Source organism: Dama dama, chromosome 5 (assembly GCF_033118175.1).
Source record: "Dama dama isolate Ldn47 chromosome 5, ASM3311817v1, whole genome shotgun sequence".
NCBI lineage: Eukaryota > Metazoa > Chordata > Mammalia > Artiodactyla > Cervidae > Dama > Dama dama.
Window position 1 is genome coordinate 44,998,119 of NC_083685.1, and position 72,089 is coordinate 45,070,207.

Genomic DNA, 72,089 nt, shown 5'->3' on the forward strand with positions numbered 1-72,089 from the left:
AGTTTTGTGGAGTTTTCCATTTTTTCTCCTTTTATTCTTCTTCCTTTTTAAGACTATTTTCTCTATTTTATTATTTTAACTTTTAATTTTTTAAACCTATTATATTTTTTCTACATTTATTCCTTTGTTTGCCTTTCCTACTGTTCTTTTCCCCTTGCAGTTAATCTTTAATATACATGAATCTTCATTTACCTCTATTTAACACTGTATATCTATTCTTTCTTTCTTTTCTTTCTTTCCTTTCCTCTTGACATATTTTTCAGTTTTGTTTCACTGCTTTATTCCCCACTTGGCAACTTGCTTTAGTTTTGTTATCCAGTTTGTGATTTAATTTGTTTTGTTCTTAAATGGTAAATATAATTTTTGATTTACTTCATCTGCTGGGTCAATCTTTTGTACTTTATTTTTGTTGGACTGTTTTGACTTTGCTCATGGGTGTATATGTATATGTATTTATTCCATTATTTTAATTATTTTTTGCCTGATTTTGTAACTGCCATTTGTCTGGAGTTCATCTTTGATGTCTCATTTATGGATATTTGTTTAAATCCCACTTAATGCTATAATGAACCACTTGTGGGATCTTCGTTCCTGACCAGAGATCAAGCCCTGAGACTTTGGAATGGGAGCACAGACTCCAAGACCCTAGACTACGAGAGAACTAACTCTAGGGGATATCAAATGAGAAATCACACAAAGGAAACCACGGTAATACAAGACCCAGCATCACCCAACCAATAGTACCCTGTGCAGGATACCTCATATAAACAACAAACAAAACAAAAATACAAACCCAATCATCAGCAGAGAGGATCATCACTTCACTCACCTTGCTCATCAGAGGAAAAACAAACAAACAGAAACTCAGCACCTATCTCATCTATAAGAAACTTGCACAAACCACTGGACCAAACTTAGAGGGCAGAAACCAAAACGAGGATAGAATTCAGCCTTGCAGCCTGGGAAAAGGAGACTTCACACAATAAGTTAAAAAATAATAATAATGAAAAGGCAGAGAAATACAACACAAGTGAAGGAACAAACTAGAAACACAGAAGTCCAGATAAATGAAGAGGAAGTAGGCAAACTACCTGAAAAAGAATTCAGAATAATGACAGTAAAGATGATCAAAAACCTTGAAAGCAAAATGGAGAAGATGCATGAATCAATTAACAAAGACCTAGAAGAATTAAAGAATAAACATGCAGAGACAACTCAATTACTAAAATTAAAAATACTCTAGCAGGAATCAATAGCAGAATATCTGAAGCAGAAGAGTGAATCAGTGAGCTGGAAGATAAAATGGTGGAAATACCTCTGAAGAGCAGAATAAAGCAAAAAGAATGAGAAGAACTGAAGATGGTCTCAGAGACCTCTGAGACAATATCAAATGCACCAACATTCAAATTATAGGGGTCTCTGAAGAAGAAGAGCTAAATAAAAAGGTATGAAAAAATTTTTAAAGAGATTATAGTTGAAAATTTCCCCAACATGGAAAAGGATATAGTCAATCAAGTCCAAGAGGCACAAAGAGTTCCATACAGGATAAACCCAAGGAGAAACACACCAAGAAACACTAATCAAACTAACAAAGACTAAACACAAAGAAAGACTATTAAAAGCAGCAAGGGAAAAGCAACAAGTAATGTACAAGGGAAACCCCATACATTTAAGAGCTGATCTTTCAACAGAAACTCTGCAGGCCAGAAGGGAATGGTAAGATATATTTAAAGTACTGCAAGGGAAAACATTTGTTACAACAAATGTTAAATGGACCTATATAGTCAAGAAATACAAGAGCAGGAAAAAGATCTAAAAAATCAACCCCAAACAATTAAGAAAATGGCAATAGGAACATATACATCAATAATTACTTTACATGTAAATGGATTAAATGCTCCAACCAAAAGACACAGATTGGCTGAATGGATACAAAAACAAGACCCATACATATGCTGTCTACAAGAAACCCTCTTCATACCTCAAGACACATATAGACTGAAAGTGAGAGGAGGGAAAAATATATTCTATGCAAATGGGATGCAAAATAAAGTTGGATTAGCAATCCTCATATCAGAAAACATAGACCTTGAAAATTACAAGAGATAAGAAAGGACACTACATAATTATGATCAAGGGATCAATTCAAGAGGAAGACATAGCAATTGTAAATATCTATGCACCCAACATAGTAGCACCTCAATACATAAGACAAACACTAACAGACATAAAAGGAGAAAATGACAGTAACACAATAATAGTAGGAGACTGCCCTGGTGGCTCAGATGGTAAAGCATCTGTCTACAATGGGGGAGACCTGGGTTCGATCCCTGGGTCAGGAAGATTCCCTGGAGAAGGAAATGGCAACCCACTCCAGTACTCTTGCCTAGAAAATCCCATTAATGGAGGAGCCTGGTGCAGGCTACTGTCCTTGGGGTCTCAAAGAGTTGGACACAACTGAGCAACTTCACTTCACTTTAACACCCCACTCACACCAATGGACAGATCATCCAAATGGAAAATAAGGAAACACAAGCCTTAAGTGATACATTAGATGAGATGGATTTCATTGATAACTTCAGGGCATTCCATCCAAATGCAGAAGAATACAGCTCTTCTCAACTGCACATGGAACATTCTCCAGGAATAGACCACATCTTGGGTCACAAATTAAACCTCAGTAAATTTAAGAAAATTAAAACTGTATCAAGCATCTTCTCTGACCTGAATGCTATGAGACTAGATATCAATTACAAGGGAAAAAAAAAAAAAAAAACTGCTAGAAACACAAACATAGGGAAATTAAACAACACATTTCTAGATAACCAACAGGTTACTGAAGAAATCAAAAGGGAAATAAAAAAAAATTCTAGAAACAAATGACAATGAAAACATGACAACTTAAAACCTATGGGATGCAGCAAAAGCAACTCTAAGAGGGAAGTTTATAGCAAAACAATCCTACCTCAAGAAACAAGAAAAGCATTGAGCAGAGAGCCTAATTTTACACCTAAAACAACTGGAAAAAGAAGAACAAAAAAACCCCAAAATTAGCAGAAGGAAATAAATCATAAAGATCTGAGCAGAAATAAATGAAACAATAGTAAAGATTAATTAAACTAAGAGCTGGTTCTTTGAGAAGATAAACAAAAGTGACAGACCTTTAGCCAGACTCATCAAGAAAGAGAGAAGAAACAAATCAACAAAATTAGAAATGAAAAAGGAGAGGTTACAACAGACAATGCAGAAATACAAATGATTATAAGACACCATTATGAAAAACTATATGGCAATAAAATGGACAACCTGGAAGAAATGGAAAAACTCTTAGAAAAGTTCAATCTTCCAAGACTGAACCAGGAAGAAATATAAATTATGAATAACCCAATTACAAGCACTGAAATTGAAGCTGTGATAAAAAATCTCCCATGAAACAAAAGTCCAGGACTAGATGGCTTTGGATTCACAGGAGAATTCTTTCAAACATTTAGAGAGGAGCTAATGCCTCCTAAAACTGTTTCAAAAAATTTCAGAGTAAGGAACACTTCCAAACTCACTCTACAAGGCCACAATCATCCTGATACCAAAACCAGACAAACACAAAAAAGAATATTACAGGCCAATATCACTAATGAAGATAGATAAAAAAATCCTCAACAAAATTTTAGCAAACAGAATTCAGCAACACATCAAAAAGTTCATACACCATGATCAAGTTGGATTTATTCCAGGAATGCAAGCATTCTTCAATATATACAAATCAATCAATGTGATTGACACCATATTAACAAATTGAAAGATAAAAACCATACAATAATCTCAATAGATGCAACAAAAAGCCTTTGACAAAATTCAGCACCCATTTATGATTAAAACTCCTAAAAAAAAATGGGCATAGAAGAAACTTACCTCAACATGGTAAAGGCAATATATGATAAGCCTACAGCAAACATTATTCTCAATGATGAGAAACTGAAAGCATTCCCCCTAATGTCAGGAACAAGACAAGGGTGTCCACTTTCACCACTATTACTCAAAATATTTTTGGAAGTCCTAGCTACAGCAATCAAAGAAAATGAAATAAAAGGAATCCAGGCCAGAAAAGAAGAAGTAAAGCTCTCACTGTTTGCAGATGACATGCTATTGTACACAGAAAACCCTAAAGATAGTATCAGAAAATGACTAGAGCTAATCAGAAATTTAGCGACGTGTCAGTATACAAAATCAATACACATAAATCGCTTGCATTTCTATATACTAACAATGAAAAATCAGAAAGATAAATTAAGGAATCAATCCCATTCACCATTGCAATAAAAATAATTAAATATCTAGGAATAAACTTACCTAAGGAGACAAAAGAATTATACACAGAAAACTATAAGACTCTGATGAAAGAAATCAAAGATGACATAAACATGGAGACATTCCATGTTCCTGGGTAGAAAGAATCAACACTGTGAAAATGACTATATTACCAAATGCAATCTACAGAGTCAATGTGATCCCTATCAAATTACCAATGACATTTTTCACAGACCTAGAACAAAAAAGTTCATAATTCATATGGAAACACAAAAGACCCCGAATTGCCAAAACAGTCTTGAGAAAGAAGACTGGAGCTGGAGGAATGAACCTTCCTGACTCAGATTATACTACAAAGCTACAGCCATCAAGACAGTATGGTACTGGCACAAAAACAGAAATATAAACCAATGGAACAAGACAGAAAGCCCAGAAATAAACCCGTGTACCTATGTATACCTTATTTTTGACATAGGAGGCAAGAATATACAATAAGGCAAAGACAGCCTCTTCAATAAACCGTGCTGGGAAAACTGAACAGCTACATATAAAAGAATGAAATTAGAACACTTTCTAACACCATACACAAAGATAAACTCAAAATGGATTAAAGACCTAAATTTGAGACCAGAAACTATAAAATGCTTAGAGGAAAACATAGGCAAAATCCTCAATGGCATTAATCAAAGCAAGATCCTCTATGACACACCTCATAGAGTAACAGAAATAAAAACAAAAGTAAACAAGTGGGACCTGATTAAACGTAAAAGCTTTTGCTTAGCAAAAGAAACTATAAGTAAGGTGAAAAGACATCTCTTGGAATGGGAGAAAATAATAGCAAATGAAACAACTGACAAAGGATTAATTTCCAAAATATACAAGCAGCTCATACAACTCAATACCAGAAAAACAAACAACCCAATCAAAAAGTGGGGAAAAGACCTACACAGACATCTCTCCAAAGAAGACATATAGATGGCTAGCAAACACATGAAAAGATGCTCAACATAGCTCATTATTAGATAAAAGGAAATCAAAACCACAGTGAGATATCACTTCACAACAGTCAGAACGGCCATCATCAAAAGTTTACAAACAATAAATGCTGGAGAGGGTGTGGAGAAAAGGGAAAGCTCTTGCACTGTTGGTGGGAATGTAAATTGATACAGCCACTATGGAAGATGGTATGGAGGTTCCTTAAAAAACTAGGAATAAAACCACATATGATGCAGCAATCCCACTACCAGGAATATACTCTAAGGAAATCAGGGTTGAAAAAGACATATGTATCCCATTGTACATTGCAGCAATGTTTACAATGTCTAGAATATGTAAGTAAGCTGGATGTCCATCAACAGATGAATGGATAAAGAAGCTGTGGTACATACTCACAATGGATTATTACTCAGCCATAAAAATGAATGCATTTGAGTCAGTTCTAATGAGGTCACTCATTATATATAATAGAGTCACTTCACTCTATTATACAGAGTGAAGTGAGTCAGAAAGAGAAAGATATATATCATATTCTAATGCACATATATAGAATCTAGAAAAATTGTTCTGAAGAGTTTACTTACAGGGCAGCAATGGAGAAGCAGATATAGAATATAGATTTATGGACATGAGGAGAGGGCAGGAGAGGGTGAGATGTATGGAACAAGTAGCATGGAAACTTAAATTACCATATGTAAAATAGATCGCCAATGGAATTTGCTCTATGGCAAATGGAGCGGTGGGATGGGGAGGGAGGTGGGAGGGAGTTTCAGAAGGGAGGGGATATATGTATATCTATGGCTGATTCATGTCGAGGTTTGACAGAAAACAACAAAATTCTGTAACGCAATTATCCTTCAAAAAAAAAATTAAATGAATAAAACAGATTAAAAATGAGAAAGAGGAAAAGCTCTGAGTGTGAGGAGGAATCCACAGGCTGTCCATCATATTGATTTGCTTTACTTTGGAGGTACAGGATGTTGTTAATTTATCTTGCTGTGAATGAGCTCTCCAGGGGTGCATGGGAGAAATAAACGAGAATACTCTATGTGAGAGGTTTTCATTCCAGGACTTGGGGAACTGTCTAAAATAATTTTGGCAGAGGGAATGAACATCACACTTTCAAACCTAATAAAGCGTACAGGGAAACAACACAAAATGAGTAATATGCCATTAACAGCATATCAGTGATGTGAGAAGCATTATGAGGTTTCATTATGTGGAATACACTTTCCCACATGCATTCTCCATCCTCCTGAAAACCACCAATGAGCACAAGAATCCCTACTATTCATGTATGTTGCTTTGTGAATAAGGAATTATTTCCCAAAATGTCAAATATCAAAAAATAATGGCTAATACCTAGAATGGACAACAACTTAATAATTTCTATTTACTGAGAATATAGAGAGACATCATGACAAACAGACCTACATTTTCCCATCATAGTATTTCTTAATCCACCCAAATCTATATACATGTAACCTACTTCTCTCCTATTACTATTCATGAATTGTTAATCAGTGTTATCTTATTTCAAATTCTGACACTTAGTTACTATCTCTTCTGCCTACAAAATCAATTTTCTTTCTGTCCTAAGTCATCACCATCAGTATAAACAGAATAAAGTAAATCAGAAAGAGAAAAACAAGTATTGTATATTAATGCATACATATGATAAAAAGGGTACTTAGGAAAGAGGGTACTTAGAACCCTATTTGCAGGGTAGACATAGAGATGCAGATGTAGAGAACAGACTTATGTACACAATGAGGGAAGGATAGGTTGGGACAAATTGAGAAAGTAGCACTGACATATATACACTACCGTGTGTAAAACAGATAGCTAGCGGGGAGTTGCCGTGTAACACAGGGAGCTCAGTCCAGTGCTCTGCGACGGCCTAAAGGGGTGGGATGGGAGGGTGGCTCAAGAGGAAGGGAATATATGTATACATATGGCTGATTCAAGCTGTTGTACAGCAGAAACCAACACAACATTGTAAAGCAATAATTTTCCAATTAAAAATAAGTAATTAAAATACTTAGCATAGTATCTCATTATAAAAACAAAAAATAATTTAAAAATAATTTCATTATTCCATATTTATCCAACTACAGTTGCATTTCTCTAGTACCCTTATTAACTCCACTATTTCTCATTCAATGTTTTCAGAACATCTGAGATAAGCATTAATCTTCATAACTTCAGTGAAACAAATCTTTACTTTGGTAAATACCATACTGAATTCTCAGATTCTATGCCAACATATCAAGACACATTTTAAATTGGTGATCTTTGCTTATTTCTTAAACACTTTTTCAGTTATCTTCTGAAACATCATTCTGCAATTTTAGCATCAGTTCCTTCACCTTTAAGCATTATGGTATGTTAAGTTCTCTATTTAGGTATTTTATCCTCTCTATATGCAATAATAGAAGGTCTCATTCAATGACATGTCTTTAAAAATGATTCTTCTACATTGGATGTTCACAAAAGTTATCATACATTGAACAATAAACACATACAAATTATCAACCACTGATTGCTACTTCTCTCTTTGCTACATCTTTGAAGATGTCAAAATTGCTACTTCTCTCTTTGCTACATCTTTGAAGATGTCAAAATACATCTTCAACACCACAAACATAAAACCAAACTTGTGATCTCCACATAAGTTCCATACCTTAAAATTATCCTAATGTAACCCATGACTATTGCTATCTCAATAAATGAAAACCGCATCCTTCCTGTTGCTCTACTTAAAAAATATGGAATCAAACTTGTCTTTTCTTATTCTCTCACACTGCATATCAATCCATTAGATTACCTGCTTAGCTTAGCTTCAAAATATAACAAGAAAATTGTCCAATTCTCACTTTAAAAACATGTTAACTTTACTACTGATCTAAGGCAGCATTATTCACGACTGGACAATTTCAACAGTCTTCTTATCTGTTTCTTTATTCGCAACCTATTCCAAAAGTGTCTCTCAAAACAATATTTCAACACATAAGTTGAAGTTTTCCTCTGGTCCAAATCCTCCATTTTTTCCTATATTTGATTTAATCTAAAATAGAATCCTTTAATAAGGTTTATAAGTTCCTCAATTATGAGGTCCTCTGTCCAGTCTGTCTCTTAAGACCCGTCATCCTGATCATCCCATTCTAGCCATACATATCTCCTGCTTTTTTGTTTCATATGTAAAGAACATTTCTGCCCACAGCATAAGCATTTACTGTATCCTATGATTGATCATTCTTTTCAGATATGGCCTGGAGCTCATTTATATTCTTCAGATCTCTATTAAAATGTGACCTAACCTTAAAAATCTTCTCTAACTTCCTTACATATAAAGTAATCCCTCTTATCAGCTCCTTCCACCTCCAATGCATCCCCTGGCCACTACCCTGGTTTTACTGTTCCCACAGGTTATCTGAGCACTTGACAATGAAGGTATCTGTTGTCTGCTCCATGAAGAAAAAGTCTTGTCTGTTTTATATCCTGCTCTGTCCTCAGGGCCTGCAAGAATATCTGGCATGTCACTTGTATTCAAGAAATATGCATAAAATATTTAAATGAGTACATAGTTGTGAATAAATAGCATCAAAATTTTATCTTTTAAATGCTTAAAATAAGAAATGTAGCCCTCAAAACATGTTGTTTATTCACTAAGTTGTGTCCAACTCTTTGCTACCCCTGCAGCATGCCAAGCTTCCCTGTCTTTCACTATCTTCCAGAGTTTACTCAAATGCATATCCATTGAGTCATGATGCTCTCTAACCATCTCATCTTCTGCCATACCCTTTTCCTTTTGCCTTCAGTCTGTCCCAGCATCAGGGTCTTTTCTAATGAGTCAGCTCTTCTCATCAGGTGGCCAAAGTACTGGAGCTTCAACTTCAGCATTAGTTTTTCCAATGAATATTCAGGATTGATTTCCTTTAGATTGACTGGTTTGACCTCCTTGCAGTCCAATGGACTCAAGAGTCTTCTCAAGCACCACAATTAAAAAGCATCAATTCTTTAGTGCTCAGCTTTCTTTATAGTCCAACTCTCACATCCATACATGACTATTGGAAAAACCATAGCCTTGACTATACAAACCTTTGTCAGCAAAGTGAGGTCTCTGCTTTTTAATATTATGTTTTTATTAGTCATGACTTTCCTTCCAATGAGTAAGCATCTTTTAATTTCATGGCTGCAGTCACCATCCACAGTGATTTTGGAGTTCAAGAAAAGAAAATCTGTCACTGCCTCTATTTTCCCCCCATCTATTTGCTATGAAGTGAAGGGACCAGATGTCAGGTCTTAGTTTTTTGAATTTTGAGTTTTAAACCAGCTTTGTCACTTTCCTCCTTGATTCTCATCAAGAGGCTCTTTAGTTCCTCTTTGCTTTCTGCCAAAAGAGAGGTATCATCTCCATACCTGAGGCTGTTGATATTTCTCCTGGCAATTTTGATTCCAGCTTGTGATTAATCCAGCCCAGAATTTCTCATAATGTACTCTAAATATAAGTTAAATAAGCAGAGTGACAGTATACAGCCTTGCTGTATTCCTTTCCCAATTTTGAACCAGTCAGTTGCTCCATGTAAGGTTCTAATTATTGCTTCTTGACCCACATACAGGTTCCTCTTGAGAAAGGTAAGGTGACCTAATATTCCCGTTTCTTTAAGTAGTTTCCACAGTTATTGTGATCCACACAATCAAAGGTTTTTGCACAGTCAATGAAGCAGAAATAGATGTTTTTTCTGGAATTCTGTTGCTTTCTCTATGATCCAATGGATGTTGATAATTTGATCTCTGATTCCTCTTCCTTTTCTAAACCCAGCTTATACATCTGGAAGTTCTCGGTTCACATACTGCTGAAGCCTAACTTGGAGAATTTTGAGCATAACCTTTCTAGTATGTGCTCAATTGTCTGGTAGTCTTAACATTCTTTGGCATTGCCATTCTATGGGATTGGAATGAAAACTGACATTTTCAAGTATGGTGGCCACTGCTGAGTTTTCCAAATTTGCTGGCATATTGAGTAAAGCACTTTCACAGCTTCATCTTTTAGGATTTGAAATAGCTCAGCTGGAATTCCATCACTTCCACTAGCTTTGTTTATAGTAATTGTTCCTAAGGCCCACTTGACTTCACACTGCAGGATGTCTGGCTCTAGGTGAGTGGCCATACCATCATGGTTATCCCAGTCATTAAGACCTTTTGAGTTATGCAAGCCTAAGAAAGTAACACTGTGCTGAAATAATTTGAAGGTGATAAAGAAGCAATCTGACATCAGGGAATGATTCCAGATCCTAGCAGGGATTCAGTGGATACCAAGATCAGTCAGATGTTATAAGATAAGGATTTTAGATCCTAGAAGCTTGGCAGATAAATCATACACTTTGCTTCAACATTTTACATTGGGTATATTAAAAAGATTAATATAAAATATTATCACAACAGAATTTCTCAAAAAAAAAAAAAAAGCCCCTTCCTCAGAATTTTAGCTTAGACAAAAGGTAGGACAGCTCTTGACATGAAATTTGCCTTTTATACATGGTAGTGTTTTATTCAAATCCAAGATAAGTACATTATTAAAAAGATTTTTTTATCCTATTCTATCTGCCATTTGATGAGTAAAGATTATTTTTAATGTGATTTCATTTTATCATTCTTTTCCTAAGAATCTCTACCTCTACCTTCTTTAAATAGCAGAAAACCTACTATTATATTAAGATAAATGGTCTTTTATCTTCTAATTCTATTTTCAGAGCAGTACTTTAGGTATCCAACCAATTATGAAAGTCTTAAAATTTTTACATATTTTATAATGCTTTATTCTGTGTGAGTTTTAATTTTTTCATGAAATATCTAGATATAAGTGGTGCATAATATATTATGCATAACCTGAAAAAAAACTTCAGTGATTTCCAGCATCAAAGGTCATTTATTCTACTGAGAGCCTAGTGACCTTTAAGTTGATTTTCTATTTTATGGATTTTAATAAATTACTTATTAGTGTGGATTATGTGTACCGAAAGCAAACCAACATAACTTCAAATTTTTCTCAAATGATTTGGTGAATCATCAGACAAGCATCCACTTAAGTAATCCATATATATCTAAAAAATGTTCATGCAGAAATAATGGAATGAGGAAAGTCCTTCTTATAATGTTGACTGAAACACTGTTTCCAAAGTTACCTGTAGGGAAAATAAACCTTTCAAAAATGTAACAAGCATTTACCAAGAACACAAAGTCTGTATTAAGTAAATATTTCAAAGGATAAATGGAAATGAAATATCTGTGATATTCATGCTAAAAATTCAATGTCTATACATGAATTATAGGAACCATCACTACTATCATAAACCTTGTTCAACCTTGGGTGCACAAAAAGGTTTTGAATCTGTAATACCATTCATTCAAGGCATAATAACCACTGAAAGACATTTATTGAGTGCCTGCTGTTTGCCAGGCAGCATGTTATGGGCTGCTATGATGTGCCTTAATAGATAGTTAAGATCAGTTTAATGCTTAAAAATGTGCTTTGGTGAATATTATCAGCCCTTACTGGAAAATTTTCCCTTTTTCCCTCTCAGGGAATTTAACTGCTTGATTTAAAGTATGCAGAGTCATCACACACACACACACACACACACACACACACACACACACACACACACACACACCACAATTAGATACACATACAGAGATAAGAAAACACTGTGCCTGTTCAGAGAAAACCAACTTTTTTTTTCCCTTAAATATCATTGTTAGCAACAACTGAGAGATTAGGAGTCTCGTTGCCTTAGTTTCCAATCATAGTTCAGTCCTTAAAAAGCTGTAGGGTCTCCACATGTTATTTTACTTCTCTGAATTTAAATGTTCTACTCTGTAAAATGACAGTGGAAGGCAAAAGCAGAAGACTGGAGGGCAGGAATAGGTGAGGAGGTCAGCCGATGCTCCTGTTTTTTTTGCTTTGTTGTATCTGTTTTTCTTTCCTTCTAATGATCTTTGTCAGATATCAAGCTTTCTCCCTGGCCCCACCTCTCGCTAGGTAGCTTTTCTGTCATAAAATAGCTTTTCTTCTTGACCCTGGACCTCCACTATCTTCCACTGTCTCTCCATCCTCTAGAGGAGGGTTGACTCCCTGCCAGTCCTAGTTATTGGGTTTTATCACTATCTTCCGTTTTGGTTGTTGTTGTTTCTGAGCGCTTTTAACCACTTGCATAACTTTTTCTATGTATTAAAATCAGATTGTTATAAGACCTACAGCAGTTTCTTTTGTTTTTAACTGGATATACCCTGAATGATATAGTGACTATCTACTTCGTAAGACAAATGGAGCTAAAGGATCTAAAAGCTCAGCAGTTTGCAGGACACAGGTGAAATTGGCAATAAATATTTGCTCTAAGTAAGGAAGTGAAAGATAGAGGTACAACTCTTTCATTTTGTCATTGACTTCTCAGCAAAATGAACCAGCAGTTTACAAAGGTGAACTTATGCAAGATTATTCAACAAATGTCTGCTAATCATCTACTCCCTAGGCCAGAAATGTGTCTTGGTGCTGAAATGAGACAGTGAATAAAGAGAAAAATTGTTTAACTGAAGAATTTACCTTCTTTCTTCATGAGGAAGAACATATTTTAAAGAGAGAAATAAAAATGCAGTATTTAAGATGCTGATAACTCCTAAAGAGTTTGAAGGCAAGTTAAGAGTGCTGGTGGTCAGGGAGACCTCCTCTGAAATTTTGTCAACTGAACAGGCCCAGAGACAAGTGTGAGAGCAGCATCAGTGTCTACAGGCCTTGCTCTTCTACAGAGACAAGAGCCCAGTGAGGTTTCTTACCTGAGAGAAGCGTGGCGTTTTCATGGAATATCAGGAGGCTCTGGAGGAGAGTGTAACCAGAGCAATGAGAGAGATGACAGAGCACAAGAGGAATACTGAGGGGGGTTCATGGGGTACTCGCGATGTGCCGCGTCACAGGCAGCGGCAGGGTTTTAGGTTTTAATCTGAGAACGGGAGCTCTCAGAAAGCTACCAGCAACAGCGTCATGTTATTTGATCTATGTTTCAATAAGATCAATGTGACTGCTGGATGGAAAAGGGCTTTGAGGAAACAGTATGAGAAACAAGGAGAATTTTATAACAATCCAGTGTCCCGATGGTTGCCTGGACATCAACAATGACTGCAAGTAGTGATGGTCACATGGTAGATCTCAAAAGTCAGTGTTGATGGACTGGATGTGGGATGAGAGAGGGGTCACTGGGTACTGCACTCCTTGAATCAAAACTGAGAAGTAAAATTTAAGAGAAAAAGAAACATGCCCACATAAGTGGCTATTATGTTCAAAAGTGAAGGAGAAAACAGTCCCTGTGCTGTGAGCCATCAACTGGCTAAAACACTCCTTCTCAATGGAATGAGTAAGGCGGGGGCACAAGAATGCCTCTCGACTTTTAACTGGACAGCCAGCAGAATGAGGAATTCCCAACACTGAAGCCAATAGTGGCCCAGACAAGCTTAAAGTCACTTGACGGTAGTGCTGACTATGATACTACACTATCTGCTTGCACAGCTTAGAATGTAACCATCCTACCAAACTCTTATTCTTTCCCAGCATCTCTGTGAGCTACCAGTGTGAATTTGGAAAACTCCAGGCTTTTAGATACAAGCTGTTATATTGGTGGGTATTAGTATTCCTAATCCCACTAATTTTTGCCTTATGTTTTTTATTCAATATTAATATGCACATTTTTCTCATTTACTCATTTATATCCATTGCCAATTGTTTTATTCTATACTCAACAATTGTGGTGTATGTTTCACATTTTTTCTGGGATTTAATGTAGGAGCAGAAAATTTTGTTGACACCTGTTCTTTTCTGTTTTGTTCTTTTATTTTGATTTTTTTCTAAAACTTTAGATTTCCCTCCCTCCTCTCTGTACCATCAGTCAATAAAAATATATCCAGGTATGCCAAGCTATATCAACATTAGATGAATACATTTTAAGGTGTAGTTATAAATCACTGGATACATTTTTGAAATAGTCAATTTACCATGATTAGTAATATATATTTTAGTTATATTTAGAAAATCAGACAGATAAGGATTTTACAAGCCTAATATATATTTTCCCCTAATTTCCTACTTATAGAACCTCAGTATGGTCGATGAGCCTGAGCCCAGAATTACACTCATGGACTCATGATGATAATTTTTCTTAATTTTGCAGCCTTCATCCATTAAAGTTTGGCAATATGAACCATTTCCTATATTAATATTTAGATGAAAACTTCTGGAGACGTTTCTGTGAAAAAAGCACAAATGTGCTAGTCATCCTTTCTGTTTCTATTTGTTTTGTCTTGACTATGGATGGAATAAATGAAGTAACAGCTAATGTCTTGAAACATAAAGTAGAAAGCATAGAAGAAAGGTCAGAGGAAAAGGAAAACTCTGACCCTGCTGATAACACTGCATCTAAACCATTCGAAAACTGTTTGCTATATTTTGCTAAATGGAAAAAACAAGATTTTAATGTCAGCCCATATTACATAGACAAATGTTAGTTCCAGTGAAAATCTGTCTAAATAATTCAGAGTATTTTCAACCCATAGTCAGTTCAGTTCAGTTGCTCAGTCGTGTCCAACTCTTGCGACCCCGTGGACTGTAGCATGCCAGGCCTCCCTGTCCATTCTCAACTCCCGGAGCTTACTCAAACTCATGTCCATTGAGTCAGTGATACCATCCAATCATCTCATCATCTGTCGTCCCCTTCTCTTCCAACCTTCAATCTTTCCTAGCAACAGGGTCTTTTCAAATGAGTCAGTTCTTCACATCAGGTGGCAAAAGTATTGGAGTTTCGGCTTCAGCATCAATCCTTCCAATGAATATTCAGGACTGATTTCCTTTAGGATTGACAGGTTGGATCTCCTTGCAGTCCAAGGGACTCTCAAGAGTCTTCTCCAACACCACAGTTCAAAAGCATCAGTTCTTCGGCACTCAGCTTTCTTTATACTCCAACTCTCACATCCATACATGACCAAGGAAAAAACCATAGCCTTGACTAGATGGACCTTTGTTGGCAAAGTAATGTCTCTGCTTTTTAATAAGCTATCTAGGTTGGTCATAAGTTCTTCCAAGGAGCAAACGTCTTTTTATTTCATGGCTGCAGTCACCATCTGCAGTGATTTTGAAGCCCCCTTCAAAATAAAGTCTGATAATTTTCCATCCACTGAACCCCCCTTCTCAACTCTGTTCCTTGGCTACACATCCCCAGCTATCTTTGCTATAGTCAGGACTGAACCTGATCTCTCTCTGCTATTGCAATAATCTTGACACCTATCATGACAGTCTTGAATAAAATTCCTTCTTAAGGGTTTAACAAGTATCAGAATCCTTTTTTTTTTAATAGAACTACCAAAGTATTAGTTAACTATTGAAGTAGAACTACTCAGTACAACCTACATATTTTTCCTTTCCAATTACAATTCACTTTCATAAAGGTAAGCCTGCTGGTGGACATCTTTTTCATACAACAATTTTCCATTTATTTGCCTAGGAATTTGAGTTGGAAATTTTATTTTTTTAATGTGTATAAAATTAAATAAGATTGAAATGCTGGAAATATATCCCATAAAATATAAAACTGTCAAAATCAGTTGACTTTATTCTGTCTCAAAGTGAAAAAAAGTGAAAATGAAACTGAAAGTTGTGTCTGACTCTTTGTGACCCCATGGACTACACAGTCCACAGAATTCTCCAGGCCAGAATACTGAAGTGGGTAGCCTTTCCCTTCTCCAGGGGATCTTCCCAGCCCAGGAATTGAACTGGGGTCTCCTGCATTGCAGGTGGATTTTTTACCAGCAAGCCTGTCACAAAGTATCAGCTTCTAAATAGCATCTTCCTTGATAAAAAATCATGAGCTAAAATAGTCATCATTTATTGGAAAGGAACAACAACATATTATTAATAGCAAGGTAGAAGTATATTTATGCTAACTTTAAATGATATAGAGTGACAAAGTAGTTTGAAAATAATATTTATTTTAAAAATTCCATTTGTTAACAAAAGAACTTATCATAACTACCCACTGTCCAGCCCAATAGTCAGAGCAACATCATGCAGTTAATATCTGCACTATTTCACTCCATAAAAGTAACATTTAAGAACTAAATTGTTGAGTCTTAAGTTTTTAAATGTTTGAGTGTTTAAAATTTAAGAGCACATAAAAATCTTAGAAAAGGACATTCATTAATAAAATATTCAAAATATGGTAAATTATGCATAATGATTTAATATATGCAAATTGACAAGTGATACGAACAGTAAATTTGAATAGAGAAAATATGTACATAAATGAATGATATTTCAGAATCTAAGCAAATTGGTGACTGCATTATGTACTTGTCCCCAAGGTAAATGAAATATTAATTAGAAAACATTTTTGTCCATTAAAGGACCAATAATAGGACATGAAGGAAAATTATTAGTTTGCTCCTTTTTTTAATCTTTAAAATTTTGTTCATATATTGTTATCTAAATGCTTTAGTATCATTTTTCAGCAAACTGCTGCTCTTATATTGATATTATTTAATGCTTAATTTTATTTAAAAAATCATGAAATTATGCCTAACCCATAAGAATTCAGTGGTGCAATTTCTGTGTTTATTCATGCTTATTTATCCTTAAAAGACATTGCAGTTAATATTACTAGAAATTCTTTCATAAGATGAACATGCTTTCCATGTGAATTTTTTGAGATAAGGCAGTCAGTAACTCTCACTTGATATGAAATAGAAATAAAGGTATTTATTTCCATTTTTAAATGCCTCAACTTACAGTGAATTGTTTTATATATTATTTGACTTGACCAACTGCAAATTGAGTCAGGAATATAACTTGACCATAAGTCTGATACTATGAAACATATTTTTTTAGCATAAATTTTTTAAAATACCACAATTTTATGGTATTTTAGAAAACATAAAATACCATAGAAACAGGCTATTACAGATGTCAAAATGTTTAAATATGCAACTCTTCCTGTGTGATTATTTGTTGCTTATCTGACATTCTGACTTCATTCTGTAATTGGGAGAACCATCCAAGTCTGTTCCTTACCTCTTTTCTGCTCAGCAGCTTTAGAAATATGTGGGGCTCCAAATTCATTTGAAATAAGGTACATTGAAAATGAAGCTCACTGATTCAGGATTCAGTTACAGAACTATTCTTGGAGATATATGGAAACTGGGGAAATCTCACATTTTTTTTTTTCTATTTTCCTCAATATTATTATAAGGAAATGAGGTTAAAATGCACAGAGAAAAAAGCAATTTAATTTAACTGGATGAAATGATACACTTTGAAATGTGAGGGAGAAAGGGATAATTTTATTAATGTATTTATTTATTTAACTACAAACAGGTTTATTGTTTTGAGGCTATAAAAAGTTTACAGTTTTTAAAGTCTCTCTCATTTAGTGTTGTCTGAATAAACATTTCTTCTAGGCTACCTCCCTAAGTTTCTAACTCAAATAATCATTAATAGAATATTCAGAATCATCCCACTAAGCACTTGCTTAGAACAAGAAATAAGCTTTGCAATTAATAACATGTTAAAAATTATAGTTTTCCACCTAATGGAATCAAATGCCAAAATTTTCTCTTTTGGGTGATAAACTTCATTTATTCTTCTAACACTGATATTCTCTGATAGTAATTAGAGGTGTAGAAAAGCTATTAAGGAAATTTTGACAATTTAAATAAAATGATTTTTTTGTATTATACATGTTTTACCATTAGAAGCATATATTTTATAAAATTGTATCAACTTGTAAACATTTTATCTACATTGAAGTTCATTTGTACTTGGGGAAGTCATTTCTAATCAAATGACCATTATCTTTGCCTGCTGTGTTGTCTTTGAAAGTTATAGTCAATCTTTCCACATTTTAATTAGTAAATCCATTTGCTTTACATGTTACCTTTAGTAGTTGTGAAAGCTCTTGAAGCATAACTAAATTGAAATTAGATTTAAATATGTCATGTTTAAGGTAGTGTTAAAAAACTAAGTTATCCTCCATTATTATATATTGGTATTCTCAATATCACATTTTTATATGGCTTGACTGTTCTTTTGTTATTTGACTTTTAAGGCATATGAAATTATTTTGAATCAGAGAAATCATATGCTTCAGATAACTAGGAGACAGGCCACCTGACATTTGCTAAATCATGCTAATAGTAGAAAAGACTGACAAACAGTAAAAGTTTTCAAATGTTCTACCTGCTCAATGTAAAAATTTACTTTTATTATACACTGCAATCATCAAAGAAGCCTGACGTAGGGAAAATATCAGTGAAATATGTTGATGCTAATAAAAAACAGTGAACACTTTATTTGCCTGAATTATCATTTATGATAATTACCATTTAGAATATATAATATAGTTCAGTCAAGTCACATACTGTACCTAAAGGTATTTACAGCTTTTAACTTTAGGCAAAAATTAAAATGCTAATTAACCGGTAGAGATGAACTTTTCAACCTGTAAGCCATAAACACCTGTCCATAGTTGTTTTAAATTTTATTATCATTATTTTTTCATTTATGTTTATTAGTTGGAGGCTAATTACTTCACAACACTGCAGTGGGTTTTGTCATACATTGACATGAATCAGCCATGGAGTTACATAGTTGTTTTAAATTTTAAAAAGATAGGTTTTCTACACTGAAAGATGAAAAAACTTTCAAACCTTAACACTGCAGTTGCATCAAAATGTTAGACTGTTTTGGCCAAGAAGTGCCCGCATAGTCGCTCAACCATGTCCCACTCTTTGGGACCCTTTGGGCTTTAACCCACCAGGCTCCTCTGTTCATGGAATTTCCCAGGTAACAATACTGGAGCAAGTTGCTATTTCCTACTCCAGCGAATCTTTCTGATCCAGAGATTGAACCTGAGTCTCCTGTGTCTTCCGCTTTACCAGCGGAGTTTTTACACACTCAGCCATCAGGGAAGCCCTCACGAAGAAGTTAGTTAGTTCAATTACAAAATACAACGGAAGGCTTCCCTGGTGGCACAGTGGTAAAGAAACTGCTTGCCATTACAAGAGACATGGCAATCTTTAAAAAAAGAGCAAAGCTGGAGTATCACGCTCTCTGACTTCAGACCATATTACAAAGCTATAGTAATTAAAATAGCATGGTACTGGCACAAGAAAAGACACATAGATTAATGGAACAGAATACAGAGCCCAAAAATAAACTCACACACTGTTGGACAATTAATCCATTAATAAAGGAGGCAAGAACAGACAGTGAAAATGACAGCCTCTTCATAAAGTGATGCTGGGAAAACCCATCAGCTACATGTAAAACAATGAGCTTAGAACATTTCTTCACACCAAAGATAAACTCAGAATAGATGAAAAAGACTAAAATGAAAAAACTCTTAGAAGAGAACATAAGCAGAACATGCTTTGACATAAATTGTGGCAATGTGGTTTTTTTTTTTTTTTTGATCTGTTCCTTAAGGCAAAAGAAATAAAAGCAAAACTAAACAAATGAGACCTAATCAAAGTTAAAAATTTTTGCACAGCAAAGGAAACAATCAACAAATAAAACAACAAAATGAAAAAATCAACCCGCTGAACAGGAGAATACACTTGCAACTGATATGCTAAGGGGTTAAAATCCAAAATAAATAGGTCATACAGTTCAATATCTTAAAAACAAAGAACCCAATTAAAAAAATGAGCAGAAGATCTGAACAGACATTTTTCCAAAGAAGATATACAGAGGACCAACAATCACCAGAAAAAATGCACAAAATTTCTAATTATCAGAGAAGTACAATTCAAAACCACAATGAGATATCATCTCACAACTGCCAAATTGGCTATTATTAAAATGTCTGTAAACAACAAGGGCTTCCCCAGTAGCTCAGCTGGTAAAGAACCCACCTACCAATGCAGGAGATGCAAGAGACTTGGGTTCGATCACTGGGTTGCAAAGATCCCCTGGAGAAGGATATGGCAACTCACTCCAGTATTTTTGCCCAGAGAAGTCTGTGGACCGAGGAGCCTGGTGGGCTACAGTATATAGGGTAGGAAAGTGTTGGACACGACTGAGTGGACACACACAGACATAAATAACAAATATTGGAGGGAATATAGAGAAAAGGGCACTCTAGTAGAATATAGATACTGTAAATTGGTGCAGCTACTATGGAAAAAAGTATGGAGGTTCCTCAAAAAATGAAAAATCAAGCTATCATATTATCCAGCAAACCCACTGCTGCTGCTGCTGCTAAGTCGCTTCAGCCATGTCCAACTCTGTGAGACCTCATAGACGGCAGCCCACCAGGCTCCACCATCCCTGGGATTCTCCAGGCAAGAACACTGGAGTGGGTTGCCATTTCCTTCTCCAATATATGAAAGTGAAAAGTGAAAGTGAAGTCGCTCAGTCATGTCTGACTCTTCGCGACCCCATGGACTGCAGCCAACCAGGCTCCTCCGTCCATGGGATTTTCCAGGCAAGAGGACTGGAGTGGGGTGCCATTGCCTTCTCCAACCTGAAAAGATACACAAACCTCAATTTTCATAGCAACATAATTTACAATAGTGAAGATATGGAAGTAATTGAAGTTGCTTTCATCAACAGATAAAAGTATAAAGAAAATGTGGTCAGACTCACAGATATAGAGAACAAACTACTGGTTACCAGTGGAGAGAGGAAATAAGGGATGGATGAGATAGAGGTAGGGGATTAAGAAACACAAACTACTATGTATAAAATAAATAAGCAACAAGGATACATTGTGCAGCACAGGAAAATACAGCCATTATTTTGTAATATTTTTAAAAACTAAAGCAAAATACACACAAACACAAGTGGCAACTATTAACATGCAGATACCATGCTTATCTTCTTTAGTCTCACTGTGTACCTTAAGAAGTCAATATTAAGAAAGTAAAATACTTTACCTCAAAATAGACATTTTTAACAAAGAGAATAATTATGTCATCAAAAGAAGGACATTAAAAAGAAAAAAATTAAAAAGCAGATGGATAGACAATCTTACATTGAAACACAAGGAGATATTTACCTTAGACTTAGATATTATAAATATTATGTCATACTTAAATATCATAATATAGATTTAAATATTTTACAATATTTATAATTATTAAAATAAAATTATACTTTAAATACATTAAATATATGACATCTGGAGAATAAATGTTTTTAGCAGAAGACCCCCTCGCCCCCAAAAAAACAAAACAGAGAATTAGAAGAAAAGAGAATGAAGTCAAGGTTTACAGTCAGAAACAAATTGAAGCAAGGATATTTGAGAAAATGTTTAGAGAAAATATGGAAGATAGAGAGGAATCGCTAATCAATGATTGGGAGTTACAGAGAGCAGACTTTTTAGGAAGGAAACGACAAAAAGGCAACTGTAAGTTCAGATCTAAAGGTGTGCACAGAACTATAGAGAAAATAATGAAGGGAATTAGAAAGGAAAACTCTTCAGGTAGAGATTCAATTTCACTACCACTATTGCCTGCCAGATTCTTTCAAGGAAGAGTTGGAAAAGAAATGTTAAGTCATTTGGAAATTAGATGACAAAGGTATTGCTTGCTTTACAGATGCAGAAACATTTTTGTAAGTGATAATACAACTGTTCTAAACATATTTTTCCCTCTTCATTTTCAAAATTTTTGCTGATTTTCAAATCATTTGTTAATCATCTTCTATTTATTGTTTTAAAGTGATAGATGGTTGTATTGCAACAGGTTCTCAGAATAATTTTTCAGGTTGCAATGAGTTGCTTACGTGGAGATATACAAATACGCTCTGGTGACATACTTGGCAATTAGTGGAATGTGCTGCCTGATGAAGGAACAAAAGTTTGCAGGAGATATTGCTTCTCTGAATCCACTGGACAGTATGAGAAACACCTACTTTGAAAATTTTCTAAAAATTTAAATTCTTTGAGGAAGACAACATTCAAGCAAGAAAATGAAAAGAGATGCATCCTTACCATTTTAGGGAAAAGGATTTCTCATGAACAATGTATTTCTCATATATTTCCTACACCTGGTAAAATAATAGGGGTAGGTAACTTCAATGGTGTGCATCTCCATCTGGGTCTGATTTTTCATTTCAGTTGCCAAAACAGACCAGCAATTTATCTTATCATTCAAAGAAATGAATGGATGATCTTTTATAGTATTTTCTGAAGTTCTATCTCAGTATCATTTTTTCAGTATCATTCCAGTTCTGCATCTAATTTTGAATTGTGTTCTATTTTTTTCTTTATTCATAACTTTACTCTGCACTTAGCTCCTAATTATCAGTCAGTCACAAAATGCTAACTCCATGTTATCAAATACACTTAAAACAATGCAGTATATCCTACTATATTACTGGACAAATACAAACAATTTGCTTGTTAACCCATTTAGATATGAAACAGCATTTTTTTTCCTTTATATCAGATGTCATAAAAATACATTCTATGATTTTTATAAGTGAAAAACTTCAGAAAATATAATGTTTTTGCTGGAAAGATATTATTTTTAAAATCTCAATAAGCCTAAAATTTTCTCTTTGAAATTTGTTTTACAAGATATAAAATAATATTCTTAGATTTCTATGATGTTAGGCTACTAGATTTAATGTACATACTTCTGAACTTTTGATGTATAAATATCTATACCACCTAGTAAGTTTCAATGTACTAAACAATAAAAAGTAACTATATCCAGATTCTATTTTTTAAATAAATTACAAAATTAAGAAAACATACTATACATCGCTGCACAGTGTGGCATAAGAAAAATAGGTACATATGTAAGCAATGCCTAAAAATATGCTTCTATTTCACAATCTGAGAAAATAATACATTAATTTATATTACTAAGATGATCCAAGAACAGATCACAGAAAATTATTTTATTTAGTGAATAAAAATAATATTTGAATATTAAAATATATATAATATCAATGATAATGGCTTTCAAAATATTTTCAATAATTTGTGTTTTAGTTAACATAATTTTATGTTGAACTATTATTGAAATACTTCAATAATTTATGTTTTTAGGAACACTACAAACTGCATTACTTTATCAATACATTTATTATATTGAATATCATCTTACCTGATTACTATTTTAATATGTACACTTTTTGTAATTTTTCCCTTACTTATGTAGTCTTAACATAAATTATATTTAGCTGTCTTGAATAAAGAATACTAATCCCCCAAATCCCAATATATAAAAGACTTCAACAATATTCAAAACAATTCAACTTCAAATTTTTTTATCTTAGAATATATAATTTTAAACTATCCTAATATTGAGCTATTGTGGATATATTTCATCAGTTATTAACATTCCTCTTTCAGGTTCATATCAAGTCATCAAAAATTTGAAGTACTCCTGACCTTTTCCTCAATGTGTAAATTAGTAATATAATGGCAATATTCAGACAGGCAAATACAGACCAAGCACCCTTTGATGAAACAACATGAGGTAAGGCTTCCCTACTGAGAATCATCTTAGTTTGTGAAATAGTAATTTGGAATGGCCATATCTGTTAAGTATATTGAAAGAAAGAAAATGTGGAAAACATAATTTGAAACATACTTATGTATACCTAATCATTTTATATATCTTTTAAGTATACAATTTAAAATACATATAACTTGATTTATATTTCCAATTACACAATTATTCTTTATTAGATAATTTTATAAATTGAAGTTTGTATATATTTCAAATTATATAAGATATACATATATATATAGTAAAGAGTATCAACAAAATGTTGAAAAATCTTATTTTATCCATAATATTCTGACTTTACTTTCTAGATTGCTTTTCAAATTTAATTTAAAAATAAAACAGGAAGCATTATCCAGGAAGAGAAAATGAGTTTCAAAAAATAAAGAATAATTTTCACTTGGAATTAAAAGCTTTCAATAATTGTGGAATACAGAACATAAGTATTCATAACCATTAAATACCAATCTAACAATTTCTGATTTAATTCAGTTTTGTTTAAGTCTCTCTTATTCCTCTCTCATTTTTCTTTCTTTTTCATTTTTAGCATAAGTTGAACTGTTTTCTGAATATCTGTAGATACAATGAATATTCAGTTCAGTTCAGTTCACTTCAGTCGCCCAGTCGTGTCCAACTCTTTGTGACCCCATGGACTGCAGCACGCCAGGCCTCCCTGTCCATCACCAACTCCCGGAGTGTACTCAAATTCATGTCTATTGAGTCAGTTATGTCATCCAACCATCTCATCCTCTGTCGTCCCCTTCTTCTCCTGCCTCCAGTCCCTCCCAGCATCAGGGTCTTTTCCAGTGAGTCAGCTCTTCCCATCAGGTGACCAAAGTACTGGAGTTTCAGCTTCAACATCAGTCCTTCCAATGAACACTCAGGACTGATTTCCTTTATAATGGACTGGTTGGATCTCCTTGCAGTCCAAGGGACTCGCAAGAGTCTTCTCCAACACTACAGTTCAAAAGCATCAATTCTTCGGCGCTCAGCTTTCTTTATAGTCCAACTCTCACATCCATATGTGACTACTAGAAAAACCATAGCTTTGTTTAGATGGACCTATGTTGGCAAAGTGATGTCTCTGCTTTTTAATAAGCTGTCTAGGTTGGTCATAACTTTCCTTCCAAGGAGTAAGTGTCTTTTCATTTCATGGCTGCAATCACCATCTGCAGTGATTCTGGAGCCCAACAAATTAAAGTCTCTCACTGTTTTCTCTGTTTCTCCATCTATTTGCCATGAAGGGATGGGACCAGATAGCATGATCTTTGTTTTCTGAAAGTTGAGTTTTAAGCCAACTTTTTCACTCTCTCCTTTCACTTTCTCCAAGAGGCTCTTTAATTCTTCACTTTCTGCCATAAGGGTGGTGTCATCTGCATATCTGAGGTTATTGATATTTCTCCCGGCAATCTTGATTCCAGCTTGTGCTTCCTCCAGCCCAGCATTTCTCATGATGTACTCTGCATAGAAGTTAAATAAGCAGGGTGACAATATACAGCCTTGACGTACTCCTTTTCCTATTTGGAACAGTCTGTTGTTCCATGTCCAGTTCCAACTGTTGCTTCCTGACCTGCATATAGGTTTCTCAAGAGGCAGATCAGGTGGTCTGGTATTCCCATCTCTTTCAGAATTTTCCACAGTTTATTGTGATCCACATAGTCGAAGGCTTTGGCACAGTCAATTAAGCAAAAATAAATGTTTTTCTGGAAATCTCTTGTTTTTTCCATGATCCAGCGGATGTTCGCAATTTGATTTTTGGTTCCTCTGCCTTTTCTAAAACCATACTGAATATAGCATTTGCCAGTAACATTAAATATAATTTAGCTCATATACCAGTATCAAATATTCATTCCCAGGAAAGTCATTATTTTTGTGTGAAACAGATACTGAAAATCAAAGAAATCTAAATTCATTGAAATTCATTAATATGTGATAATTCCACAGAGTTTTATTTTTTAAAAAAGCATTTTAAATTTATTTAAAGAATTTTATATCTGTCATGTGGCTTGTATAACTACCATTGCATACTAAGAAAATATTTTTAAAATCAAGTAAGTTTTCTAAACACTGTATCTATTGAAAGAATGCCTAGAGCTACTAGTAAAAATCTGAGATAAGATGTGAATGTTTTTGAACCATAGATCATATACTAGCATCTGTATATTGGCTTTTTTTAATAGTAAGTAATTTATCTTCATTAACCCTCAGCAGTTCATTATAGAAATAACGTGGAAATATAGTCACTTGCAAAAAACAGGAATACCTTCTGTGATTTAGTTGGCAAGTTATTAACAGCAGATCTATAGATTGAAATAATCTGCATTATTAAATAGCATTATAGTGTTCAGAATAGACACAGATTAAAAAGAAAATAAAACAGACTATTCATTCAACATTTTGGTGGCTATTATTAACATTTGTTGGCTATTAATCAGATTATTTAAAATATGCCCATATGAACATTTTTAAATTTTTTCTTCATTTCCATATTGTGTGTCAGTTATTTCATAGGTTCAGATAGTATTTGACTTAGAAATTGGTTAACTAAAGCTGACAATAAATGAATTTAAGCTTTGAGTTCCAAAAGACTTCTGGAATTGTATATACAGAGAAGACCCTTGAACAATGTGGGGATAGGGGCAGTGACCCCCATGTAATAGAAAATTCCTATAAAAATAGATATATATAATAATATATCAACACAATATGTAGACTATTTTATTTAAAATTTAGTTATATGAAGCTAATTTAGAAATTCACATGAATTTGAGGTGTTTTATACTGATTGGGGTTCTCTGATATTATTATGCTTTGCACAGTAAAGTCAGGTTCATCATATTGTGTGATACCTGACACCAAACGGAAAACAGTGAATATTAGAAAATTTATAACAGACATATGCATTCATATATGCTGTTCATGTTCAAACTTACAGGCAAATATGAATGCTTTTCTTAACATATACATAACATATGGAAGGAAGAATAAAGGAAGAGTAAATAAGTTATGTTGAATTGGCCAAGAAATTTCCAATATTTTTTCCCAAGTAAATGATTATAACTCAAGAGGATATATTTCAATGTATAAGTAGACTTGCAACATGAAGCTACTCAAATGCAAGAGTAATGTTCAGAGAAAAATTCAAAAAAGTTGAAAAAGAATATACAGTTGATCCTTATTATTTGTGAATTCAACTAACAACTAAAATGCTTTTTAAAACCCCAGAATCAATACTCAAGACATTTGTATGCTATTTCTAAGTCATAATCAGATAAGCTAAAAAATTGAGTGGACCAACATGTACATTCCCAGCTGGATAAAATAAAATAATGCTTTGCCTTCTTGGGTCAACCTTTACAATGTAAACAAGTGTCCCTATTATGGTCTATTTAGTATCATTACGTTTTCATTTTTGTCAAGTTTTTTTGGTGATTTTGCTTTTAAAATAGGCCCCAATGATAGATGAAATGCTGTCTAGTGTTCCTAAGCACAAAAGGATATGCTACACCTTACAGAAAAAAATACTTGTGTTAAGTAAGCTTCATTTAGGCATGAGTTATAGTGTTGTTGCCCATGAGTTCAAAGTTAATGAATCAATAGTCTGGTACACACAGAGAAAAGAAGAGGAAATATGCTGATGTGTATATAAAGCTGCTTTGGAAAATGCTGAAGCAACATCTGGAGTGTATGATGAGGCTATGGAAAAGATGGAAATGTGGTTAAATTTATAGACTGTTGAGATGATGACTGATTAAAAAAGAGAAATAGACAGCATTGTTGTAAGGATGTAAGCCACAGAAATTTACAGTCACCTTACGCAGCATCATGAAAATGTTAAAACCTTCCTGGCTAGGGCTGGCTGGCTTTCAAGTTTCAAAAGGTAATACAGTGTGAAAAATGTTAAGCTTGCAGGTGAAGTATGTTGTGTAGGTCAGGAGACTATGAAAGAATTTTTTTTTTTTAAATATCTGCTAAATGTTATTCAGGAAAAGGGTTACTGGAAGAACAGGTTTTCAATACTGATGAGGCTGGCTTATTTTATAAGAACAGAGCAAACCTACAAAGAGCAAGAAGAATTTCAGTTGACCAGATTTTCACAAGCATATAATCTTTTATTTTCCTTGGGAACAATAGGTCAGTACTTGGTAATTTAGTCTCTCCAATGATATTTTGGAGCATAACTATTGCAATCAGCAAAGATTCACTGTATTGATAACAATTAAAGATAAACCCTGAACATACAGAAAGATTTATTTTTAAAAATAGTAAAGAATAAGGAAAGTTATTTAAACTAAAGAATATTGGGAAATACATATTATGAAATAAATGAGTGGACATAAATTTAACTAAATGAGTATTAAAACTAAGATAATTGAGTTAAACCCTCCATTTAAAAGACAGATATTTTTAAGATTGATTTTAAAAGCAAAAGATAGGGGCTTCCCTGGTGGCTCGGTGGTAAAGAATCCTTCTGCCAATGGAGGAGACTGAGGTTTGATCCCTGATCCAGGAAGATCTCACATGCCCTGGAACAACTAAGTCCACGTGTCAGAACTAGTAAGCCTGTGCTCTAGAGCCCAGGGACCACAACTACTGAAGCCTGCATGCCCTGGGGTCTGTGTTCCACAACAGGAGAAGCCACTGCAATGAGAAGCCTGCTCACTGCAACTAGTGAGTAACCCCCACTCGCTGCAACTAGAGAAGAGCCCACGCAGCTACACAGACTCAGTATAGCCAAAAATAAACAAATAGCTAAGAATATTAAAGAAAAGCAAAAGACAAGCCATGAGAAAAAAGATCAAATTACATTAGATAAAAGATGACAGAGGGATATAAAGAAAGGAAGGAAAGAAGAAAAATACCATATAGACAAAGCCCTTTCAGTCAAAAGAAAGTGTAAGTACAAATGATGGGCATTCCTTCCCTGCAAATAAGTTCATCAATACCATTTTTCTAGATTCCATATATATGCATTAATATACAATATTTGTTGTTTTCTTTCTGACTTACAGAGAATGGACTGTGGTTACAGTGGGAGAAGGAGAAAGTGGGATAAATGGGGGAAATAGCATTGGCATATACACTACCACATGTAAAATAGACAGCTGGTGAGAAGTTGCTATATAAGGCAGGGAGCCCAGCCCGGTGCCCAGTGATTCCTTAGAGGCATAGGATGTGGGGAGGGGAGGGAGGGTTAAGAGAGATCTTATGGTGGATGTGTACTACTGTATGGCAGAAACCAACACAACATTGTAAAGCACTTTTTCTTCAATTGAAAAATAGATTTAAATCTTTTAAAATAAATGAGAGGCAATAATATATAGTGATATATCTTTCATACTGGAAATTATACAATAATTCCAAACTTGTATCTACTTAGTAACATAAAATCATTTAGTACAAAGCAAACCTAAAATTATTAAAAATTAATATTTAAAACGCACACACACAAGTTTTCTGTTTATGATTTAGAAAGCCAGAAAGGGTTCCACTCACATCCCAATAACAATGAAAAGACAACCTACAAAAGCAGGACTTTTCTTGAGTTCATAAGAAATCCAAGATTGCAGAAAACCAACTAGCCTGAAATCCAAGAAAATATAGATGTCTTCAAAAAGACATGGGCACTGACAGCAAAAGTAAGACAAGATTTCCATTGAAATGGGTAAAAAGAATTTTGCAGAAAAGTTTGACAAATTCCTAAAGACCTAATGCAGACTAATATGAACAGACCAAATTTCTGAGAGCCACAGACTCAGAGAATTCATTCCCAGATAGGCTTCTTTATGCACCTCATATACTATTATTAAATATAGAAATAAAAAACTTAAAGATATAATGAAATATTAGAGAAATCACTCTCAGTGGCACAGGCCTGGAACAGGGGAGCGCAGTTGGAAACGTATACTATGAATTCAAAACAAGTCACTGACACTAAGACTCTAGAAAAAGAAGAGAGTGGCAGAGGAAATGTTCAGAAGGATAAAGGCCAAAGCTTTTCCTCAAATTATGATAGGAATCAAACCACAGATTCAAAAATTTCTGAAAACATAAAGATTAACACACACAATCACACAACACATCACAGGAAAAAGAATGAGATTTTTTTTATTAGTAATAGTGCAAGCCAGAAAACAATTAATCAGCATCCTTAAAGTGCTGAAAGAAAAAACTCAACTCAGATTTCTATACCTAGTGAAATATCTTTACAAATAAGGGAGACACAGTTTCTCATAAAAAGAAAAACTGATAGAAGACTTTAAGGTATTGGGAAAAACAGAATAAAACACTGTTGACCCACATTTGTATAACAAAAAAAAATACCTTTCAAAATGAAGCCCCCACTAAAAAAAAAAAAACACTCAGGCATGCAAAAAATGAGATACTTTAATAATAATCAACAATCTACACTATAAGAATTGTTAAGAGAGTTCTCAGCTCAAAAGAATAAAACATCAGATAAAACATGAATCTGCACAAAAATATAAAGATTTCTAGAAATGATTAAAATAAAGGTAAATATAAAATATGCCTTGCTTATTTTAATCACTTTGAATATCTAAAGGACAAATATTAGTGCATAGTGAGCTTATAGCATATTAAAAAATTAAATAAACTAGTGGCACAATATAGGAGAATCTGAGATTTTATTGTTGAAAATTTCTTGCATTTCATATAAAATGATACAATATTCTTATTCAATTTGTTGAGGATTTTTGCTTCTAGAGTCATGAGGTATATTGGTCTGAAGTGTTTGTTTTGTACTGTCTTTGCTTGCTCCGGTATTACAGTAATCCCTGCCTCATAAATGAGTTAGGCAGTGTTTTTTCTTCTTTAATTTTCTGGAAAAATTGTGTAGAAATGGAATTCTTTCTTATTTTACTGTTTGGCAGAACTCATCAATAAAACATAGTAAGAGAGAATTAACCTGAAGAATTTCTTTCTGTAAGGTTTTCAACAGTAACAACAACATAGTGACGACTATTTGAAATGTCTAGAGACACTTGTGTTTGTCACAGTTAGTAGGTCCTGTGGCTTTTATTTTATTTAGTAGAAAAAGGACGCTACTAAACATTCAACAATGCACCGAACAACCTACCACAACAAATATTATTTATTTGACAAAGTCTCAATAGTGATGAGGATGTGTGACGGTGGTTAAGGATAAATTTAATTCTTTATAATTAAAGTAATATTCAAATTATCTCTTCATCCTAGATGAAGTTTAGTAGAATCTGGTCATTCAAGAAGAGATACCTTGCATTTAAGTTGTCATATTTATGTATGTAGAGTTGTTAATAACAGTCCCTAACTAAACTGTAAAGCACAAAAGTTTTCTAGTGATCACCCATGTTTCGCTCTTTAAATGATAATTTATACCTTTTTTTTTGGTCAGTCTTATTAGAGATCTATTTCACCCCCAAAACAACATTTGTTTGATGGGTTTTTCTTTGTTTTTCTGATTTTTTTCCTCTAATTTTAATATGTCCTCCCTTTGTCTTGTTTAAACTTTATTTTGGTCTTCTTTTTCTAGTTATTTTAAAGGTGGAAGTAAATATATTTTAATATATTAATATATTAATATTTATATTAATATTATATTATGTAAATATTAAATTTATTAAATTTATTAAGTTTAATTTATTAAATATAAGATTAATACATATATTAAATAAATACAAATATTATATTAATATAATAATATAATTAAATATATTTCCTCTTTAGACATATAAATGTTTAGTGCTATATATTTCCCTTTAATCACTTTCCTGGCACTAATTCAGGGATTTTGCTGTATTAAATTTTTTAATTCAGTTTTACACATTTTCCATTACTTTTGAAACTCTCTTTGACGAGTAGGTTATTTGTTGCTCACTCACTAAGTTGTGTCTGACTCTTTGTGATCCTGTGAAATGCAGCATGCTAGGCTTCCCTGTCCCTCACTATTTCCCAGTTTGCTCAAATTCATGTCCACTGAGCCAGTGATACCATCCAAACATCTCATCCTCTGTCAGCTCCTTCTATTCTTGCTCTTAATCTTTCCGAGCATTAGGGCATTTTCCAGTGAGTCAGCTCTTTTCATCAGGTGGCCAAACCAGTGGAGCTTCAGCTTCACATCAGTTCTTCCAGTGAATATTCAGGACTGATTTCCTCTAGTATTGACTTGTTTGATCTCCTTGCAGTTCAACAGACTCTCAAGAGTCTTCTTCAGCACCACAATTCAAAAGCATTAATTCTTCATTGCTCAGCCTTCTTTATGGTTCAAATCTCACATCCATACATAACTACCGGAAAACCCAGAGCTTTGACTATTTCGACCTATGTTGGCAAAGTGATGTCTCTGTTCTTTAATATGCTATATAGGTTTGTCATAGCTTTCCTTCCAAGAAGCAAGCATCTTTTAATTTTGTTGCTGCAGTCAGAATCTGCAATGATTTTGGAGCCCAAGAATGTAAAATCTGTTACTGCTTCCACTTTTTCCCCTTCTATTTGGCATGAAGTGATGGGACTGAATGCCATGATCTTAGTTTTTTTAATGTTGAGTTTTAAACCAGGTTTTTCACTCTCCTCTTTCACCCTCATCAAGAGTTTCTTTAGTTCCTGTTTGCTTTCTGCCATTAGAGTAGTATCATCTGCACATCTGAGGTTGTTGATATTTCTCCCAAGAAGCTCGAATCCAGCTTGTGAGTTACCCAGCCTGGCATTTTCCATGATGTACTCTCCATAGAAGTTAAATAAGCAGGGAGACAATATACAGCCTTGATGTAGTCCTTTCCCAATTTTAAACCAGTCTATTGTTCTCCATCTGGTTCTATCTAACTGTTGCTTCTTGTCCTGCATACAGGTTTCTTAGGAGGTAGGTAAAGTCGTCTGGTGTCCCCATCTCTTTAAGAATTTTCCAAAGTTTGTTGTGATCCACACAGTCCAAGTACATAGCATAATCAATGAAGCAGAACTGGTTTTTTGGAATTCCCTTGCTTTTCCTATGATCCAACAGATGTCGGCAACTTGATCTCTAGTTCCTCTGCCTTTTCTAAATCCAGTTTTTACATCTGGAAGTTCTCGGTTCAATGTACTGTTGAAACCTAGCTTGAAGGATTTTGGGCATTACCTTGCTAGCATGTGAAATGATCATAATTTTACAATAGTTTGGGTGTTCTTTGGCATTGCCTTTCTTTAGGATTGGAATGAAAACTGACCTTAAAAATTACTATCTAATTTCAAATTGCTTAGAGATTATCCTGCTAATTTTCTGCTGTAAATTTCTAGTTTAGTTTCATTACAGCCAGAGAATAAAGTTTTCATTATTTTTTAATTTTTAGTTTAATATTGGAGTATACATGATATACAATGTTATATTAATTTCAGGTGTACTACAAATTAACTTATACATATACATGTATCTATTCTTTTTCAAATGTGTTTCCCATATAGGTTATTAGAGACTACTGAACAGAGTTCCCTGTGCTATACAGTAGGTCCTTGTTGATTATACATTTTATATTGAGTGTATGTCAATTCCAACCTTCCAACTTTCTTCTCTTTACCACTTTTGCCCTTCAATAACCATACATTTTATGTCTGTGAGTCTGTTTCTGTGTCTGTAAAAAAGTTCACTGTATCATCTTTTTAGATTCCACATATAAGTGATACCATATATTTGTCTTTCACTGCCTGACTTCACTTAGTATGATAATCTAAAGTTCATCCATATTGCTGCAAATAGCATTATTTCATTCTTTTATGGCTGAAAGGAGTAATATTCCATTGTATATGTACATCTTCTTTATCCATTCATCTGTCAAAGGACATTGAGGTTGCCTCCATGTCTTGATTATAGTGCTTCAATGAGCACTGGGGTCCTTTATCTTTTCGAAGTATGGTTTTCTCCAGATGCCCTGGAGTAGGACTGCAGGATCATACAGCAGCTCTGCGTTTAGTTTTTTAAGAAACTTGCATTCTGTTCTCCATTGTGGCTGAACAATTTTCATTCCCACCAACAATGAAGGAAGGTTTCCTTTTCTCCACACCCTCTCTAGCATTTATTGTTGGTAGACTTTTTGATGATGGCCATTTTGACAGGTGTGAGGTGATACCTCACTATAGTTTTCATTTGCATTTCTCTAATATTTAATGATGTTGAGTATCTTTTCAAGTGCTTTTTGGCCATCTACATGTCTTCTTGGAGAAACGTCTATTCAGATCTTCCACTTCCATCCATTTTTTTGAGTTGTTTTTTGGACATAGGTCTTTAGATTTTAGAGATTAATCCCTTGTAGATCTCTTCATTTGCAAATATTTCCTCCCATTCTTTGGGTTGTCTTTTCATTTTGTTTACGGTCTCCTTTGCTGTGCAAAAGCTTTTGAGTTTAATTAGGTTGCATTTATTTTTGTTTTTATTGCCATTACTCTAGGAGGCAAATCAAAAAAGATATTGCTGTGATTTATGTCAAAAAGTGTTCTGCTGATGCTTTCCTCTAAGTCTTTTGTAGTATTTGGTGTTACATTTAGGTCTTTAATTCATTTTGAGTTTATTTTTGTGGATGGTGTTAGAGAATGTGATCTTATTTCTATTACATGTAGCTGTTCCATTTACTGAGAACCACATATTGAAGAGACCATCTTTTCTCCAGAGTATATTTTTTGCCTTCTTTGTTGTAGATTAATTGACAATAGGTATGTGGGGTTTTTTTTTTGGGGGGGGGGGCTTTCTTTCATGTTCCATTGATCTAAACATCTGTCTTTGTGCCAGTAGCATACTTGATTACTGTACCCTTATACTATAGTCTAAAGTCAGGGTACCTGATTCCTTTAGCTCCATTTTTCTTTCTCAAGATTGTTTTGGCTATTCAGGGTTTCTCGTGCCTCCATACAAATTCTAAAGATTTTCTATTATAGATCTGCAAAAAATGCCATTGGCAAATTGATAAGGGTTGGATTGCATCTGTAGATTACCCTGGGTAGTAGAGTCATCTTAACATGTTGATTCTTCCAATGTAAGAACACAACATATCTTTCCATCTGTTTGTGTCACCTTATTTTTAATTTTTCTTTTATGACACAGAGTTCATATACTGATTTGGAAAATGGCTTTTTCCAGCTCCCTCCTTTCCATTATCCTTCTCCAATCTGGTTTGGATAAGAAAGGCTGTTATGTCTGCTCTTATTTGCTTACTGAAGATGGGCATGGTTGACAATGCTCTTTGCCATTGTCTCTGAAGTTGCAGGACAAATGGACTGGAAGGAAAATGAGTTCCTGCCTTTTTGTGAATGACTGCTTAGGGCCAACAGAATTGTCCAACAGAGCTACCTAACCATCTCCATAGCCAGTGTGTGCCATCAGAGTGCTTAATACTGCTCACAATAATACAGGGTGAGATTTCAAGAGGATTCTACTCCAAAATAGAGCATTACAATCTGTTGAGGAAAAGTAAGGTTACAATTTCCTTTGTGATGTTCACCTTGGGTAGGGTAGGGGAAGACAAAAGACTGCACTCTTTCCTGTCCTTTGGCTAGAGAAGGCTTTTATTGTAATCCTTTTTGTCTCTGCACCTTGCTGTTTCTTAGTACCCAAGCTGAATTTTTCCAATATGCAGGAGGCAAAAACAAAACTCAGGGAATACACCATCAGATTGCCTTTTGATTCCCATCATCCCTAACAAGGGTTCTTTCTTTTCAGGATCCCAAAGAATGGGATCTCATCCTTGGGAGAAGAATCAGCATATCCTCTTAAGGTGAGAACTTGATTTCTATAGTCTTTTGTTTTTGCTTGTTTTGGGGTGGTTAGAAAATTTATTTTATTCAGGAGGTCAGTAACCTGGAGTAAGGCAGACTTATCTCCAAGAGCCAACTCTGAACATTCTACACAATCATGAAAGTTTTTAAAGGACTAAATCTATGTAATTTTTATATTCTTATTTGCTCACTGCAGCATTAAAGGAAGGTATTTTTACATTTATCCAACTTAAAAAAACTTTTTTAGTTGTAGAACTGGTTAGGATTTCTAGTCTGGACTACTTCAGGAGAAAAAAGGCAAAAATTACTTTTAAAAATAAGAATCTATCTTCCTGTAGTAAGGATATGTGATACAGTCTAAATAAAATGGATATAAAAGTTTACATTTGAACTTTATTAGCACACAGAGCCATGAAACTTAAATTTCTCCTGGGAGTTGAGTTAATTTCTTTCTAGATTTTAAATGAATGTGGTAATATTTTTCAATGTTTAATATGAAATATTGATTCCCATAATCCAATATTGATGGCAATTATTCAGGTCATTTTTTGCCTTATAAAACATATGGACTTAGTGTAAGTCAATATACATCCAAAATTATAACACATTTTGTTCAAACTTGTTACACAAATTTCACATTACATTTCCTAGTATTGCAAACATGCTATCTTGTTTCTTCCATTAAAAAGATTCAAAATGATAGCTAAATAATTCTCATTAAACCTGTAAACGTAGTAAATTAAAATATTAGTTAAGTATTAATATTGACTTCATACTAAGGAAAGTGAGGCTTTTATGAACCTGCTTTGGAAATTTTACAGTTTTATCCAGTGTTTGTGTTGCAATATACTCAGAATATGTGTCAAAATAGAGTTGTAATAAACTTCCATTTAACCTTTTATATCCAATATTTTCTATTAGTATAAATCCAAAAATACTTAAAGCTAGTTTCAAAAAGTATGATAAAGAGAGTGCCACATGTAATTAACACTTCCTCTTAACAGTGAGCACAAAGTTATTGTTTATAGTAAAAATGATTACAATGCATACACCCATTTGTGAGTTGGCAGAGAGCATTTTTGTTATCTCAAACCTGTCAACTTCAATAAGATTCATCACTGAAATGTGTAAAAATAAAAGTTGGTCATTGATATTATATATTATCAAATGCAAAGTGTTTTTACTGAACAAATGTGATTCCCAATGACAGTTTCAGAGTCTCTTCTATTTGCCACCTGTTATCAACAGGGGAAATTTTCTTACTTTATTCTCCACTAATCATTTCTGACAAATAGTTGGCAAGCTTAATGGTGAAGAGCTGTCCACAGGGTTCAAGGTCAATCTCACCCCTTGGGAAGAAAGCACACATGTCTAAGAATAAATGCCCTCCAACAGAGGAAAAGGACAATGCTTTTCATAGTGCTTGTATGACTTTTATTTTCAAGTATACTTAGCGAATATCATTGTGATACAATTTAACTGTTGTTTCAAGTGTTTAACATGACTCATATTTTTCCCTCCTATTACAGAACACAATGAGTTTGCATTATATTCCTCCTTTAGATCATCTTTCTCAGTTTGGACCAGGCTTAGCTGAAAAAAAATTCCAAATTCTACTCAAAATACCAATGAAAATATCTTACTGACCATAGCAGTAAGACAATGTCTATGATTTAACTATGTATTTGTGTGTGTGTGTGTGTGTGTGTGTAATTATTTTCAGTAAGGAAGGAGAGATAGAAAGTTTAATAATTTATAGGAAAAAGTCTAAATAATTCTAGCAAAGGTGATATGTATAATGTATGTATTAAATATACATTTACATGTAATTTATATTTTAATATATATTAAATTTATATAATACAATATTATATATGTATATATATAATTTCCTGGATGGCTAAAACAGAGTTAGCATTTAAAATCTGATGACCTAAAGACCACTCACTGTTCTGAATTTTTCCAAAAATAGTCATAATTGCAATGAAAATGACTATGATGATAACCCTTCAAGTTTTCATCTTTTTTCAGATCCAAATACAAGCATTTTAGTTCATTTGTTAAAAAAATTTAATGTGATATTTATATTTTAGGTAAGGTGTTAATCTCATAAGAAATAAAAATAGATACACTTTGTGACCCCATGCTTTAGTATCATTTACAATGATTAAGTGGACTTTTGCTTTCTTATTATTCATTTTTGCTCTACTCACTAAAAGAAACATTAGAATTTACCATCAGTCTTTTCACTGTTATAACTGTTTCATTGTGTTGTTGTTATTAATGCTAACATAAACTTTATGCTAACTGATAATGTTTTCAAATCAAAATATGCCTTGTAGAAAATCAGGTAAACATAAAATATTAAAGGTACTTTAATATTAAGGTACTGAAAAAAAAAATACTCTGTATTTGAACTATCAACATAGAATTTACAGTGAGGGTAATTTTCAGTCATTCATTTAAACAGAACAAAAATAAAATAATTATTAATTGATTTAAATAGAGAAAATTAAACAAAAAGATGAAGTAGTAAAGAGCTTAGAGAAAATTGCTCAGTTTGCATATAAATTAGGTAATTAGCCTCTCACCTGCCCAGGTAGAAGTTTATAACCCTAATTAAAATAATTATATAAGCTTCCAAGCCTCATTAGCAAAAACGTGAGAAAGAAAATAAAATGCATTACTGCCCTTTTTGTAATTGTGCTAAAACTTAGTTATTAATATTTTTATAGATTAAATTGATTTAAATATTTTCACACATATATCCCTTTTATAGTTGAAGAGTTCAAAAAGCTTTATCTAAAAATAAAATACAGATAAAAATTTATTTATAGAAAATGAAAGTAAATAAGCTGATAATTTGAAATACTTTAAAAATAAATTTCACTGCTTACTCCAAAATGTGTGGTTCCTGTAAATGCGTCTATAATCCACTATTTTAAAAGTACAAATATTATTTTAAACTAATTCCTAAGAAGTTTTTTTTTTTAAAATAATGTGAAAGAGTTAAAATTATCTTGTTTAGCAGAGAATCCTTAACCTTAAAGCAGATCAATCCTTTGACAGTTTAATGAGTAAAGCATGTGACACTAATTTACTTAATAAACATTTATGGAACATTCATGTTTAAGAAACTGCTGAAGAGATGAGTCAGGTATTAAAATGAAGGAGACAGGTTTCCTGATTACAAGAAAATTATGCATTTGTGAAGTATATAAAAGGAAATAAATGAACAAGAAAATACATGGTGATGGTTATAGATACCATCAAGCTGTTAATGCATAAGGCTAAAATAAATCAGAAAATGAAGGGAGAAAAAAATATAGATATATAAAATATATAACATATGCCAAGTATTCTTTAAGATATCTTAAACTTGTTTTCATGTAGTTATAATGACAAGACATTCTGATTTATGGCAGATGATAAAACTGAAGCTAAGAAAAATCTGCAATTTTGAAAAGCTTCATGAATTATTTGATTCATATTGTTAAACAAGAATAAGTGGGTATTATAGCACTGAAATAGAAATATAAATACTGCCTCAGAAAGGTATTAGACACCAGATGGGATGCAGTAAGAATTATATATCATCTTGTTGACGACTTTATTGACAAAAATGCAGATCTCAAAATCTAATCATGAGAAACCAGATAAAGAAATAGAGGAAATTTCCGAAAGAAATATTAAGCCAGTCTGTAATCTTCAAAAACATTTGGGATATTGAAGAAGTCAAGGAAGGACTATGAAGCTCATCTTGACTGAAGGAACTGAGAAGAAATACATTCTCCTCAAGTGGGCTGTTTTGCTATAAAAAGTATTGGGACAATCTGTGAACTTGAAGGAATTCTCTAGGTGAAAATTACATGACATTTCTTTTCATTGTTTTAGCAACCTTCTTTAAGTTGGTGTGGTTTCATACAAACATTTAAAGAAAGAAGCAATATCAAAAGCTGCAAGGTGTTTCAGGGATGACCAGAACAGTTGTTTTCCTACTATCTTCAATGTATTTTAATATTTAATCAGTAATATTTAATATTTAATCAGTAATGGAAAATAACCCTTGATTCTATAAACTAATACTTGCTCATTTTTCAGTACTGTTTTGACATTTTAATTTTGATTTGTTTTAAAGTTTTAAAAAATAAATTGTAGTAAGGTAGGGATGGTTATCTCATGACCAACTAAACCAAATAGTGTTATAGCAAGTATTGAATGTGTCCATTTGGCTTTGTCAGATTTCAGAATAAATGCCTTTGTGAAAAATAATTCTAAGTAATTTTCTTAAAATAAAACCCACTTGATTCAACAAAACTTAATTCATATGGTCTTCATCCCAAAAATGGCTACCCCTTGAGTTCTTGGGAATAAACAATGCCTCTCCTTAAACTGCATATCAGCAAATCTGCACATTGAGCATCTCAGCTAGAGCCAGTTTCTGAAAACAGACTAAATTTATGACTTGTGGTGATGCCTTCATAAGCAGTTTTCAATTAACCCGCTGGAAAGTATCTCTGAATACATAATTTTCTATCATTTTTTAAAGCAGCCATTTAATTTTGAAGCATAATGAATATAATATGAATAAATTAAGCAAATATACAGCTGTTTCAAAAACTGTTTCTATCCTAGTTTATTTTCTTTAATAAAAATGGAGAGATGACCACTAGTCATTTCATTTTTCATGGGTAGACTAATTCAGTTGAGCTTCATCAGGTGTTCTTACGTTTCAGTTATGCTTCCCATCAGTGAGCTGACAGAAAATGTATCATATGCTATAAGTTTTAACAGTTTTTGATCATTTTAACATATGTATACAATTACAATATTTTTTCCAAGTGAATGGTAGGGTTTATTATACTTAGTTATGCTTTTATATCTGAATTCACTAAATTTATGTCTGTAGAAAACATGTAGAAACAATGTGTTCATATACTTATGACCCTGTATTCCTTTTATCTTAAAAAAAAAAAAAGAATGGAAATTAATTATACATTATTAAGGTGTCTCAAAATATATTTTGACTAATTATTCAGTTGGAGAAGGAAATGGCAACCCACTCCAGTATTCTTGCCTGGAGAATCCCATGGACAGAGGAGCCTGGCGGGCTACAGGCCATGGGGTCACAGAGTTGGACACAACTGAGCGACTAACAGCAATTACTCAGCTGTCAAGAACAAGTAATTCTATGTTTAGTTTTTTAAGGAACCTCCATACTATTCTCACAGTGGCTGTACCACTTCACATTCCCACCAACAGTTTAAGGTTTACTTTTCTCCATACGCTTTCCAGTATTAATAATTATGCAGATTTTTTGATGATGGCCATTCTGGCTGCTGTGACGTGATACTTCATTATAGTTTTGATGTGCATTTCTCTAATAATTATTGATGCTGAGTATCTTATCATGTGCCTCCTGGCCATCTGTATGTCTTTGGAGAAATGTCTATTTAGGTCTTCCAAATAGAAAACGCATCAGTGGCCACAGGACTGGAATAGGTCAATTTTCATTCCAATTCCAAAGAAAATTGAAAGTTGCTCAGTTGTGTCCAACTCTTTGTGACCCCATGGACCACACAGTCCATGGAACTCTCCAGGCCAGAATACTGGAGTGTGTACATTTCCCTTCTCCAGGAGATCTTCCCAACCTGGAGATTGAATCTAGGTCTCCCACATTGCAGGTGGATTCTTTACCAGCTGAGCCACAGTGGAAGCCCAAGAATACTGGAGTGGGTAGGTGATCCCTTCTCCAGCATATTTTCCTGACCCAAGAATCGAATTGGTGTCTCCTGCATTGCAGGTGGATTCTTTATCAACTGAGCTATCAGGAAAGTCCAATCCCAAAGAAGGGTAATGTCAAAGAATGCTCAAACTACCACACAATTACACTCATTTCACATGCTAGCAAAGTGCTGCTCAAAATTGTCTAAGCTAGGTTTCAACAGTATGTGAACCAAGAACTTCCAGATGTTCAAGCTGGATTTAGAAAATGCATAGGAACCAGAGATCAAATTACCAACATCTGTTGGATCACATAAAAAGCAAGAGAATTCCAGAAAAACATATATTTCTGCTTCCTTGACTATGCTAAAGCCTTTGATTGTGTGGATCACAACAAACTGGAAAATTCTTAAAGAGATGGGAATACCAGACCAACTTACCTGCAGCCTGAGAAACATGTATGCAGGTCAAGAAGCAACAGTTAGAACAAGACATGGAACAAACTGGTTCAAAATTGGAAAAGGAATACGTCAAGGCCGTATATTGTCATCATACTTATTTAACTTCTGTGCAGAGTACATCATGCAAAATGCCAGGCTAGATGAAGCACAAGCTGGGATTAAGATTTCTGGGAGTAATATCAATAACCTCAAATATGCAGATGACACCACCCTTATGGCAGAGAGCGAAGAGGAACTAAAGAATCTCTTGATGAAGGTGAAAGAAGAGAGTGAAAAAGCTGGCTTAAAACTCAACATTCAAAAAACAAATATCATGGCATCCAGTCCCATCACTTCACAGCAAACAGATGGGGAAACAATGGAAACAGTGACACACTTTGTTTTCTGGGGCTCCAGAATCACTGAAGCAATGAAATTAAAAGACTCTTGCTCCTTCAAGAAAAGCTATGACAAACCTAGACAGCATATTAAGAAGCAGAGATAGCATTTAGATGACAAAGGTCCACCTAGTCAAAGCTATGGTTTTTCCAGTAGTCACGTATGGATGTGAAAGTTGGACCATAAAGAAGGCTGAACACTGAAGAACTGATACTTTAGAGCTGTGGTGTTGGAGAAAACTCTTGAGAGTCTCTTGGACTGTAAGGAGATCCAACCAGTCCATCCTAAAGGAACTCAGTCCTGAATGTTCATTAGAAGGACTTATGTTGAAGCCAAAGCTCCAATGCTTTGACCACCTGATGTGAACAGCTGACTCATTAGAAAATACCCTGATGCTGGGAAAGACTGAAGGCAGGAAGAAAAGGGGACAGAGGACTAAATGGTTGGATGGCATCACTGACTCAATGGACATGAGTTTGAGCAAGCTCCAGGAGATGGTGAAGGACAGGGAAGCCTGGCATGCTGCCGTCCATGGGGTTGCAAAGAATCATACACCACTGTGGGACTGAAAAACAACAACTCATTTTTTTTTTTTATTGGATCAGTATTTGTTTGTTTGTTACATTAAGTTCCATAAGCTATTTGCATATTCTGGAGATTAACCTTTTGCCTGATGTTTTGTTTGCAAATATTTTCTCCCATTCTTAGGATTGTCTTTTCATCTTGTAGAAAACCCTAACTCAGAAAGACAAATGTACCCCAATGTTCATTGCAGCACTATTTACAATAGCCAAGACATAGAAGTAGCCTAGATGTCCATCAACAGATGAATGGATAAAGAAAATATGGTGTGTATATATATATATATATATATATATATAAACTTGAATATTACTCAGCCATAAAAAGAAATGGAATTGATTCAGCTGATGTGTAGGAACCTAGAAACTGTCATATAGAATTAAGTCAGAAAGAGAAAAATATCACATATTAAAGCATATATATGGAATCTAGAAAAATGGTACTGATGAACCTATTTGCAGGGACAGAACAGAGGCACAGAAAGAAGCAACTTGTAGACACAGTGGTGGAAGGAGAGGGAGGGATGAATTTAGAGAGCAGCTTTGACATATATATATATATATATATATATATATATTGCCATGTGTAAAAGAGATAGCTAACCAGAATCTGCTGTATAGCTCTGTGATGACCTAGAGGGGTGGGACGGGGGTGGGAGACAGACTCAGCAGGAAGGTGATCTGTGTACATGTGTAGCTGACTCACAGAGTTGTACAGCAAAAGCTAATGCAACATTGTAAAGCAACTATATTCCAATAAAAAAAGAATAAGAACTGTTGCTTTTTGTATCTATATTTCCATACATTCAACCATGTCCCATATATTTACTATTTGATATTCTATAGCATTCAATAAAACCTGTCTCACATATACAATATAGTTTTATTTCTGGTTTTCTCTACCATTAAACAGGAAACCACTCACACTTTAGTGTATATCTGAACCATTTCTCTAACTACCAATTCTGATCCCTACCTACCATTTCCTTAGTTACTGAAACAAATTTGCCAAATTTTCTGAAATAGCTTTTGCACTTGGAGAATTCATTTCTGCTTTTTTGTCTTCCAACAATTTTATGAGTTACAAATAGGAGGTTGAGTCTTTACCACAACAAGTCTTGATTCCTACAAATAAGTATTTGAGTCCTTCTCAAAATCATTTAAGTGTGCTATTCAACTGTGTGTTAGGTTTTGGCAATGCATTAGTAATACAATACATGAGGCCCTTGCTCTTATGAAACATTCACACTCATTGCTGGCAAACTGTGCAACACTTAGATTTTGATATGTAAGGAAATTGTTATGTAAGGAAATTGATATTTGGTGTACAAATTGATATTTGTACCTTGTTGATGTCAAGTGTTACCATTCTGACTATTCATATTTCACCCACACAAGAATCTTTATAGGTCTTTCTATTGTTCATCCCCTCTTGACCCTGATATTTTATACCAAGCTGACCCTCCTGGGTCAAGAAAGCACAGGAATAACAGCACCAGCATCATCAAGACCAACTACAAAGGAAGGATGGGAAAGCTTATTAGACACGTGTGTTAGTCATTATGGTAAGGACTTTGGATATATAATTTTAACATTAACCTATTTTTATAAACTCTGTTATATTAATTTTCTTTTAACCCATATTTGTTACTCGATTTTCACTTTAAATTTCTCTAAACTCTTTAAATCTCACCCACATGAACCAATAGTAGTTTTTCTGTATTAGCATATAAAAAGATTATACGACTCTAGGTTCCTTGCCATCATTGCTTCCACAATACATGGCAAGGTGTTTCATGCTTGCTACTGCTAAGTCACTTCAGTCGTGTCCGAATCTGTGTGACCCCATCCCTGGGATTCTCCAGGCAGGAACACTGGAGTGGGTTGCCATTTCCTTCTCCAATGCATAAAAGTGAAAAGTGAAAGTGAAGTTGCTCAGCCATGTCTGACTCTTCGCGACCCCATGGACTGCAGCCTACCAGGCTCCTCCATCCATGGGATTTTCCAGGCAAGAGTACTGGAGTGGGGTGCCATTGCCTTCTCCGGTTTCATGCTTAGTATATATTTATTTGAATTAACAAATGATGAGTCAATGAGGAAGCTTTTTACTGACAGTAAGAAAAATTGTGTCAGTCTAGGTCTTCTGAGACTCGTATGCCAAGATGGAATTCCACATGCAAGAGGTTAATTGGAAGAAATACCTCTGAAAGAAAAAAGAAAAGATGGGGCAGAAGAGTATAGAAGAGACTCTAGATTGTGATGCAAGAGTGGCATCTCTAAAAAGAGAGACAAGGAATAATGGTTAGAAATGAGGAAATTCAGTCAGACATGAGAAATTCTGAGCCACAGTAATACAGTCTTGAAACAAATGCTGTCGTTTAGAAGAGTCCAGTATGGGACAGATCTGGTAAACCTGCTTTACTTAGCCATTGGCCTAGGAAGAACATAGCATCTGCATTAACAGTGTGGTAGCTTTGAAATAAGGCAGCTTGGAGGTAGCACTTCTAAAAGGGCCTTCCTTGTAGAAGTTCTTCTGGAATGAAAAATTGAAAATACTTTCTTGCCTGCCAAAGACTATTTCAAATTCTCAAGAATATCTAATGTGGTAGAATATCAACAGGTTTAGTGGCCTCAGACTTTGCACATTCACTTACTAGATGACATCATCAATTTTCTGGTGGTTTCTAACTGTATTCTCTAATACTGTCTGTTTCAGGTTTAGCTTCAATTTTGTAGCAAAAAGGGCATCCCTTGTGGCTCAGCTGGTAAAGAATTTGCCTGTAATGTGGGAGACCTGGGTTCAATCTCTGGGTTGGGAAGATCCTCTGGAGAAGGGAAAGGCTACCCACTCCAGTATTCTGGCCTAGAGAATTCCATGATTTGTATGGTCCATGGGGTCTCAAAGAGTTGGACACAACTGAGTGACTTTCACTTTCATATTCACTTGTAACAAAAATATCTGCAGAAGTTTGGATATGTCAGTTCCAGATAACATAATATCCAGAAGTCTAAGAGAGGGCATATTTTCCTTCATTTTTGTTAGGAACCTGTAAGGAGATTTCCCCTCATTTGTTTTTATGTTGAATTGGTCACATTCTTATTTCTGTTCTAATCATTGCTGAAGAGAATCAGGCTGTACTTAGGTTAACCACATCAAACCTGAATATAGAGATGAAATAGTCAACTTTAAGGGATAATGACGCACTGGGGAGTTTGGATATACTGAATATGTTCTGTTTTAGAGTGGAAAAAAGAGAATATGGCTGCTGACAGGGAACTGATAGCATATGCAATTAATGAAAATCTAGAGAGTTATGCTTAACTTCAGTTTTAAGGAATTTATTAGAACTTGTTACCTGAGACCCGAAATCCACTTTATTTTTTAGCATAATACAGTTGGACTATATTTTCCAGACTCTTACACTTTGGTGTAGAAATTTAATTTATATGCTATGGAATATATGTAGAAGTTAAATGTCCTACTTCTAGACCAGACATATAAACCTCCACTTCATAATTTTTCATACTTTTCTCCTACCCTTCTGTTTTGCTAGAATCTAAATAATTCCCAGATTAACATCCAGAGCTATGTGTTGAGTATGGCCAATAAGAATGAGACTTTAAATCACCCTACAGGAAACCACAACTAGCATTCACATCTATAATCTAGAAAAAAAAACTTGATTTTTTTCTAGAAAAATGGTTTGATTTTTCGAGGGAAAAAAAAAGAATGGTTTGCTTTAAAATTTGGTAAATTAGTTACTACAGGACTACCATTATCTTAATTATTACAGAAAAGTAAAATATAATAAAAATTCTAGAAGGAGCAAGTCTTATTAACAACTACAAAACATTTTCTTTCCCTCAATACCATTTCTCCAAAATCATTATTTCTGTACAAAATGATAACTGGTCTCCATGACCACCATAAGGGACTATGTCTTGTCCTTCTCTATAGTCATGGACCCAAACTATGATGTGAATATTGTATATTTAATAAACTCTTATTTTGGACATCAGATAAAATGCATTCATCATTAACTATGTACAATTTCCCTAAATAGCCTTCAGTATTTTGAGGAAATTTTGTACTATACTTTGTGGAGAATTTGTATCATGAATGGATGCTGAGTATTGTCAAATGCTTTTTCCACATCTATTGAGATGACCATATAGTTTTTATCTTTCACTATATAGGACAAGGGTATTCACTGTCATAACTTTCATTCAACATAGTATGGGAAGTCCTGGCCACAGCAATTTGGCAAGGAAACAAAAAAGGTATGCAAATAAAAAAGGAAGATATCAAATTGTTTCTATCTGTAAATAGTGTGACACAAAATGTAGAAAACTAAATATTTACACAAAATAACTATCAGAATTCATAAACATATTCAGTAAAGTTGCAGAATACAAAATAGACATAAAAATCAATTGCATTTCTTTCACCAACAATCTGAAGAGGAATTCAAGAAAACAATTCTATTTATAATTTTATTAAAATAATAAAATACTTAAGAATAAATTTAAGCAAGGACATAAAAAAAGTGCACACTGAAAACTACAAAACACTGATGAAAGGAATGGAGGAAAACACAAATAAATAGAAATAAATTTCATGTTCATGGATAGGAAGAATTCATATTGTTAAAATGTCCACACTAATTAAAGTGATATACAGGCTCAATGCATTCCTCATCAAAATTCCAATGGTGTTTTTTATAGAAATAGTAAAGAAATTTTTAAAAATTCATTTGAAACCACAAAAGACACCAACAGCCAAAGCAAGCTTGAGAAAGAACAAAGTTGGAAGCATGACACTTTCTAATTTCAAATTATCTTACAAAGCTTTTGTAACGAAACAATATGGCACTGGCATAAAAACAGAAACATATTCCAAAAGAAGAGAATCATAACTCAAAAAAAAACATATATGAACAACTATTTTTTGACAAGGACAGCAAGAACACAGAATGAGGAAAGGATAGAGTAAACAAATAGTATTGGGAAAACTGGACAGCCAACATGCGAAAGAATGAAAGTGGACCATTAACTTATATCATACACAAAAATCAATGCAAAATAGATTAAACAGTTACACATAAAACCTGAAAACACAAAGTGCCTGGAAGAAAACTGGGGGGAAATGCTGCTTGATGTTGACACTGATAATTACTTTTTTTGGTGTATAACACAGAAAGCACACCCAACAAAAGCTAAAATGAACTATACCAAACTAAAAAGTTTCTGCACATCAAAGGAAACAACTAATAAAATGAAAAAGAATGGGATAAAATATTTGCAAACTATTCACCTGCATACCCGAAATATATAATATCCGAAATACATAAGGAACTTGTACAATTCAACGGAAAAAAGAAATCCTAGTTTGAAAAACGGGTGAAGAATCTGAAAATATATTTTTAAAGAGCAGATCAAAAAAAAGAACAACAGAAATATGAAACAGTGCTCACTATCACTAATTATCAGGGAAATACAAATTCAAATCACAGTATGATATTACTTCACATTTCACATGGCTATTATAAAAAATTTAGATAAATTTAGGCAAAGACAAAAAAACTACTGGTTTTTCCAGTGGTCATGTATGGATGTGAGAGTTGGACTGTAAATAAAGCTGAGCACCGAAGAATTGATGCTTTTGAACTGTAGTGTTGGAGAAGACTCTTCAGAGTCCTTTAGACTGAGAAGAGATCCAACCTGTCAATCCTAAAGGAAATCAGTCCTGAATATTCATTGGAAGGACTGATGCTGAAGCTGAAGCTCCAATACTTTGGCCACCTCATGTGAAGAACTGACTCATTGGAAAAGACTCTGATGCTGGGAAAGATTGAAGGCGGGAGGAGAAGGGGACAGCAGAGGATGAGATGGCTGGATGGCATCACTGACACAATGGATATGAGTTTGAGTAAACTCCAGGAGTTGATGATGGACAGGGAAGTCTGGCGTGCTGCAGTCCATGAGTCGCAAAGGGTCAGACATGACTAAGCGACTGAACTGGACTGAACTGAGGCAAAGACAGGGAGAAAAGTTAATCCTAGTCACTAGGAATATAAATGCTATAGCCATTATGGAAAATAATATGGAAGTTCCTCAAGAAGTTAAAACAGAGCTACCATATAAGCCAGCAATCCCTTTTCTGAGTATATACCCAAAGGAAATTAAATGAATACCTTGAGAAGGTATCAGTATCTCCATGTTCACTGCAGCATTATTCACAATAACCAAGATTAGGAGACAACTTAAGTGTCTGTTGACAGATGAGTGGTAAAGAAACTGTGGTGTACATATACTATGAAATATTTAGCCTAAGAAAAATACCCTGCCATTTGCTTACAACCCTCCAGGCTCCTATGTCCATGGGATTCTCTAGGCAAGAATACTAAAGTGGACTGCCATGCCCTCCTTGAGAGGATCTTCCCAACCCAGGGATTGAAGTCATACCTCTTATGTTTCCTGTATTGGGAGGCGGGTTCTTTACCACTAGCACAACCTGGGAAGCCCTGAGAAAAATATCCTGCCATTTGCTTACAACATGGATAAGCCTAGAATACATTATTCTTGGTGAAATTAAACAGACACAGAAAAAAAACAACTGTATGATTTCACTTACATGTGGAACTTAAGAATTTGAGTATGGAAGTAGAATCTTTGTTACCAGGAATGGGGAAGTGAGGGAAACTTAGATTTTGGTCAAAGGGTACACAATTCATCCATGGGATGAATTAGTCTAGAGACTTAATGTAAAGTATGATGACTCTAGGTAAAAACACTGTACTGAATTCTGAAAATTTTCTAATAGTAGATTTCAGGTGCTTTCACAACAAAAAAATTTAGCTTTAGCTTGACTACAGTAATCTCTCACTGAATGTGTACATGTCTATGTACACGTGTGTATACATATGAGACATTTTTCACAAATTAAGTATATATAAACTTATTGAAAACTTTTAAATAGTAAATATTCTTGTTCAATACAGACTCCCCTCCTGGCTCAGATGGTAAAGAATCTGCCTGCAATGCAGGAGACCAGGTTTGATCCCTGGGTCGGGAAGTTCTCCTGGGGAAGAAAATGGCAATCCACTCCAGTATTCTTTCCTGGAGAATCCCATGGACAGAGGAACCTGGCAGGATACATACAGAGAGTCAGATATGACTGAATGACTAACACTTTCACTTTGTTCAATACAAGCAACTTTTGATTCATCTTTGCATTTTCCATCTTCTTGTTTCTAGTAAATGTGTCACTATATTCTCCTAATACAATCTTCAAATAGTTCTCCATTTTTTTCTTTCTATTTTTTCTATTTTCTATGAATTATCTTAGTGGGGATCAATCTCATCTTTCTTATAGATGATTTTGTATATATTGAGAGCTTCCCAGGTGGCACTAGTGGTAAAGAATCTGCCTGCCACTGCAGGAGATTCAAGAGTCATGGGTTCTATTCCTGGGTCAGGAAGATCCTGTGGAATAGGAAATGGCAACCCACTGCAGTATTCTTGCCTGGAAAATTCTATGGAGAAAGGAGACTGTTGGGCTATAGTCCATGGGACCACAAAGAGTTGGACATGACTGAGCACATATCTGTTTTATATATATTTACGAAGTTAATTTTTCATCTGTATTATAGCCTCACTCTTTCTTCTAGGTTAGGTTTGACTTCCTAATTGTTAATATTCTTTTAGGCAGTAGTCATATATACTGCCAAGCATTTTCATGAAGAAATGGTACCTCACATAACATTGCCCAACACAATTTTAGGCAACTAGCAAGAAATTAATAAAACTACTACACTGAGTTAAAAATTGAAAGACATTAGTAAGTTGTAGTACAAATATTGATATTTATATTTAAGTTTTATTCAAATAGTATTAATATTCACTATTCAGCATAAACTATAATATATGTGAGATTGATAAATATTTCAGAACTGAAAGCAAGAAAGCCATTAAGGAAATCCCACAATTTTTATTGCTTCTAAAATGTAAAACAATATAAGTTTGTGAAACACTTTCTCAGCAGAAAAACACATCATTAGCCCAACCCACCCCCCCAAAAAAAATCCTACATAATCACAATCAATCTGGTTAATGTATAATAATTATTTTTTTTTAACTTCAGGAATTTTGAAAACAAATGCTAACCATAATGGATTAATTAAAACTACATTTATGATCTTGGAAGTTCTAAAATTCAGTATCTAAAAATAAGATGTGGTAGGAAAGCAGGTATCCAGGGATAATCTAGCTATCAAAAAAGAATTGATGAGAAGCTTTTATCATCAGTTAATTTCAACACAACAGAATTTGTACTCATTTGACTAGTAGGCAGTTTATCTATATTTACAGACCATTACTCTTCAATTGTCATATATGTTGCTTCTTATTCTGATACACATTCTATTTTCATATGATCTAAAGATTATATCACATTTTGTATTTGATGAAATTATTTTTATTGGCTTACTTCTAAATGAGTCATTTATATATTCAAAGCAATTACTTGGGCTCAAAACTAACTTAAAGAAATATAAAACAGAATTGTGTCATTGCTGACGTATCTTTCAATATCTCATAAGTTGATGTATGTAAGTAGCTGATAAATCCTTTTTGATTCATTTCTACCAATTAATAACTGAATTATACACATCTGAAGGTAGATTTAAAAATATGAAAAGAATAGTATGTCACCTTTAAAGGGTACTATATCAGTGAACCATTGGAAAAATTCCAGCAGGGTACAAAAGACAGAAAAATTATAAACTATATATTCTGAATTCTTCCAAGCAATTAGTCCATGGAGTATAGAATTGCAAACAGACTCTGCCAAAAGCACAGTCACTAAATAGAGATCATAGATAAGAAGCCTAAAGAAGTAATCAGACAGGAATTAGGGATATTCTGTCTTTTGGAATGCATACTGAACTTTGAAGTTAAAGTACAGACACTTTTCATTTTCTTTCTAGTCTATCTTCTTAATAAATATCCGTATTATTTTGCAGACACTTAGCAAACCAAAACTCACATTTATCAGCTTCCTTGTACTTTGCTGAATATATCTTAAAACAATGCAACTAATTTCTGGACAATAATATATGAGCAGAAGAAGTATATGCAGCATGCAACTGGTGTCCTTAAGAGAAATATGTATCCTTTATCTCTGTTACTATTGTTAAGAACCCATAGCCTGTTTTAAGTTATCTCATACATGAAGAGGACATGAACTTGGGTGAACTCCAGGAGATGGTGAAAGACAGGGAGGTCTAGCATGCTGCAGTCCATGGAGTCACAAAAAGTTGGGTACAAACTGGCAACTGAACAACAAAGTACATGAAGAGAAAGAGACAGGTCTAAAGATATAAAAGCAACAAAGCAAACCAATACCATAGAGCTACTATAACATCACTGAACTTTGCAAATTTTTACATGAAGCCACTCTTGTTTTTCATGGAATCTAAGATGTCATTAACTATTGCTTTATGTGTCACTACAAAATATTTTAGAAGTGTTTCCAGGGCTTCCCTGGTAGTCCAGTTGTTAAGAGTTTGCCTGCAATGAGGAGACATCAGATTCTATCCCTGGTACAGGAGGATCTCACATGCCACAGAGCAACTAAGCCCACTGTTCACTACTGAGCCTGCATTCCACAGCCCGTGTACCACAAGAGAAGCCACCACAATAAGTCCATGCACCTCACTGCAACTAGAGAAAGCCTGTGCATAGCTATGAGGACCCAGAACAGCCAAAAATAAAAATAAACAAATAAATATGTTTTTAAAAGAAGTGCTTCCAGTTAAACTCTGGCCCATTAGTAAATATTTCCTTGATTCACCAAAAGGAATTTTCAATTCAATGGTAGTGTTTTACATACTAGTGATTTCAAACTTCTGATAAATTCATATAAAATGTCTCACTCAAATTCCTGCCTCAATTTAATATTCCTCATATTTAGATTTGCCATATTATTTTAACAAAATGCTCTACATATGTTTCATAGCTAAAGAGCTTTTAGGAGTAAAACAGTTTAAAACACATGTCCCTATGTTAAACTGGAAATCCTGCTACTGATTTTCTAATTAAATACAATGTGTAATATGCATATATAAAGAACACAGGTATTAAACATATTGCATAATACATTTTTTACAATGTAAAATACCAGTGTCATCACAATTCAGATAAATATACATTGAAGAATACTGAAATCCAGAAGTTTCCAAGTCTCCACTGTGAACTCCACCAGTCGTTACTATAGGCAATCACTACTCTTTTACTTTCATGAGCCAGGTTTGTCTGATACTGAATTTCATATAAATGGTAATAGTTGCAGTCTAGTTTCAAAGACACACCCAGCAGTGGGAATGTGCTGGGGGTTCCTGGTCTTATTCCTGGCTGCAGTGATAGTAACAACCTCAGCACATCAGTGTCTTTAGAAGCTACCCTGAGTTTAGAGCCTAAGGTTACTGCTAAAGAGCAGCAGCACTGCAGCCAGGCCAATGGCGGGTGTGGGACTGGGGGGATGGGGACTAGAGTCCACCGCCTTCCCCTGCTTATTCTTTCATTGAGGGGTGATGGTGACTGCCTTTAGTTATTCATCATCTGGAGCAATTTCATAGGCACTTTTTGCTCTTTGATCCGTCTTAACAATTGTGTTACTAATTGTGTTACCCTACTTCCATTGTACTGTTTATCCTTTGAAAACTTCAAGTAATTTCTTTTCTGGCCTGGTATACAAACTATTTAAAAAAAAAAAAATCTTTTTCAATCACTGGTACAAAACTATTGGGTCATCCTTCATTTATACATTAATACAAATACCTCTTCCAAGATTCTAGTCTTCTTCTCAATATTGTTTTCTCTTTACCATAATTTTCTCCCTTCTTCATACATATGTATATATACATGTGTGTATGTATATATGTGTGTATATATATATATATGCTATATATTATATTTTAGAATATATATGTAACATTATATACCACACACACATATTTGCTTGTATTAAGTAAAAATGAAAGTGGAAATGCAACAATATGGTATAGATGAATTACCAGGTCTTCCACATAGAAAATATTTTAAAATACCTATTCTCTTTTATCTCCAGCATTAATCCCATATTTAATGTTAACATAGCTCTGATCTGTGAGCATCCACTTAGTTTCATAACTAGGACCTGACACGAAGCACTGGTGTTAAGGATTTATCCCTTATTTCTCTCTCTCACCTTGCCATGTCTGTCTTTGAAATCTGGTTAAAAATCACATTTTTGCTCTAGAGGAGGGCAAGCTGCTTAAGTCATAGTCTTTTTCTCTTTCTTAGTCTTCTTATTTTTAATATTTGCTAAATAAAAGTCCCTTTCACTGCATACATCAAATAGCTATTATCTGACTCAATTGATATAACGGGTTGAGATCCATGCTCTATCCTTACAATGCTGTTCTTTTTACAGCTAATTGGGACATTTCCTGTCATGTTCTGATATCCTTAATTTTAACCAAGTGGATTCTATTAATTTCTTCTTATATTATCATTTTAAATATTCATTCGCTTTGCCAATTTCATATTTTAAACCCCTCTTCTCAAATCTTCTCACCATGCTCAAAATTCTCTGAAAGCCTCATGAAAGCAAAATATCTTAATCATATTATACATAATTTTAATTAGTATACAAAACTTTATATATTAATTTACTTCTACAGACCTTTTCAAATGACATGCCAAAATGCTCATTCCTTTTAAATAAAAATTAGCTATAATGTTTTATTAAAATTGTCATACATATTTCATACAAAATATTTTCATTTTCGTACATAATTCTTATGTAAAAATAGCAAAAATATTTTTAATCATGGAAAATGTTAATTTAGAATTGTGTAAGTACTTATTTTATGTGCTTATGTAATTTCTAGAAAAATCTATTTTTAATAAAGATAAAAATAAAATTTTGTTCTTTAATAGAAGGGTGTTCTTATGTCCTGATTTGCCTGGAACAGCCAAAAGAGTGCAACATTTTGGGTAATATATCAAACAACTATCTCATAACATTTAATTATGAGGAAGTGATTACCACTAACAGTAAGTGTAAGTGGAAAGCAGCAGTACTCAGGATTCTAAATGGCGATACAGGGTGGATAAACATCAAAACACAACCAATAAGAATTAAATGGGGGTGGACTACATATGAACAGAATGTGTCTAAATCAAAGTGAAGAAGCAGTCAGTCCTAGGGAATGCTAAAATAATGGAATATGCCTACACAGGGGCTTCGCTGGCAGCTCAGATGGTAAAGAATGTGCCTGTAATGCAGGAGACCTCAGCTTGATTTCTGAGTCAGGAAGATCCCCTAGAGAAGGGATAGGCTATCCACACCAGTATTCTTGAGCTTCCCTGGTGGGTAAGGTGGTAAAGAATCCACCTGCGATGCGGGAGACCTAGGTTTGATCCCTGAGTTGGAAAGATCCCCTGGAGGAGGGCATGGCAATCCATTCCAGTATTCTTGCCTGGATAATCCCCATGGATAGAGGACCCTGGTGGGCTACAGTCCATGGGGTCACAAAGAGCTGGAGATGACTGAGCAACTAAGGACAAGCACATTCATACACAGATAATTACTTATTTTGTTTAGGGTTTTGCTTATATATTTCTAACATTTCTTGGTAGGACTGGCAGTCTGATTAAGAAGAGCTATTCTTATTTTTGTAGATAATTTATTCTTTATTTTTCTCTCCAAACATCTCAGTTCAAATTATAAGCAGTTAAAGAAAACTAAATTAATAAAATAAAATATTGACCATTTTAAAAGTGACAGAAAAAATTTTGTAAACTTAATATAAAAATCTTTTTAGCCTTACATTTGTCTGTAAGTAATTTCCCAATAGATTTATCATGCATAGTTATGTTGAATGGAAATTAAAGCTGTTGGAATAAAAAAGTGAGTTTGTTTTTAATTATGCTGTGAGTGATGCCTTGAAGCATGTTTACTGGATATTTTATCTATTGTTTAATATTGTGTCCCATGAATTACTTATAAACTAGAGAGATCAATATCTTTGAAAGTTCTGCAAATAATTTTATAATTCAGCTAGGAATTGCTTTGTTCATTTGCCAACATTATTATATTCTATGAAAAGTAAATAGCAAAAATAATTTCCAGCTGCTATGCATATGGAATTCTTACTCTTCAACCATCTCAAATTGATTAGATTTATTGAATCACTTTCCTTAGATTTTAACGTATGTGTTAGAAATGAGTATTCTAGTACAAAAATAAATAGGGTCCACCCCCTAGTCCTCCTAAATATTTACTAAAAGTCTCATGAACCTGTGAATAACAGAGGTATTTAGTGCCTAATTCCAAAATTTTATTTCCTGCAGTATGCATTCCACATAAACAGACTAGTAGAAATCTCACTGCTCTGACTGCAAAGTTATCAGTGATAATTGGTTTCATAAAGAAAACTACTTGCCAGGCATTAGCTGGATCAGACGTTACTTCTTGTTTATTGAGTTTTATGCAGGGAACCAAACACCAGGGTCTTAGAGACATTTACTAAAATGGTGAATTTAAATCTAGATCAAACACAAGATTTACACATTTTTAGTGAAAAAACTGAAAAAGCTGTTACAAAAATTATTTGAAAACATTCCATCAGAATGTTTTAAATGGCAGAAGTGGGTAGAACCACAAAAACAAATTTTGCAAAAATTCTTGAAGTAGTTTTAAACCACTGCAAGGAGATGAGCAAGGCAAATATCTCAAAGTTGAGGTCAAAGATTAGAGAAAGTAAGGTTGCTACCAATGAAATCTAAATCTACAATCATCCTTAATAAGTATTTGTCATTCCAGCCAAAAAGTGATACATTATATATCAACTAATGTTAATTACATGTGTTAAACATTTTTTATTTGGGTACAAAAAATAGGAACCTAAAATATAGAACTCAGCCTGGTGAAAACAGATATATAATTTAGTTTCCAATATGCCTTAACCTGGAAGTTAAGGATTTGAAATGTGACTATACAATGTAGGATCATGACTCCAATCAGTTATTTATTAAAAATAAATCAGAACTTTTATTAAAATTAAGAGCTAAATAACTTGCTTAAAGGATACACATTTATTTCAGATACTTGAACCTGAAATTATACTCTTCAAGACCTGTCAGGAAGAAGAAAATATACGAAAATTTCCTTACAAGTGTACTTAGTGTAAATGAAGCATAGAGGACCCTGTGAGACCCTCCTAAAAACCCCTTTGTTGCCCATTTCTTGTTTGTAGGAAAAATAACCTTTGCTTTCCTAGGTCTTTCTAGAGTTTTAAAGAGCAGGCACAGGCATTTACTAATTAAGGAATAGAGTGAAGGCAGTAACAAAGGAAAAGCAAACAACAGTAGAGAAATAAAGCAAGCCTAGTTTCTCCTCAAGAGATATACAGAACAACATACCTTTGAGTTCTTCTTTGGGAACCAAGGCCCCTATCTGAACACCAGAGTCCTAGGACATCACCCTGCTACTTCACCACCTACCCGTCAGCAGTTATCTCAATCTGTGTCTTTAAAAACTCTTCCCTGAGAACCACCACAAAGTTTTCTAAGCACAAGCTATCCTTACTCCTTGCTTTATTTTCCTTCATCACAACCCAGTGTCAGTAAATTGTCTTTGCTTCCTAGCGGGCAAATGGAACCAGACTCACTTCAATAACATAAATATAACCACTGTTTCTGAATGTTGGCTTCATATATCTTTCCCTCATTATAGGCTACCAGCATGGCACAGTCCTCTCTTGTATCTTGTGAAGTGATAGTTTTTAGCTCTTTTTTTGGTGGAGAGTAGAGTTGCCCCTTTCTTCCATCTTACTGTTCTTTTCACATCTGAAAGGACTTTCACAAGACTATCATTGTCCTATGTCAATTCTATTAGTGTTTATGCAAATACTACTTGTCTTGCCAATACTAGAGATCAGATTAGTGTAGATTGGTACTTATTTTCCCAAAATACCAGTGATTTTAATGAACAAATTATTTTCTCATGAAAGGGCTGTCCCTTTAAAAAAAAGTTTAATTAAAAAATGTTTAATTTTACTTCAGTCCTATAGTCTTCACAATTTAGCAGTTCATACCATCAATCAATGTTTCATATTGCTATTGATGTCCATTTTGTCTTGGACTTTCTTCTCAATGAGCAACTCATTTTTCAGTTCAGTTCAGTTGCTCAGTCGTGTCTGATTCTTTGTGACCCCATGAATCACAGCACCCCAGGCCTCCCTGTCCATCACCAAGTCCCAGAGTTTACTCAAACTCATGTCCATTGAGTCAGTGATGCCATCCAGCCATCTCATCCTCTGTCGTCCCCTTCTCCTCCAGCCCCCCAATCCCTCCCACCATCAGGGTCTTTTCCAATGAGTCAACTCTTCTCATGAGGTGGCCAAATATTAGAGTTTCAGCTTCAGCATCAGTCCTTCCAATTTAAGCTCTCCTAAATTAAAAGATTCTTTCCTTTTGTGGCAATAGTTTGCATGTAAATTGCTTTGACTTAATTTTCTTTTAGATAAGAACACCAATTCTCTTTTTACTGTTTAACTGGATAAATATTCTACAAATTTAATTCTTCAGATCTTGATTCTCTGATAACCTTTGAGTGGAAACTAAACTCTTACCAGTTACTTTATTCCTATTTCATATTCTTTCACTCACGTATTAAACAAAATTTGATAATTTGGTTGTTGAGTCCTATTATTCATCTTTATTCATTATGTCCTGAATATGTACACAAGTATTCTCAGTCAGACACATCTCTTAATAATGTGTCTTGGCTGCCCCTCGTCGCAGGCTTTATCCCTAGGAAAAAATGATGAGATTCAGTCAGTTGTCCTACTGAGTAGCCAAAGTGAACATAGACAAGAAATAAAGAAAAAGAAAATTTTATCTTTGCTTGCAAACAGAGGAAGGCAGCTGTCCTCCTACCTAAAGAAAGGGTCTACTGCTTAAGTCAAAATATTGTAATTAAAGTAAAGTCTCTCAGACTTTCTTGGTATTCCAGTGCTTGGGCGTCTGCCTACCAATACAGGAGACATGGATTCGATCCCTGGTCCAGGAAGATCCCACATAACTCGGACCAACTAAGATTGTGAGCTACAACTACTGAAGCCCACAAACCACAGAGCCCATGCTCTGCAACAAGAGAAGCCATGGAAGTGAGAAGCCCCAGCTCGGCACAACTAGAGAAAGTTCTCTCGCAGCAAAAAAGACTCAGCCCAGCCAAAAATAAATAAAATTTTGTTAAAACTTAAAATATGTAAAATCTCTCTAGCAGCTTGATGGGCCTACGTGTTAAAGCTTTTATGACCCATAGTTGTCTCTGTTAGGTATTTAGAATAGGAAAAAGGAGTCCAGAATGGTGGTGGCTAAAAGACAAGGAAGGGAAAAGCCCACAAAAAAAAATAGAACAAAGGAAGGTCCGAGGACGAGAGTGAGGACCTCAGGTAGAATAAACAGCACTCCTAGTTAGCCCAAACTACATAGGGCAGGCCTGGGGGAGGAGAAACACATAAAAAGAAGAGCCAAAGGGCCAGGGGTCTCCCATGCATGCACGTGCTCTCTCTCTCTCTCTCTTCTCTTCACATCTTTTGGGTCAGCATTCCCTCATGCCTCGAGGATGTATTTTCCTTTATTTTCTAAATAAAACTGAACTGTAACACAGAGCTGTAACACTGTCCAAGAGCTGTGATGCGCCGAGGGTTTTAATGTCTGTCACTTCAAATTTTTGTTGTGATGAGACAGAACCGAGGAAATTACACACTCCCCTACATCTCCAAATTCTGGAGTTGCAACTTTTGACGTGTGAATACACAGGGAGATAAAGCTATGGATTCCCTAATAGCCTGTTTTAATTTGGGGACCTAGTAATTGAAGCTTTAGTAATCTTAAGAATAAATGTAACAATCTTACCCTCTTAAAAAGATAAGGGAAGTTCTAATGCTTTCAGATTAGAACAATTAACTAGACAAATGGCTACAGACTTAATTCCCATGATTCTCATGGTATGTGTGGTATTCCAAGAGGCTAGGTCTTTTGGCAGGAAAGAGAAACCCAGGGCAGTTTTATTACTCCATACTGTTGTTTGTACAGCAAAGTACCAAGTAGAATGGGAAATAAAATAGTCATATTTTTAAAATATTTTAAGTTATCTTAGTCTTATGACTTTAAAGACCTTTTAAAAGTTGCAAAATATTTATTCTGCATGTCTTTAATAACATTTTTTCCAAAATAGAACAGCCCACTTTGAGTTTTCATTGGAAACTGCACTTTGACTCTAATAACTATTTTCCACAAACCCTTCTTTGGGTAGCTTGATTAATGTGTACATTTGGAAATTTGTATAAATTCACAGAATAATTGTATTTTTATTTATATGTAATTATCTGATTATCTAGACTCATGTGATTTGTTTACCTAGTAAGTATTGGTTAATATTTTGATATTCTGCCAAAGCACTTTACACATACATAAAGCATGCTAAAAATAAAAGCAAAAACTGTAATCATCTGCCTCTAAGACAGTAAACCAAGACTTAATATCAGTTTCTTATTTCTCCCAAGAATGTGACTTTTAAACAGATAATCTGAAATTTCCTGATCAGTATTAATAAGGTAATTGCATAATAACAACCATATAGCTCCTCCCCTCACTCCCCAAAAGACGATGACCTGACCTGAAACAATTTTTTTCTTTGGTTAAAAATTTCCTTGTCCCACCTTCCTTCTGCCTGTAAAAACCTTTCATTTTGGATAACTCTTTAGAGAATACTTCTCTTTACTAGAAGGGATGCTGCCAGATTCATGAATCATTGAACAAAGCTAGCTAGATCTCCAAGTTTACTCAGACGATTTTTTTTTTTTTTAAACAGGGAGCTTAGTAAATAACTACAAGAATTCAACTAAAGACACTGCTGATGCCAACTCTTATTGTGAAAAATAAAATCTGACAAATCATATAAAGTTAGATGAATTATTACTCAGACATCCACTTATGGTTTGGGTATATAGTTTGACAGGCCATGTGAAAAAATGCCTTCAAGGATCTTCACATTGTTATTTTTCTAAAAGTTGTTTTTAAAAACATCAACATCCTTTTGAAGTCACCCATCCATAGACTGGCAAGAATGTCTGTTGATGTTTGTAAGCAAAACTGTAATATTTTAAGGTTGATTTGATTTAGTTACTCTTAAACATCTAATATTTGGCAGCAACATTTGAAAATTAATAAACACTACCCCTTATAATTACAGGGTTTTGCATCTCAACTTTTAATTTGCTTATTTGTTTTTAATAAGCAATTAATTAATTAATTAGTATTTCCAAAATATATTCTTTGCAAAAATTTAAACTGAACCAAAAAATAAAAACTCAACTTCTTGTTAATAGGAGAAAATACACGTACAATATCTACCATGATAATAACTTAAAACTGTACTGCTGCCTCAGTGTTCTGAATGTAATTTTTATTAAACCTTACCTCTAGAACCCAGTTAGATTTGTGTATGTTAAAAACACAGGAACAGATGAAAGATATTTGCTATTCAATGAATCAAATGCCTGTGAATTAGCATCCATTCAGGTGCTAGGAAGATTCTGTTAGGTGGATGAGAAAATGTAGCAAGTACTAGCACAATGGTTGATATCTTGTTAATTTAATTCACTTCCTCAGTGATTGACATGCTAACATCTAAACTGCTAAAATGAAATACAATAAGCTCTTTCATAGAGTTGAGGAACTGATTTAAAAACAGTATTCTTTAGGAATTTCTATACTTATTTCATAAAGAAAAAAAAATCCTTATTTAAGTTCTACTGCACTTGTTCTATAAAAGAACTGGAGAAAAAAGACCAGAAAACATCAAGTTATATTACAACATTTTTTTTAATGTTTTACTACCTAAAACAATATTCAAGCTGATAAACCCATGCTTTTTCTATCATGAATTATTTTTATATGATTACTTTCTAAAGCCTTATGAGATATCTTACCTAGCAATTTGCCTTTAACAAGTGTAGATGCCTTTCCATTTATTGAAATTCCAATTTTTCTGCAGTACTGGAGATGCACAGATAGATGAAACCATACATAAATAATTTTGAAAATATATGAGGTTTTATATATGCTTTAGCCATTGATTATTTCAATTTCAAAAGACAAATATTTATCAATCTTTTATTTATTCAAAGTGAAAACAATGTTCTTGAGGGTGCAAAGTAAGCTTTGTAACTCATTTCCATCAAAGCATTTATAATCCAATTGAAAGGTAAATATAAATGCAATGAAGTTTCTCTATTCACTAACTGCAGAAATTAGACTGCATAATCTTACCAGTAAAGGAACTAAGAAGAAAGGAAAGAAGCAAGGGAGGAAGGGTAGCTGAGCAGGACCCTATGGGCTCCTGGGCACTGAAACCTTTCTGTGTCCTTCATTTTTCATTTATAAGGAATAGTCTTCAGCCTCCATGATCTTCTCTCAGTTGGAGAGAGCAGATTCAAACAGTTGCTAATCAGGGAAGGGAGCGGATACAGAGACAAGAGAGGAACAGTGAGGACATCGCAGCTTTGGGACAGGATCCTGAGTACCCCTCAAGGGATACACATAAAAACATCACTGAGCTCTTCTGCAAAACTAAAATTCCCCACAAAAGATGTTAACTACTTTAGGAAGCACTCTTCATTCCAGACAGAAGGTCACAGTTCGACAACCTTCAGAACCACAGAAGCTCATCAGGACACCGCCTGAGGCCAGACCCTGCCCACATCCCGATCCTTATCAGCAACCCCACCTTTGAACCACTGCTATAAAACTCCTCACCAAATCCTTTGCTGGGAAACAGTTTTGGGAGCATGAACCCACTGTGTTCCACTTCACCTGGCAAAACAATCAAGTTATTCTTTTCTACTTTACTCAAAATTCCATCTCTGAGTTTTGATTCAGCACCGGTACAAAGAGGCTGAGTTTTTGTCATCAGAAGAAAGAAGAAAGGAAAGAAGAAAGTGTAGAGGAGCAAAACTGGCTACCCTAAAATCCCTCTCTCTGGCATATTAATTATTTTAAGCTGGTTGTTTTCCAAGAAACAGTAGACATGGAAGAAACTCTGAAAACCAAATAGGAGCTATCATTTTGTAAACAAAAGGATACATTGTTACATTTCAATGCCTTCCCTTGCTGTACCTAAAAGAGGAGGGATAGACACTATCATCACTGGATAAAGCCATGACTTAAATCAGTGCCATATGGGTATACTTGTTCACCGTGCTTTTTCTGGTAACCACTCATAAGTAACTCTCCCCATTCTCAAACTCCTTTTTGCTTTTAGCTAAGGATGGTATTTAAGGTGAAGGCTTTGGCCATTTTGGCGGGTTACTCAGTTTTCCGGGGTCTCTTCCATATACACCATTACTAAACTTTTGTTTACTTCTTTCCTATTAATTTGTCTCTTGTAAATTTAATTCAGGCCAGAAGAACCTAGCAGGGTAAGGAAAAGCTCTTTTTTCAGGAGAGTAGGAAGAAAGGGACAGAAGGAGTGCATGAGAGAGGCGAGGAAGGGAGAATGAAAAAAGGAGAAGAAATAACTAAAAAAAGCAATATTGAGAAGTGGTGAGTGATTCAACCTACCATTACATTTAATGATATTGTGCTTCCTTGGAAAAGAAAAACTAGATGAATGTCATGAATGAAGAAAGAGAATGACAAAACAAAACAAAACAAAAAAAAGGTAAAATAAAACCATGACTAATAGTGGAAGTAGTACAATTATCCATAAAAGGCACTTTATTTGAAGACAACTTCAAGTTGTCTATCTAAATTCTCCCTAATCAGGTATGAATCTGTGTGTGTGTGTTGTGTGTGTATAGATACACTGAGCTTGTGTACGTGTGTATATAAATACACACCTTACATTATGTATGTTTATATTTTAAATCTCTACATATCTCACATATATATGCATAATATATATGTAATTATGTATATAACATATATAACTATCCAAAAGTATAAAATTAGATAACAATAACAGAGAAAGAAAGTAACCTTTATTTACATGCAAAGGAGAGATAATTTACTGAGTGTTGAATACATTTTCCATGGAACTGCAATTGTTGAGAAAGGCCTCACTTTACGCATAAAAGGAAGAAAGACAACTTGAAATCCTTTGCAGTGTAAATGCCTAGAAATTCTGAATAAAATATAATGATATCTCCCAAAATGCATAGTAGAGTTAAATAATTATAACACAGACATGCTGCTGCTATGTCACTTCAGTCATGTCCGACTCTGTGTGACCCCATAGATGGCAGCCCACCAGGCTCCTCTGTCCCTGGGATTCTCCAGGCAAGAACACTGGAGTGGGTTGCCATTTCCTTCTCCAATGCAAGAAAGTGAAAAGTGAAAGTGAAGTTGCTCAGTTGGGTCCGACTCTTAGTGACCTCATGGACTACAGCCTACCTGGCTCCTCCATCCATGGGAGTTTCCAGGCAAGAGTACTGGAATGGGGTGCCATTGCCTTCTCCGAACACAGACATGGGGATACCCTAAAGAAGTAAGATTTTAATCCTCTGTGTAGGCATGAATAGAAGAGAGAAACTGGAAGAGAATGGATTTTAAGACAGAAATACCCACAGTACTATAGTTGGGCAGGATTTCAGAAAAATTATCTACTTGGGAATAAGGTTAAAAAACATCTATTTCTACTTTATTGACTATGCCAGTGCCTTTGACTGCATGGATCACAACAAACTGTGGAAAATTCTTCAAGACATGTGATAAGACCACCTTGCCTGCCTCCTGAGAAATCTGTATGCAGGTCAAGAAGCAACAGTTAGAACCAGACATGGAACAACAGACTGGTTCCAAATTGGAAAAACAGTACGTCAACAGGGTATATTGTCACCCTACTTATTTAAATTATATGCAGCATACATCATGCAAAATGCCAGGCTGGATGAAGCACAAACTGGAATCAAGACTGCTGGGAGAAATGTCAATAACCTCAGATATGCAGATGACACCGACCTCATGGCAGAAAGTGAAGAAATAAAGAGGCTATTGATGAAAGTGAAAGAGGAGAGTGAAGATGTTTGCTTAAAACTCAACATTCAGGAAACTAAACTCATGGCATCCAGTTCCATCACTTCAAGGCAAACAGATGGGGAAACAATGGAAACAATGAGAGATTTTATTTTTGGGGGCTCCAAAATCACTGCAGATGGTGACTGCAGCCATGAAATTAAAAGACGCTTGCTCCTTGGAAGAAAAGCTATGACCAACCTAGACAGCATATTGAAAAGCAGAGACATTATTTTGCCAACAAAGGTCCATCTAGTCAAAGCTAAGGTTTTTCCAGTAGTCATGTATGGATGTGAGAGTTGGACTTGAAAGAAAGCTGAGCATGGAAGAACTGATGCTTTTGAACTGTGGTGTTGGAGAAGACTCTTGAGAGTTCCTTAGACTGCAAGGAAATCCAACCAGTCCATCCTAAAGGAAATCAGTCCTGAATATTCATTGGAAAGACTGATGTTGAAGCTGAAGCAAAGAGCCAACTCTTTGGAAAAGACCCTGATTGAGGGCAGAAGGAGAAGAGGGCATCACGGTATAAGATGGCTGGATGGCATCACTGACACAACGGACATTAGTTTGAGCAAGCTCCAGAGATGGTAAGGCAAGCCTGGCATGCTGAAGTCCATGGGTCTCACAGAGTCGGACATGACTGAACGACTGAACAACATATATGGTTACTATGCAGTGCAGTTATTTCACAGTTTCTTTCACGTTATTCATCTATTAGCACAAATCTGCATAATCCTGATGTTCTATGTCAGCTAACATTCAATGATGGTGGATTTTATTATTATTTCCAGGAATCAAATCCTTGTGCTTTCTCTCTGCATCATTCATGACTGTTATTTTACTGACATGACTGGTTGATCAAATACCCTGACTCCCAATTTCTTTTTATATGTCACATCATTAGGGGGATTTTTTAAGTATTTCATATAGTGGCAGACATGGATTACAACTGAAATTTGGAGTAGTCCATCCTAGTTCCCATTCTTTCTTAGAAGCTCTAATATTTTCAATTAACGTGAAAAAAATTTTTCTCACACATAGAAGAAAATGAATTATAAATAGAACAAAACTGTGAAATACTGCAAACATCAAATAATTATTTGATTTAGTGCACAGAACACAGTAAATTAAGTTCTATAATTAGGTAAATGTGTCAATGTTGTAGAATTATTTAAAAATAAAGATATATTTAGAAATGCTTATTTTTTAATCTAATTGAAAAATTTGAAGGAAAAACCCTATTATAATATAATAATATAATAATTAGTTCCCAGTTTTTTAAGAACTCTCCACACTGCTCTCCACAGCGGCTGTACTAGTTTGCATTCCCACCAACAGTGTAAGAGGGTTCCCATTTCTCCACACCCTTTCCAGCATTTATTGCTTGTAGACTTTTGGATAGCAGCCATCCTGACTGGTATGTAATGGTACCTCATTGTGATTTTGATTTGCACTTCTCTGCTAATGAGTGATGTTGAGCATCTTTTCATGTGTTTGTTAGCCATCTGTATGTCTTCTTTGGAGAAATGTCTGTTTAGTTCTTTGGCCCATTTTTTGATTGGGTCATTTATTTTTCTGGAATTGAGCTTCAGGAGTTGCTTGTATATTTTTGAGATTAATCCTTTGTCTGTTGCTTCGTTTGCTATTATTTTCTCCCAATCTGAGGGCTGTCTTTTCATCTTGCTTATAGTTTACTTTGTTTAATTAATTAATTAATTAATTAAATTTTAAGTTTAATTAGGTCCCATTCATTTATTTTTGCTTTTATTTCCAATATTCTGGGAGGTGGGTCATAGAGGATCCTGCTGTGATTTATGTCAGAGAGTGTTTTGCCTATGTTCTCTTCTAGGAGTTTTATAGTTTCAGGTCTTACATTTAGATCTTTAATCCATTTTGAGTTTATTTTTGTGTATAGTGTTAGAAAGTGTTCTAGTTTCATTCTTTTACAAGTGGTTGACCAGTTTTCCCAGCACCACTTGTTAAAGAGGTTGTCTTTTTTCCATTGTATATTCTTGCCTCCTTTGTCGAAGATAAGGCGTCCATAGGTTCATGGATTCATCTCTGGGCTTTCTATTCTGTTCCATTGATCTATATTTCTGTCTTTGTGCCAGTACCATACTGTCTTGATGACTGTGGCTTTGTAGTAGAGTCTGAAGTCAGGCAGGTTGATTCCTCCAGTTCCATTCTTCTTTCTCAAGATTACTTTGACTATTAAAGGTTTTTTGTATTTCCATACAAATTGTGAAATTATTTGTTCTAGTTCTGTGAAAAATACCGTTGGTAGCTTGATAGGGATTGCACTGAATCTATAGATTGCTTTGGGTAGTATAGTCATTTTGACAATATTGATTCTTCCAATCCATGAACACGGTATATTTCTCCATCTGTTTGTGTATTCTTTGATTTCTTTCATCAGTTTTATAGTTTTCTATATATAGGTCTTTTGTTTCTTTTGGTAGATATACTCCTAAGTATTTTATTCTTTTTGTTGCAATGGTGAATGGTATTGTTTCCTTAATTTCTCTTTCTGTTTTCTCATTCTTAGTGTATAGGAATGCTAGGGATTTCTGTGTGTTAATTTTATATCCTGCAACTTTACTATATTTGTTGATTAGCTCTAGTAATTTTCTGGTAGAGTCTTTAGGGTTTTCTATGTAGAGGATCATATCATCTGCAAACAGCAAGAGTTTCACTTCTTCTTTTCCTATCTGAATTCCTTTTACTTCTTTTTCTGCTCTGATTGCTGTGGCCAAAATTTCCAAAACTATGTTGAATAGTAGTGGTGAGAGTGGGCACCCTTGTCTTGTTCCTGATTTTAGGGGAAATGCTTGCAATTTTTCACCATTGAGGGTAATGCTTGCTGTGGGTTTGTCATATATAGCTTTTATTATGTTGAGGTATGTTCCTTCTATTCCTGCTTTCTGGAGAGTTTTAATCATAAATGAATGTTGAGTTTTGTCAAAAGGTTTTTCTGCATCTATTGAGATAATCATATGGTTTTCATCTTTCAATTTGTTAATGTGGTGTATTACATTGATTGATTTGCAGATATTAAAGAATCCTTGCATTCCTGGGATAAAGCCCACTTGGTTATATGATTTTTTTTAATATATTGTTGGATTCTGTTTGCTAGAATTTTGTTAAGGATTTTTGCATCTATGTTCATCAGTGATATTGGCCTGTAGTTTTCTTTTTTGGTGGCATCTTTGTCTGGTTTTGGAATTATGGTGATGGTGGCCTCATGACCCAGCAATTCCACTGCTGGGCATATACACTGAGGAAACCAGATTTGAAAGAGACACGTGCACCCCAATGTTCATCGCAGCACTGTTTATAATAGCCAGGATATGGAAGCAACCTAGATGCCCATCAGCAGACGAATGGATAAGGAAGCTGTGATACATATACACCATGGAATATTACTCAGCCATTAAAAAGAAGTCATTTGAATCAGTTCTAATGAGATGGATGAAACTGGAGCCCATTATACAGAGTGAAGTAAGCCAGAAAGATAAACACCAATACAGTATACTAACACATATATATGGAATTTAGAAAGATGGTAACGATAACCCTATATGCAAAACAGAAAAAGAGACACAGATGTACAGAACAGATTTTGGACTCTGTGGGAGAAGGCGAGGGAGGGATGTTTCAAGAGAACAGCATCGAAACATGTATATTATCTAGGGTGAAACAGATCACCAGCTCAGGTTGGCTGCATGAGAGAAGTGCTCGGGCCTGGTGCACTGGGAAGACCCAGAGGAATCAGGTGGAGAGGGAGGTGGGAGGGGGGATCGGGATGGGGAATACACGTAAATCCATGGCTGATTCATGTCAATGTATGACCAAAAACCACTACAATATTGTAATTAGTCTCCAACTAATAAAAATAAATGGAAAAAATAAATAAATAGTTATACAGAGCAACTATTTCATATATTCAGGGGTTGTGGCAATGATTCCCACCTTCAAAACATTAACTATTTTCACTGTTGCCTCAAATTCTATGACTAATATCTTGATTTAAAGAAAGTTCATGAGCTGGAAGTCCTCAGTTGTATAAAGGCTTTATAGATCAGGATTTTATTTTAAATTTTAATGTAACAGTTTATAATTAAAATAATTCAGAAAGAAAATTCTAATTTTTGGCTTATCTGGGAAAATAAAAACTGGAATATGTGCCCTCAGGGTCATTTGGTAAGAAAAAATATTAATAATGGGTATTCTGTTCAGATGGGACAAATGCTCTCCACCACAGATTTATACTAAAATAATATATGCATATTAATTATACCTTGCCCAGACTCTATTTACCTTTTCACTTGGACTCACATAGAAAATAGTTTAATAAATTATACAGAATTATAATTTCGTGAACATATCTCCCTCCTAAAATGTCAATACTACAAAATTATCTTTGGTTTAAAATTTAATATAGTAGAACTAATCAGAATTAGCCCTAGAAGACAAGGTTTAATGAGAAAACAAGTGAGAGAGACTGAGTATCTGTGTATGGAGGGCACTGAAAACTCAACACTTTGTAGAAAATGGACATGGTAAAAATATGCATGTATTCTGTTTTCCCTTCATTTGATATCATATTATGGCTATAAAATATAGCCTCTGAGTTCTTCAACTCACATTTCACTAAGAGATGGATCTAACAATCTCTAACCTTGAATCTGGGAGGACCTATGACTACTTCAACCAATACAACAGAAACAATCTATGTGACTTTTGAGATCTGGTCTTGATGGACCATGTGATTTCTACTTAGACCTTTCATAACAGTTACTCTCAGGATTTCTGCTCTAATGCCAGGATAGGAGAAACCAAGCTGTGTGAAGAGGCCTTGAGGAAGAGTCCAGTTTACAGGCCTAGTTCATCTCTGGCTTCAAAGGCCCCAGCCCAGGGGCCAAGGACATAAATAAAGAAGCAGTCTCACCAGTCTCTCAGATGGGCTTCCCTAGTAGCTCAGACAGTAAAAAATCTGCCTGCAATGCTGGAGACCCGGGCTCAATCCTTGGGTCAGGAAGATCCCCTGGAAAAGGAAATGGCAACCCATTCCAGTATTCTTGCCTGGAGAATCCCATGGACAGAGGAGCCTGGAGGGCTACAGTCCATGGGGTTGCAAAGAGTCAGACACGACTGAGAAACTAATAGACTCACAGGTGGACTTGCCCCTGGCTATCTGAGTCAATTCAAGGCATGTACGTCCATCCCCAAGAAAAAGAAATGCAAAAAGGCAAATTGGTTGTATAAGGAGGCCTTACAAATAGCTGAAAAAATAAGAGAAATGAAAAGCAAAGGAGAAAAGAAAACATGAATGCAGAGTTCCACAGAATACCAGGGAGAGATAAGAAAGCCTTCCTCAGTGATCAGTGCAAAGATAGACGAAAAAAATAGAATGGGAAAGACTACAGACCTCTATAAGAATATTAGTGATACCAAGGGACCATTTCATGCAAAAATGGACACAATAAAGGACAGAAATGGTATGAACCTATCAGAAGCAGAAGATATTAAGAAGAGGTGGCAAAAATACACAGAACTATACAAAAAAAGATCTCCATGACCCAGAAAATTACAATGGTGTATTCACTCACCTAGAATCAGACATCCTAGAAAGTGAAGTCAAGTGGCTTTAGGAAGCATCATTATGAACAAAGGTAGCGGGGGTGATGGAATTCCAGCTGAGTTATTCCAAATCCTAAAAGATGATGTTGTTAAAGTGCTGTACTAAATATGTCACTGAATTTAAATCCTAAAAGATGCTGCTGTTAAAATGCTGCACTCAATATACCAGTGAATTTGGAAAACTCAGAAGAGGCCACAAGACTGGAACAAGTCAGTTTTCATTCCAATCCCAAAGAAAGGCAAAGCCAAAGAATGTTCAAACTGCTACACAGCTGCACTCATCTCCCACACTAGCAAAGTAATGCTCAAAATTCTCCAAGCCAGGTTTCAACAGTATATGAACCATGAACTTCCAGCTCAAGCAGTTCAAACTAGACTTAAAAAAGGCAGAGGAACCAGATATCAAACTGCCAATGTCTGTTGGATCATCAAAAAAACAGGAGAGTTCCAGAAAAATATCTATTTCTGCTTTATTGACTATGCCAAAGCCTTTGGCAATATGGATCACAACAAACAGTGGAATATTCTTAAAGAGATGGGAATATCACACCACTTTACCTGCCTCCTGAGAAATATGTTTGCAGTTCATAAAGCAGCAGTTAGAACCACACATGGAACAATGAACTGGTTCCAAACAGGGAAAGTAGTACATCAAGGCTGTATACTGTCACCCTGCTTATTTAACTTACATGCAGAGTACATCATGGGAAATGATGGGCTGAATGAAGCACAAGCTGTAATCAAGATTGCTTAGAAGAAATATCAATAACCTCAGATACGCAGATGACACCATCCTTATGGCAGAACACAAAGAAGAATTAAAGAACCTCTTGATGAAAGTGAAAGAGAAGAGTGAAAAAGTTGGCTTAAAACTCAACATTCAGAAAACTAAGATCATGGCATCCAGTCTCATCACTTCATGGCAAATAGATGGGGAGACAATGGAAACAGTGAGGGACTTTATTTTTTGGGGGGCTCCAAAATCACTGTAAATGATGACTTCAGCCATAAAATTAAAAGATGCTTGCTCCTTGGAAGAAAAGCTATGACTCACCTAGACAGAATATTAAAAAGCAGAGACATTACTTTGCCAAGAAAGGTCCATCTAGTCGAAGCTAAGGTTTTTCCAGTAGTCATGTATGGATGTGAGAGTTGGACTATAAAGAAAGCTGAGTGCTGAAGAATTGATGCTTTTGAACTCTGTTGCAGAAGACCCTTGAGAGTCCCTTGGACTGCAAGGAGATCAAGCCAGTCAATCCTAAAGGAAATCAGTCCTGAGTATTTATTGGAAGAACTGATGTTGAAGCTGAAACTCCAACATTTTGGCCACCTGATGCGAAGAACTGACTCATGGAAAAGACCCTGATGATGGGAAAGATTGAAGGCAGGAGGAGAAGAGGACAACAGAGGATGAGTTGATTGGATGGCATCACCGACTCAATGGACATAAGTCTGAACAAGCTCTGGGGGTTGATGATGGACAGGGAAGCCTCGCTTGTTGCAGTCCATTGGATCGCAGAGTTAGACACTGAGCGACTAATCTGACTGACTGAAATTCCAAGAAGCCCAGTAGTGC